Here is a 55,810-nt window from a genome sequence, read left to right as displayed (position 1 = left end):
AGGATGCTATTGGCGAAAGGTCTGGACTGCTGGCATCAGACCAGTTCAGCAGCCAGACTCTTCTGCTGTGAAGCCATGCTGTTGTGATAGATGCAGTATGTGGTTTAGCATTGTGTTGATGAAATATAAAAGGGCTTCTGTCTGGATGGGAGCATTTGTTAAAACGTTTATGTACCACTGATGGTGATTTTACCAATTGTTTGGCACAATTTGTCACAGATTGATTAACCTCTGTCCATCTTTACAATCGAGAGGCTCTGCCTTTCTGAAATGCTCCTTTTATACCCAGTCATGTTACTGACCTGTTGTCAGTCAACGTAATTACTTGTCAAATGCTCCTCCATTAGTTTTTCTTTATTTGTAGCAAGTACTTTCCCAGCCTCTTATTGCTCCTCTTCCAACTTTTTTGAGATGTGTTGCTGCCATTAAATTCAAAATGAGCTCATATTTTCCATGAAATGGTAAAATGTGTAAGTCTAGGGGGCCTGGTGGCTCAGTGGGATAGCATTGGGTTGGGATACAGAAGGCTGTGGGTTTGAATCCACCCCACCAGATGTGGCCCTGCCAAGATACCAAGGGCCAACTTGCTGCCGGTCGCAAGCCCGGAAAAAGAATGGAGGGTTGCGGCAGGAAGCGAATCCAAATCAACGTACAGAGCACGTTCTGCTGTGGTGACCCCTGAAGTGACAAGACTTGATCATTAGTAAAATGTCTTAGTTTCAACATCCGATATGTTGTTTATGTTCTATTGTGAATCAAATATGGGTTGATGGGATTTGCAACTCATTGCTTTCTGTTTGTACTTACATTTTACACATTGTCTCAATGGTTTTTATTGAATTTATGTTGTACATGTAGTACTCAAACTACAACCAAAAGACGCAGGCTCAAGTAAGATGATGGGGTTATTTGAAAAAGAAACATGATTTGTCTGTAGCAACACTCCCACACTTTTTAGTTAAAGATATAGAATCGAGGTTTTCCTTCCTGCTCATCCTGCCCGTTATCAAAGTTTGTCAGCAAAAATTAATTTGCTAGAACAGCAGCTTTATAAATTGTTTACACTTTTTGCTCATTGAGATATGTACCAACTACCTCAGGCTAACGGTTTTTAAATTCTTCCAGTAAAATCAGCTGTTTCAGGTCTTCTTTAGTTTATACCTTCTGAGACTTGCACCATGTTAGTGTCCTTTTCGTTAGCAAACTCAACATAGGTTTGTTTAGGAAAAAAAGCTTTTAGGTGCACAGAAATGTGACATAGTTATGTGATTGGTGCATGTAATTCATGTTTGTCCTCTTAAAAAAAAATTACAATCATGCAATCACTCGCATAAACAGAAATCTTAACCCTGCTTAGCACAGCAAACAAAAACAGGGTCAGTGGTTCGACACCTGGTCGTCCTGGCTACAAGTCGAAGTTTCCCTGAGCGAGACACTGAACTCCCAACTTTTCCCTAGTGACTCCTGCAGTTGTCAGTTGCTTTGCTGAATGACTAATTGTAATCCTTCTTGCAAAGTTGACATTTTGGACCAACCACGGCAGTAAGAAAAAGCTTCGAATGCAAAGACTTTGTGAATGGTGCTCCAAGAAGTGGCTCAGTAGAAGTAGCAAGCAGAATAAACTCATTACTTTGTGCTGTGTAGACAACTGCCAATTTCATTCATCTTCGATGGCATTGTGATGTAGAGTCACAGTGGTGAAATGTGATTAGAGCTTTGAGGAACTAGTATTTTGAGTAGTTCCTATTGGTTTCAACACTTTGTACTCAACTATATTTATCTGATCGCATGAGCTAATATCAGTTTTTTGAGTGAAAGTGAAAATAAGGAAAACTGATAAAGTGCTCAGCAGTACACTCAGTCATCAAAAGCACTTTTGTCTTTACCAGCTGCAGAATTAATGCCACAGTAATGACATATAATTTTACTCAACGGCTTATGGCTCGTCCCTTTAGGGGTCCCCACCGCGGAGTGTTCCACACGTTGATTTGGCATGAGTTTTTTATGCCAGACGGCCATCTTGCTGCAACCCTCCTATTGTATCCAGGCTTGGGACCGTTGCCACGGTGGCCCTTGATGCCTTCTGTACTTTTACTTAAGCATCAATTTGAATCAATGGCTTTATCCCTGCAAGGCTATTTCTACATTGTCTAGTAATAAAATAATAGATCTTCTTAGACCATCATCCAGTATCCACCAAACATACTGATGCCTTCAAACATTAGCACAAGTCTTAATTCATATCTAAACTTGACACCAGTGACACATGCAGGACTGCAGCTGTCATTTTAAAAAAAATGTATTTGTATGTACTTACATACTGGTGTCAAAAGAGTATGCACCAAAAATGTCACACTGACTCACAATTACAAAGAAAAAGCATATTCTTTCCAATTACAAGTATTGAAAAAACTATGTACAGAAAAAAGGGTATGGTGACAAGATAGACTAGAAACAAAGTTCGCCGCACATTGTGGTTTTAAATGAGACCTAGAGACAAAAAAAACAAAACAAAATAAAACAAAAAAAAAAAGCGATTTAATTACAGTCTTGGTGCTCTGTACTTTCGAAATTGCATTTCCACTCAAAAAAACAAATAGAAAAAAAAAGAAAGAAAAGAAATTACATCGTGCATCCGGTGCACACTCCAGCGTCAGATTCCAAATGGACTCACAAAAAGGATTTTAGTTTTATAAAACTGCCAGAGGACCAATTCAACAAAGATGAAAAATGTGATGATGAGTGGATTGTTATCTTTCTTTTTGTTTTACTTAAAACACAATATAGTCTTAAAAGGTTTTACAGTGAAAACAAGACCAGAGACGGAGAGCGGAGTCCTGGAGACGAGCTGTGTGTGAAGCGCTGCTCCAGGGCTTCAGTCACCACCACTCTCTGTGGATGGACATCCAGAGACATGTAGCGCTTTTCTCCATTCCCCAGCTACCGTATCTGACAGTTTAAGGTACACAAGCTCCCAATACCATGGCATCTTTTGGCCATCTGGAAATTTTAAGATTTTGATCGAAGCAAGACACAAAGATTAGGAATGAAAAGAAAGAAGGCAGCAGGATGATGATGACGACGACGTTACCAGAAAGACTGAAAAACAAAAATTCAATCCTCATGTTTGAACGGGTGCTAATGGAAAAAACTACATAAATGGACTAGTACCCCAGGACACTTTAGCTCCTCTCTATGTGAAAGAGCGGAACCAAACTGCCCTTCCACAAACTTGGGGTCTGCTATCAACATCACGGAGAAGCTCAGAACAGGGTACCAACACATTCAGTGCAACACTACACTCCCACATGCAGTCTCACTGCAGCTTGAATATGAACTACAAAGAACATCCTCTTATTCCATCAGTTTTACCTTTACTCAATTGTACTCTGCAGCCTTTTTAAGTCCTCTCTCTGGGGTTAATCTGATGATGACAGTGCATATGAAGGTAATCCATGTTTTTTCTCTCTTTTTTTTCTTAATGGCACTTGAAATACAATGACCGCCTCAGCATGAGCATGTCTTAAATCGCAAAACTACAACGAAAATGCATCGTGTCACTGTGGAAACACCAAGAGCAACCAGAGGCTGGCTGCCAAACCGCAGCTTGGAAAACTATGTCAACAATAACTGAAATGCAACACATGTCTGCAGAGATGGTGGCCTCTAAAATGGATCGAAATACAGACCAATCGCTGTGAACTTGTTCATCCCGCATTTTCCTTTTAGTTACAAATACAGAATGTGGAATATTGTAGTTTTCATCACACCGATAAGCACTGTCAAGATGTGTCGAGCTTCTTTCCAATGAGACCAAACAACAGAAATTATTGGAGGGGGTATTAAAGTGACAATCCACCTAAAACAGAAACAAGAACTATACTGACAGACTCAGTTCTGCTGATCTTTGAGCAGATGTATAGCATTTGTTATTTCTGTCTGAGGGTGAACTGATATGTGAGGTAAGGATTTAATTTTGAACAGAATGAGTCTCTGGTGTATCTGGGGTGGCCTGGGACCAGCTGCTTCCTCTGGGACAGTTTCTCCTCCCTTTTAGTCACTTTTAGACTTTTTGCTGTCGTTTCCGTTCTCCTCCACCTCAGTCCCTTCTGACTCCTCCTCATGCTTCCTTTTCTTTTTATCATCTGACTGAGCGGGGGTTGGGTGTGGCCGGAGGGTGACAATGATGCATGTCATGTTGTCGCAGCCTGTCCCGTCTCCAGATGTGTTTGGGGCCAAACAGTGGTCCAACAGCTGTCAGGGGGACACATGGGGTTTTAAATTTAAGATGACAATCAACTGATATGTGCTTATTGTAACGAAGCCTGAATAAACAAGTTTGAGACATAAGTTTTTCCTACAATGACAAAGTGCAGTCTACGAAAATATAATTGGAATTTTTGGGTTCTGGCGATTTCTGGCTCTCTGGGTTCTCTTACCTCCTCCACTATGGATGAGAGGGCTCTGAATTTGCCATTCTGGTCTGGTTTGATCCTCTCACTGATGAAGTCCACCACCTCCTGACTGCTTAGCACATTCCTGTACACAAACAGAGAACAAGAGTTGTCCCTTATGATATACTACTAAAAACAATCAACTAATTCTTATGAAGTGCCAACTGCCCATCAAACCAGTTTCACTGTGCTTAAGAACTATAAGACCAAGGTGTTGGCACATTTATCAGCATTTAACAAGTATAGTTTTGAAGCACAAACATGTAAAGCAGAGTACTTATGTGCAAGTGTGTATTTGACTTTCAGGAGGAACAAAATTAGTTGCTGAAAAATATACAGCTGGGTTTTTAGATGGAGGTCAGATGGCAGTTTTTTTATTAGGGATGCTAAGCTACAATGCTGCAGTTAAATACAGAAATCCGTACGGTGCGGTTACCAAAAAACAGCCTTACTCACCAGATGCCATCACAGGCAATAACCATGAATTCGTGGTCCTCATTAAGTGTCAGAACTTTGACATCTGGCATCGCAGAAATCATCTGCTCTTCTGGGGGAAGAGCCTTGTTCCTCTTATAGAAGTGGTCACCTGAGAGTCAGAGACCAGATTAACAGCTTGTTAAGAGAATCTCATTCTGCTAAAACCACGTGGTCACAAAGTTGAATTCTGACTACTCTCACAACACTACTTTAAACTCCTACCAGAAACATACCAATAGCTCTGGAGAGGTTCAGTCCACCATTGACTCGTCCATCCATGGTCACCTTCCCTCCAGCATTTTTGATGCGAGCTAGTTCCACCTCGTCCTCTGGCTTGTGGTCGTATGACATGTCAACAGCTTTGCCTGCAGCAACACAGGAGGACAGTGCTTACATTTCAAGTTTTTTAGTAATAGATCTGCCGCCGCACAGTTCAGTGGTGAACGTGCAGGAGCCAAACACTTGGTTTAAAATAAAACAGCGGAGCAAACTCCACAAAATGATTCAGAGTAGTCATTTCCAATGGGGGAACAGACACCGGGCTGATGCACCTCAGTTTAATGAATGTTCTCATTACAATTTAACACATGTATCACAAAGTCGAATTGTCACTAAATGGCTTTGACTTACCCCGTTCGGACACCACACAGCGCGAGTCTCCAGCATTGGCCACGATCAGCTGTTTCCCTCGGATCAGAGCTACGACAGCTGTTGTTCCACTGTCCGAGCCAGGCTACAAGTACAGAAACACAACACACCCTAAAATCTCCAGGATGGTTTACAGTGTCATTTACAACCTTAAATCCAAAAAAAGTTGGGAAGTTATATAAAAACAGAATACAAGGATTTGCAAATCTCATCAACTCAACACAAACATATTCGATGTTGAAACTGACATTTTACCATTTGATGAAAAACATTTGCTCATTTTGTATTTGATGGCAGCAGCCCATAACAAAACAGTTGGAGCAGGGCGACGTTTGCCATGCGTAGCATCCCCTCTTCTTTTAACAACTGTCTGTAAATGTCTGGGAAGCGAGGAGACCAGTTGCTGGAGTTCAGGAGAGGAACGTTGTCCCATTCTGGTCTGATGCAGGATGCTATTGGTGAAAAGTCTGGACTGCAGGCAGACCAGTTCAGCAGCCAGACTCTTGTGCTGTGAAGCCATGCTGTTGTGATGGATGCAGTATGTGGTTTATCATCATCTTCCTAAAATATGCAGGGCCTTCCCAGAAACAGATGTTGTCTGGATGGGAGCATAAATGCTCTAAAACCTGCTAAAAAAGCTGTAAGCTGGCCACGCCACAGGCACTAATGCACCCCCATACCATCAGAGATGCAGAATTTTGAACTGTCCACTGATACCAAGCTGGATGGTCCCTCTGCTCATGGTTTCCAAAAAGAATTTCAAATTTTGATTCATCTGACCACAAAACAGTTTTCCATTTTGCCTCAGGGCATTTTAAAGGAATTTGGCCTAGAGAACACAGCAGCATTTGTGGACCGTGTTCACACATGGCTTCTTCTTTGCATAATGCATCTTTAACCTACATTTGTGGATTGCACAGCAAACTGTGTTCACAGACAGTGATTTCTGGAAATGTTCCTGAGCTCATACAGTGATGTCCAAGTAGAGAATCAGGCCTGTTTTAAATGCAGTGCTGCCTGAGGGTCCAAAGATCACATGCATCCAGTTTTGACCTTCAGCCTTGGTCCTTTGTGCACAGAGTTTCCTCCTGAATGTGGAGATTTTCTTTTGAAACTGTTACAAATTTTTGGGCATTTTGTCACAGATTTTGTCACAGATTGGTGAACCTCTGCCCATCTTTAAATTCGAGAGGCTCCATCTCTCTGAAATGCTTCTTTTAAGCCCAGTCATGTTACGGACCTAATGCCAATGAACCTAATTAGTTGTCAAATGCTCCTCCATTTGTTTACGACTTGCAGCAATTACTTTTTCCAGCCTTTTGTTGCCCCTCTTCAAACTTTTTGTTGCTGCCATCACATTCAAAATGAGCTAATATTTTCCATGAAATGGTAGAATGTCTGTTTCAACATCTGATATGTTGTTTATGTTCTATTGTGAATAAATTTGCTGTGTGGCACAGGGACGCGCTGCATGTTGGACATGTTCAGGTTTGTGTAACATTGTGTTGTACACACCTCCTCCTTGCCATCCATTCCAGGTAGACACATTTCCTCCTCCTCTTCATCCTCAGAATCTTCCTCTCCCTCCTCTGTATCCTCCTCATCATCCAACTCACTGCTGTCACCTTCTTCCTCTTCACTACCATCCTAATTAAACAACAACAAAAAAAAGCCCAAAGCAGTTATTAAAATGCTTTTTAAAGTGACTGAGCTTTTAAAGCCAAACCTATTCTAGTTTCCTCATTTCACCTCTTCATCACTGCCCTCCTCTTCTTCCTCCTCTCCTTCCTCAGACTCCTCACTGTCATCAAAGAATCTAGAGTTTGAATCTCCTGAAGCTTTGGAGGATAAAGAGGAGCAGGAAGGTCCAGCATCCCCTTCTGCCTTACCAGGCTTTTCTTTTCCATTGGCACTTTCTGCTGCTGTAAAGCAACATGATGGAAAAACACAGAAAAACAAAGTAAAGGAATTGTTGAACAAGTGTTCAGATTTATATTCATGCACATTTGGTGAAGCCATTGCTTTTATTGCAACTGAAAACGTTTTATTAAATTGTGATTAATAGCAATTAATCATTTAAATTTTAAATGAATAATGAATAAATGAATTTATGCCCCCTCTTTAACAATTTAAACTATTAACATTAAAATGATGATCAATGGCTTTCGGCTTGTCCCTTCAGGGGTCGCATGTTCCACACGTTGATTTGGCATGAGTTTTTATGCTGGATGCCCTACATCCCCTTTTTATCAGCCCTCGGCACCGGCACCAGGATGGCCCTTGGTGGCCGGGTCGGGCCACACCTGGTGGGGTGCGATTCGAACCCACTCCCAACCCAACCCAACGCTCTTCCAATGACCCACCAGGACCCCCAAACTATTCACATCAATGACAAAAATTTATTAATATCTCCAGCCCTAATTTTCATACATCTTTAAATAACTATACCTGCACTGCTGCCTTCACCTCCTGTTCTCCGACAGGCTCGCAACTTTGAACTGCATGCCGAACCTTCACCTTCCTTAACCTTCCCATTGGTCTCCTCCTCCACCTCTCCATTCAGCCCTTCTTTCTTCTGTCCTTCCTCACCCTCAGCTTTGTCTTCCAAGGCCTCAGGGTTAGAGGAGGAAACCTTCTTAACAGCCGCACTAGAAATAGAAAAGTAAATAAAGATAGGGCTGCAGTGGTTTGACTCACACCAAGTAACCTGGATTCACTGAGGCACAACAGCTGAGAGAGATGCATCTGTATCAGATTGACTGGGGGCGTATATGGGGGGAGAGCACCACAGTGAATTCTTTTGTTTATTCTGAGTTTTTCAAGTATTTGCGCCAAAGCTGTTTTGTTTTTTGTTTTTTTTGTCCTTTCGGCTTATCCCGTGAGTTCAGGGTCGCCAAAGCTGTTCAGTGTAAATAGTACAAATAGTGACTCTGTGAAATTTGTTGGTATTTACATATTGACAGCCTACTGTCTGTGGCCCACCTTGTCCAGGATCAGCTGGGGGCTTTACTAGAGGAGAGATCTTCGTCATCAAAGAATATTGTATGTTTGGAAAACACAGTAACAAGTCTCTTCTTAACAACCACGTGCTATTCTCTGTCTATACACTAGCATTACCTGATGGCATGTTTGACAGCGTTGCGGTTCTGGCCGTAGCGTACCAGCAGCTCCTCTATGGTCATGGTGGCCTCCTCGTGGAGCAATATTGCCTCTTCTGTGTCCACTGTACAGAGGGCAATAATATGGACTCACTCAGAAGGTATTATGAGAATGATCAGACATCTATTTTGATGCATCAGCAGCAAACAAACTTTACCGTGCCTTTCTTTTGCCATATTTATAGATTTCAGACATAAATGATTACTTCTGTTAATAATGATGAACTTACAATCGTCCTCCTCTGCCACCTTTTCAGCAGGCGGCTCCTCAGTGGGCCGGCCAGCGATTTGGATTAGCTCCTTGATGACATCCTCTGTGGTAATTCTGCTGTCTATGGCCAAGAAGGCATCTTCCAAAGCCTGAAAACAACATGTACAGAGTGCATCAGTCACGGTCAAGATAGTGTAATATTTGATTTAGGATAAAAGATTCATGTCATATGTCTGTTCAGTTTTATGCAGAACATAGGTAACCAAACTACCATAGGACTTTGGCTATAATGTAATTTATTATTTCAGGCTCTAGATTTTACAGCTTCTCACCTTTTGCAGTTTGCCATCTTTGTAGGCCTTCTGCTCTTTGATAATGTCAGGAAGATACTTGGAACTGTACAGAGCCACTTCTTCACCTAAATGACAACATTCAGTTATATGTACACTTATGTTCTCAGGATAGATGTGTGTTCAAAGAGGTGTGTAAAACAATAATAGGGTAAAAAATATATAAACACTTCATATTACGCAAAATCTAAAATATTAATAAGTAATCATGAGATTTTAGAGAAAGTGCTGTTTTTGGAAAAGGATTTGAAGGAAGAGTGTACTATGCACTGTTGCATTTAAATGCACTTAAGCATTCTACAGTAGTTTTTTAAACCTTGCTTAAAATATTGTATGTGCACTTTTAATCTATTTACTTTCAGGTTTTTACGGCTGATTTCTCTGGACATTGTTCAGAGTTCATGTGTAAGGGGCATTGATTAAAAAAATAAATAAATAAAGGTCAGGAAGGTGTGTCTGCTGTCCTATGCAGTAAAAAACTTTGAGCCAGGGTTCCACAATCAGTACTTGCAGTGTATTACTGATCTGTTGCTTGTTTGTATGGATTTTCAGCACACAGGCTACTGGAGCACATTTAAATGCACTGCTTGTTCAGATCAGGTAACGATTTGTCTTAGTTGGAGGATATTCTAAACGGTTAGTGTTAGAAATGCTATAACTGAAACTATCCTGCAAAATAAAATAAACATAAAAGTGCTTGCACAGTTTGCGTTACCTCCATGTCCATCATACACAGCAAACATGGCTGTTTCCTCATCAAAGTCTGGGATACAATTGTGAGCATCCTATGACAAAGAAAACAAAATAAAATTTAGACAATTTAGACAGTTAGCATTTAGTAGAGATCATCGCAAATCAAAAGACTGCTCAATGCCATGCTGTTAAAACATCTACAACTTGTCACCGAACAGTTTTTGCCTCACTTACATTCATTTTCATACAATCACACTGCTATTCTTATGAGTTGTATTATAGCCACTGTTTGATAGTTTAAGGAATGTGCAACTGTCTCATCAGAAGAAGTAATTAACCAAACGAAACAGCCACCAGATGTTCAAATGCTGCCGTAAAGTTCTTTCTTTACAAGTACAGACACAAACATCACACAGCGACCATCAATCACATGCTCTTGGATGCTGAGTGATTACAACGTGTGCTTGAAACACTATGAACATCGCATGATTTCACCCAAGAAAAAGCTACTGGAAGAGTTTGAAAGAGTGAAAAGTCATCAAGCAACCTTACACAAACAAACCTAAACAGAGGCCAGTCTCACATTCCGCCATTTACGGCTCAAAGACACTTTCACTTCAGGTAATGCAGCAGCAACTTAGTTGTCTTTGATCCACAAACTTATTTTCCGCCTCACCTCCATGGAAACACGCCAGCCCTGCATGGCAGAGAAGCCGTAACCCATGATGTTGTTGCCGCCATCTGAGGAGGTCTTGGTTGTGTTAGGCTGCGACAGATAAGCCCCCATGGTTGATTTTTTTTTAATGGCTTTACACCTGGTGAGAAAAAACACATACACGAAACATGTAATTTGGCTTCACATAAAACCACAAACACACACTCGCTGCTCTACATCACCAGCTTGTAGTTACGGTTGTCTTCTAGCTAGCTAACGTTAGCAACACCACAACAAAAAGTAGACGCATCAGCTAGCTAACACATCCCCGTGCTAACAGCGGCACACCCGGCTAAACTTTCAACAGTAACCTCTGCCCCCGCCGGGAGAGCAGCTACGCAGTTGTATAACAAACACTTACCACCGATGGTTAATTTACCTTTTCTGACAGAGCGGGATTATCTTACAAAGGGGTCCACAAATGCCAGATTCACATATGAATTATTACACGTGTGGAAACGAAAGCCGCTATCAACACAGGGAAAACGAAGCGAAGTAGCAGCCGTGGAGGAAGTGAGCCCGCGCGCATGCGGCTTAGGTTGGAAACAAGCAGAGCCGTAGAGGCACAAGAGTTGCGACAGCATGGCATCAAAAGAACGACAGCGGGTCACATGACTCATGTGGCTTTGAATAGTTCCAGTTTTTGCTATAATTATTTTAAAAAGTTGGGAGTGTTTTTGGAAAAAGAAAAATTGACGTGAGAAAGATGGAGGATACACCTAAATGGGAAAATTCCCTGGACAGCCGTTGCCTTTCTTCTAACAATTTGAAGCCACCGTGATCTGCCATTATTGAAAAAGAAACTCCTTAACGAGTCCTGAGTGATGTCGTAACTCTCTTTCTGAATCCACTCTGGAAAACAAGGGGCGTTTTCAAAACGTACGGCTACGTCATAATGTTTCGTTTTTTAAATAGACGAACAAAAATGTACTTTACACACACCCAAGTCTCTCCTAACTATTAAGTTATTTCTTTTGGAAATCTAAAACTATAGTGAATGTTCTATCTACCAGTCTATTTATCTACGTTGAAATGAATACGTTGTGATATTATTAACCCTACACTTTTAGAATGTAAATTCCACAGAGGCCTAAATAGAGCTAGATTCCCTAAGTTCAAGAAATTACTGGAGCCCAATAATCAAATTAGAGCTGGTGTATTTCATTAAAAAAGAACAGGCCTGATCTCAATAATATAGTATGTTTAGTAAGGGGCAGCTGACAGTCATCTACGGACCACAGGGTCAGTGGTTCGATCCTCAAGTCCCGGCTATATGTCGAAGTGTCTCTGGGCAAGACAATGAACCCCCCATCCCTAGCTTTGAAGTGCCGGTCCAAGCCCGGTAGAAATTGGGGAGGGTTGCTTCAGAAAGGGCATCCGATGAAAAATATGTACAGAATCAACATGCAAACGACCCTGAACTCACGGGATAAACCGAAAGGTCAAAAGAGAAAAAGAAAGAAAAAGTTAGTATAGTACGTGTAGGGAGAGATTAACCCCACAAGATGGCAGCAGTGCAACAGATGGGATCCCGGCTGCCATAAAACCCCGAAGAAAAAGAAGAAAAAACAAACGTGAGTTATTGAAAATGGCGCGGGAAACCCGAGAAGAAATGGAGACGGACGTTCGCAGAGAAGTCGGCGAAGAGACGGACAGCCTCTCTCCATCGACTTTAAAACTTTACGAGGCGCAGTTTTTCGGCTTCACCCCGCAGACGTGCATGCTGCGGGTCCACAGCGCCTTCCAGGACTGCCTGTGCGACATTTTACCCGTCGTGGAGAAGGTGTGTGTGAGGCAGTTGAGCAAAGGCGAGTCGGACGTGGCCGAGGAGGTGCTTCGGGCCGAGGCCCGGGAGTGTAGCCGCAAGCTGCAGCAGTACCTCGAAGAGAAGTTCAAGCAGCTGTCGGATCGGATGGAAGCGCTGTTGGTCAACCGGTGCTTCGCCGTGCCGCCAAATGTCCTGCTGCCCGAGGACCAATCACACAGGACCCACCCCGAAGACATACAGGTGGGTGGAGGAGGAGACGAGCACACTGTCAAATCCTCTGCTGGTGTCAGAATATCTGGGCCTTCTTTCTAGGATTCCCAGGGGGGACTCTCCGGTGGGAGAGTAGATTCCCAGTTTTTACTTTTTAATTTGAACTATAGTCAAGTGGGTTAAAGCTTGAACACATTTTTGCCCCCCCCCCCCCACAAAGAAGCAAAATTAGCGTGTCAGCAGAAGTGTTAAGTTTGAGGAAGGGTTCTACTGATAAAACCGCAAATTTTGGATACAGATTTCATGTAGCTATTGGTTTGTCAGGTTTTGTTTTTTTTGATTTAGGAAATCCTGAAACTGGAGTCTTCAATGGCGGATCTTCATGGAGCCTATAAAGCAGAGGTTTGTGCCAGACAGGCCCTGCTAGCTGAGCTGGAGGAACAAAAGGAGGCACAGAAGCAGCTGGATGAGATTCTGGCTTGGGTCAAAGAGCTGCAGGCAGCCTGGGTGAAGGAAGGTAATGGAAACTTCCATGAAAGTTTCCAACTGGTGATGGAGTCGGTAAAGAAACTGCAGGAGGCCCTCAGGGAGGTCTGTAACAAAGCACCTCACTGAAGTGAACTCAATTTGCTTACATTTGCTTTTTTTTGTCAGACAATACTCTAAACCATTAACAGTCTTTTTATGCTGTATTGTGTCTAGTAGGAATAAGACAAATGACTTCTCTTGAGCTCCAAAGCTAGTTTTGTAACGCTGGGCAGTTACTTTCCACCGTAATGAAGATGGTGGCACTGGCCGTTCCCTGTGAAGAGAACACTTATACATGTTGCTAAAACACATCTCTAATTTTATTTTATTTTTTAAATAATCATAAATGAATCCCCCTTTTTCAAATACACACCACCTTGGTAAGAGAAATTGCACTTTTGTGTTTGTTGACTAAAGAATATATGTTAACACAGCAAACTATCAGCAGGGTAGTGGCAAAGGGGGGGCACACAGAGAAGGTATGAAAAGGCTGCATTTTTCACCCTGGCCTCACAGCTATGAAGTATTTAAAGATGTGGAAAAATGCATAAAGTTAAAGGCAACATGTCTTAAAAATTAAATGTTTAGAAATTATTTTGACCTGTGTATTGTTGCATTGAGCAACACAATGCATATAAAGAACATGGCCCAGATTATTGGAGCTAATTGCTAATTTTGGACTCTGGAGTGACATGAATGATCATAATTCTTCTTAATATGATTTCTTCTAATGGACTCTGTCAGTTGGGGTTGTTTCTACAATCTTGCCACTAAGAACTTGTTTATAAAAGTTGTTTGCCTTTTTATACAGATACAATAACTGTTTATAAGATGATATTAGTCAGATTTACCTTCCTACGGCTGTGTAATGGAAATAATAAAACAGATGAATTTCTGATTGAATTTGTTTTTAATAATACAGTTTCTTTCAATTAGCTTTCCTCACTTCAGCTTTACTGTCCTACACCTTGTTGACACAATATGTCGTCTCTGCATGATAAAATTATTATATTAATTATTATTCATTTATTATTATTATTAAATTATTATAGTGTAGTCACCCCCTGAAGTGCTCTCTGTTTGCAAGATTTTATCTATCCATGCTGGAGAAATTACACTTAATACAATCTGAATACAAAATTGCATACACATTTACAAAATAGGAAAATACAGAGAGGGTTTCAAAATTGATGGTGTTGCATCGGGGTGAAAATTGAACGTAGGGGAATTACAATTTATTCATTTGTTTTAGTTTAACTGTTGAATTATTCTAATAAAATTAATTAGTTTGCTGAAAATGCAAGCACATACATTGTGAGGGTTGCTGGGGTTTGATGTGAAATGAGAAATGTCTGTTATTAGTTCATTTGGTAGAATTGGGTTTAAAAAATGACAAAACACAAACTCCTAAAATTAACGATAAACAAAAGATCTTAGAAAAGAAATGAAATACCTTTTACCTATTTGTTGGCCCTTGGAGCCCACTGCGCCATGATCTGTTTATGTTTCCATATTGCAAATTGTTAGATTTTTGTTTTGTGAACAGTGCAAGTTTGCTGATTCACATTCTGCCTTCTCTAAAATTAAACAGTGTCATAGATGGAGCAAGAACAAAAATGTTTTATTAACAATACATTTTACAGATGTAAACACAAAAGATGGCTGAATCCCTTTTAGCTGCTTCAGTTTCAAGCTCCCGTTCTTATAACAAGGTTTTGACTTACATAGTTTTTATTATCAAGTCAGAATGTTACTGTGAGAAAAAGCCTATTAGCAGTTTATTGTGGATGCAGAAAAAGGGTCATGTCAAAGGCAGAATTTTCTTTGTGCCTTCAAATGATTTTATGCATTTCTTTTTAGCTGTGATGTTAAATCTCCATTAAAATGCATTGTAACTTCTTTGATTGAAAGCTCGCCACAGCTTCCACACTGATATGTAATCAGTTCTAAAAGTTGAATTGCCATTTTAATTATTTCTAGTTTTTTTTAGTGTGTGCCGTTGAGAAATTGACCATTTTAATTTCTAGTCAGTAGGGGGCAGCATCTGCATATTATAGTCAATGGATGTAACCTTATTATGATGCACTTTTATTTATGGCAAGTTCTTATTACATGGTATATGTTAACTTTTATTTAGCACTTTCTTTTTTTTTTTTTTTTTCAAATATTGGAAATAAGACGTCTCTGTTGAGGGCAGCTCCTGGCTTTAGTCTAGTACAATATGATGTGTATTACCACTTAATCCCAGTAGTTTTCATTTTCACATTTCTCTTTTAAATGTGCCTAGATGGTACCATGCAGTTCCTACTGGGGAACAAAGGGTAGTCTAGTCGTTGCAGAATGACATCACCAGATTTTTTTTTTACCTGGGGAAAAAAACCTGTCTTTACTATAATAAAGTAGTTTCTTCTTCTTCTCCTTCTTCTTCTAATTGTTGTTGTGAGCCAGAATGTATCTATATAATTGTAACTAACAGTTGATAATCCTGTGTGTTCATCTACTTGGGTTAAACGGCAGTGGGGAAAGTTGCAAATAGGCTCATAAAGCAGGAATTCCAGCATTCACAACAGATGTCTGTAGAGTAGGATGGGCTTTGACAGCATGTTATTGACCATAAACAATGCTCAAAAGCGGGGGGTCATTTCCTATCCCTTGTTAATTCTTGAAGTGTTTTTTCAATATATTACTCAGTCCACTACCAAAGCACAATGAAACAATGTTGTGTAATAAAAGATGTGACCTAGTGTTAGGAATCTGGCTTTTTTTTTTAAACTGAGGTAATAACAGACTTGTTCTTAATGTAGTGTAATGTAGTGTAATGTAATGTAATGTGTACCTGAAGGTGAGTTTGTCACCGCACTGCTACAGGGCACAGACTGTGATGGAACATGAGCAGTAGGCTGAGGCCAAGTATGTGTCCTGATCACATTTTCTATAACCAACATTTTATTTTAACACGTCGGATTCCAGAAGGATCTAAACAACTTGACAGCGACCTCCATCACCCTCCAGTGAACATTACATGTTGAGTTTGTCCATCTTCTGTTTGGAAGTGATAATTCACATGTTGCTTCTTTGCTGCTGTCCGTATGAATGAAAGCTATAGTAAGTTATTCATTTGACTGTGGGTCTTAGGAAATCTGGCTATTTTGCCAATTTTGATCCAAAACAGAGGTGGCTGTTGGAACCCATCTCCCCTAAAAACAATCTTCATGTTTTTCTACTTGTACGTGGAATTCCTTTATCTTTTATTGTGATTTTAATTGTGATTGCAGCTGGAGCTGGAAACTGTGATTGGTATCACTGACGCAGATTTACAGCCCCAACAACAAAAACAATTGGAACCGAGAGAAAGTACATTATCAGCAACAGGTCCAGCGTAAACACCCAACATTTGTTTTAGCATTCTTGGGGTGTGTGCGTGTGTGTGGCTCCCATCTGGTTGTTGGAGTTGACTTAAGAAATGATCGGTCCAGATGGAGAGGTGTGAGAACTCGTCATTCTGGTGTGTGTGTGTGTGTGTGTTGTGATTTGGTAATTAGACCAGCATCTCTCTGGCGGTGATTGTGTTCTGTTTTGAAATAAAACTGATAAAAGGAATCAGACATCGAAACAGCTTCAAAATCAGTTTCTGCCTGTGTGAGCCGAAAGGACAAAAACATTCATTCCTTTATGGACAATGAAATGTATTGTATTTCTTAAATTGCTTTTGGCTTGGCATTATTACTAAAAATATACATAATCCTCAAGTGCTGGTAGTCTGGAGGTTTCCATGATGGATCTGCTTTTAATAAAAGGCTTCAAGTGGGAGCTGAATAAGTCCTGATTTGTGTCGAAAATAAGACATACTGGGGTAAAGTTTCAAAAAAGTACTTGGATTGTTTTGTGATGTGACTCTGTAGACCTTCCACATCAGTCTGCATTTACATGTTAAGAAGAGAACTGTAATATTCCTAAACCTGCTGGATGTGACTTTTTCAACTATTTTTAAAATGCAATTTATAAGAATTACTGTTACTATTGTGTGTTGTGTACTGTATTGTGCTTTGTGTTAAGTTTCAGTGTACTGGCGATGCCATTAGTGATGCCACATGGCTTTGATAGTTGCCCTTGATGGTTGCCTTTGTATTTTACCTTTTAATTTAGTTGTCCAGTGGTCAAGGGAACAATGCATAGCAAGGGTTTGTTAGACGCAGTTCAGCTCAGCTACTGAAGGGTGCAGACGTGACACAGTAACTGGAACTGAGGAACTGACTATAAGGTAGTTTGGACCACAACAGGGTAGAAGTGAGAGGTTCAGTGTGTAGCTGTGGAGGCACACGGCTTCGTGCCGAGTTCAGTGGGTTAAGCCATACTTTGAGATCCTTGTTTGATGAAACTGTGAATGTGTTTGTGAGATTGCTGTACTTAAACTTGTATGTACCATTGGTCCATCATTGCCTAAGGTTGACAAACATTTACAATAAATGTACAATGTTCGTCCTACAACGATCTCCGGTTACTCTCACCAAGTACTTGTTGGACCATCACATTCGAGTAAGATCGAAGTACTTTATGCGTTGAACAATGATTAGTGACCACTTTACATCCATGATTAACGCGTGTTAAGTTCAACATGACCTCCAACCTAAACACACACATCTTATACAGGAGTGTGTTTTAAAATAGTGCCCATGTGGCAGTAGGTGTCTCTTGAAATAGCACTTTACAATGCTATATAACTATAGAATATTTAAACCTATTTACTTGGGTTTTTGGTCCAATACTGCCCTTGTGTGCTTGGATTCGTACTTTTAAAGCTTGTCTGGTACTGCACACGATACCACCTTCAATGACCTCACATTAGTTGAGTCGGTAGGCACAGGTGGAAACATGGAATTGGAAAAATCTTAAGATAAAACAACAAAAGTAAAGCCAACTTAAAGCTATGCTCTGCTGTCTTAGGATCTAGTCAGTGATGGTCATTCTTGTAAAAATGATTTCAAACGTTTAATATTTACGACTGGAATTGGTGAAACGAAAGGGAGATCTACAGCTTTACCCAAAGGTTTTATTTAATCTCTGTTTCTCACTGTGTGCTCTACCATCTGTGTTGTTTCTCTCTTGATCCAACTCCTTCCTATCCTTTGCTTGCGTCATGTGGCCAGATTTGGTTAAGAAGTGCTGCATAAGCAGACCATTTACCATCAGAGGAGCAAGTAAGTCGACCTCATAATAACGTCCCTCCTTTAGTCTGATCGGTGATGGCTCATGGTCCAATCCCAGTGGATCTGACTGGTGTGAAACAGCGAGCGCACGGCTTTCAAACTATTCCAATTAAGGACAATATTGACCAAACTGCAACAGGTTCTGTCAATATTAAAACTTTGGATTATGTTTTCAGAAATCACTGTTGCACCTTCATCTCGGAGATTTGTCATCTGCACTTGAAATTCTCTGCCCATGTCTGTAGCCTGCTGTGTATCAGTAGTGTGAACACAGCGGTCCTCCGATATTGTCTGTGTGTAAAAACTTTAAGGCCTATTAAAGATGTTGTCAAACACTAGGAAGACACAGCTGCATGCAGCTGTCTGTACACAGTTAGTATATGTCTGGAGTCTGCTGGCAGACAGAGAAAAATAAAAGAATCTGACGGGAAAAGAAGCAAGTGAGGGAGCCAAAAAAGTGTCAGTGATTGTGTTTAAACACAGAAAGTGTTTGAGGGGAGGGGGGGAAAGTATCTTTACTTTACAGCAGTCTTAAGCCTTCACACTGCTGTCCTTTGAGAAAGCAGCCACATTCAGCTGGCAATCGGAGAACGCTATTTACATGTGAATGCAACATTAGGAAAAGATCAATATGTTGTCGTCTTCTTCCTCCTTTCATCAATGGCAACAAAACAAAAACTGTTGCTGTTTTTGACTTATTTGATCAAAGCTGCAATGTTTTCTGTCTCAACTGATTAAGCATAAAACCGTGGGGGTGGAAGGACCACCTTATGACCTTTTACTTAACTAAAGGTGGCTACACACAGGAAGTCCTAAAGTCACAAAAATAATAACAGGAAAAAAATCTCATTGCAGTTATCATTTAGTGTATTTGATAATATCAATATAGTCTGCAAAGTAGCTAGTAACTAAAAGTGTCGTATAAATGTAGTGGGATGAAAAGAATACAATATTTTCTTTTGAAATACAGTGAAGAAAAGCTTTAAAGTATCATAAACGTGTACTTACAAAATTTACAATAGACAATAAATGTACTTTCCATTTAACAACATTTAATATCTTTGAGTTTCAGAATTGTAAACAAAACAATTTGTAGATATCACTTTCTCAGGGAAATGGTGATAAACATTTTTTGTATCACAAACATCGTCCTTGGTACCTGGGACATTATGTTACTATGCTCGTATGTGTGATTCTGTAAATGCATGAAATGAGTCCAGCAAGATGCATAGTGGTAACACATGTGGAATAGATGCTTTGAATGGATGTTGCTGTATAATGCTATGTTTTAATGAGGCAGAATAATTTTAGCTAACTTCAGGATGAGTACCTGAAGGGCTGTGCAAAGTGTAGCGGAGCATTGAAGAAGGTAGTAGAGCATAGTGGAGAAGGGAGGGCTGGAGCAGAGTGGATTGATTTTGTGTCTCAATTATAGCACTAGCTTATGTTGCAGGTCTAGCCTTTTTTTTTTTTTTTTACTCCGATATTTTTTCCATCTTTGCCCTGCTTTGATAGTATTTATAACATGCACAACAAGAAACGTGGGAGAAGAGAAAGGGCTATGACATGCAGAAAAGGTCCACGTTCAGAATCAAACCTGGGACACACAGTACTCATGTGGCATGTTCTGTAAACCTTTCGGCTATAGGGCTCTGCATACACGACCTTCAAAGTTAGTGCAATCTTTAACAACATTATTAGTAAAATACAACTGCGTATTAATACACAACAAAAAATTATAAAAACTGTATAAAACACTTATATGGACAGAAATACTGAAATAGTGCTTTTACTTTTGTAAGTATATTTTAATTTTTAAAGTGCACTCAAGTAATTCACAGTAATTTTAATTGCAGGAATTCTTATACCTGTTGAACTGTGTGTGTGTGTGTGTGTGTGTGAGAAAGAGAGAGAGTGAGAACAACATATGGACAGTTCCCTTCCTTCCTGTTGGGAGTGAAACAACATGGCTTTCAGTGAACCACAGCTTGAGCTTTGACCTCCTAGGATCACACACAAACCCAGATACCTACACATACGCAGACACGTATCGACTCTCAGCCAGCCAGCTGTCCCCACTGACTCGTGGTCCCACACAGAGCTGGCGAGGAGAGTGAAGGTGAGAGTCATAGTCGGCCGGGCAGACGGTTGTTTTCTCAGGCTGTGAAAGTCAGTCGGAATTCCACTCTTTTTCAACGCACTTGGCACTCACCAGTAAAATCAACACACAGAGGCAGAAACTCTTCTTCCAGCAATGCATCCCCACCTGAAATAGCTCAGGGTGGTTTTACTGTACAAGGGTATCAAACCATAACTAACAGACGCCCAAAGTCCTTCGTTCTTCATTACTGAACTCTTAAAGTGGCGTCTCCAACACCTTTGGTTTTCTGTGCGACATTAACCTATGTTAGTTGTGACCTTCACCACTGGCGCAAGTCGCACCCCAGTCGGTGTCATTGTTCCAGCCTCTTGGACATGTTGAAAATGCATCGGCCGAGCCCGGGGTTGAAAGAAACCACTCCGATTGGCTGTTCAGCTTAATGAATCAGTGCATGATAAGAGACCCTGTTGTTAACAATGATGGTACAACTTGTACTGTTGTTGTAACTTGTTATCAGCCACATCCTCCTTGGCTTAGTGTTTCACAGTCTTTAAACTAATGCAAAAGGTTTACAACTAGCATGTGAATCAGCTCCTGAGGTGTGACAAAATAATCCTACAATCAACGGAATGTCTTGTTAACTCTAGGTAAATAATTCAGTAGACAATAATCTATTTGAATCATTTCAGTCTGGGTTTTATCCAAATGGGCTTAAAGGTTAAGGTCACCAATGATCTGTTGCTGGGCACAGCACAGTGTTTCTTGCATTGATTGGAATTCCATTTCAACAGAATTACAAAAACCAGTTTCCCTTTGATGTTTGTAACATTGCTCACTAATATCCTGCTCTCTTTTACCACATTTGTATTATCTCCGCTAAAACAGTCGCCCATGAAATGCATCCTGTGTGACTGACGCTGGTGTGCACAAATAATTTTACACCTTCGGACGATTTTCAGTGGAAAATGCAAATGAAATAGCGGCAATGTAGGCTGCAGATGTGTCTGCAGAATTTTTGTTAAACCGCCAGCATGAGAACAGAAATCAGCCTAGGATGATTAAGTAAAAACATCAAAAGATTGTCCTGATTAATCGGATGACCGATCAGTTCACTGACCACTAATAGTTATATATTGGCAACTCATTGTTGTTTTAAATCCCATATATCTTGATTAGTTCCTCCTGTCATGACATACCGTGCTATAGAATTTGTGTTGAAGCAGTGGTGGAGACGTCAAAATACCATTTAAAAAAAAAAAAAAAAAAAAAAAAAAAACATGGACTTTTTTTGTTTAAGTCTATTGTTATAAATTCAGACAGATAAATGTTAACCTGCCTACTGATGCTCAGTTTTGAATCATTTCACATTGCAGTAATAAAACACAGGGGTTTACTTAGTTTTGTTGTACGTCCAAAACTCTGAGACCGCCAGAGTACAACACACCTTGTTCTTCTTCGTTTCTACCGTTTGATATTTGAATTGCCTTTACTGTGAGTAACAGCTTAAAGTAGAGGACAAAAAGAGGGAAAAAGGCAGGACACACTGACTGAAAAGGAAAGAAATGAGGTGAGAGAAGAAGGGAAAAGAAGAAAAGAGGTGAAGAGGAGCCGAGCAGCAGCTGGCAGGTGTCAGGAGTCACAAAGGACCATCTGTCCGCCCAGTGCCATCTCCACACACACACACACACACTCACACAATCACACATTACACTTTCTTCCTCAACATCAACATGCTTGGAAAAACTGCTTACCTCCAATTTTTTGTTTTAAGTTTTCACCTTAGTCTTAAATTCAAGTTTTTCTTTACTTACTGTTCTGCTTTAGGCTCCAGTGGCTTTAACGCCACCGAGTCCAGTCAGGAAAAAGTTGAGAGAAGCCACAATTGTGACAACACGTGAATTCTTTAATTACTTAAGAGGACACGGGTAATACAGGGACACACACTGTGCACGTTAATGACCTTTCACCTCAAAGGAATGCCGTCTCTAGAGACAGTACTGAACGATGTAAAAAAACTTTCAAACATGGAGCAACTATTGTCTCCAGACAGAGCGGACAGTGGAATGTGAGTTTGAAAACCAAATCAGTCTTACTGTACACGTTTCTTATCTGCTTTCCAGTGATGTGACTACATGACAAAGCATAAAAGATGTGGACAACCAAGCAAAGTATCTGCTCCTGTGAGCCTCACACTCGTCTGTGACACTGGTCATTGCTGCTGAACAACAACGCGACAGAGTTGGCCCGTTCATCCCAAACGTGTTTTGTGGGCTTCAGGTCGGAGCTTTGCAGAGGCCAATGATCCTGTACGTTTAGATTAATAGATTAACTTCAGGTTTCACCTGTTCACCCACCCCCCCTTTGTCAGATAGGATTCTTCTCTGTCCATTCAGTAGCTGTGGATGTTTTCACTGACACAGAGATTCCTGTCAAAGGCTAAGAGACGTAAGCAAAATATAAAATTAGGTATCTACATGGTGTTTTGGTCATAAACAATCATCCGCTTTTCTACTTGCTGTCTCGCTCTGTATTTGCATGTGGTCAAGTGGGAGATTGTTTGCATTTCTGATGTCTCTTTTATCCCTTATGTCAAAGAGGCTTTAAGGTTGGGAGTGTGGTGGATATTGCAATACTGCTAATCTACCTCAACTCACCCCGATGTTGGTTTGTTAAGTTTACCAAAAAAAAAAAAAAAAACTGAGCACACTCATGCAACTTCACTAAAATGTTAAAAGCTTATGTTTCGGTCTAGGTTGTGTCTAATGAAGCATGGTTCCACCTGGTAGGGACAAGTAGGAAAGTGACACTTTGTATTAATTTAAGCTCTGTGGACACTGTCCAAGAAGACCAGGAAAAGCAGCCTGATAAACACTGAAATTAAAACAAGATATAATTCATTTATAAAAAAATAAAATAGTTTGGATCACATGTGTTGACCATGAATAAATATACCCAAGTATGGAATGAAAAGATGAGTCTGAGCCTCAAGAAGCTTGGCAGGAGAAAAACAATCTCCTTACTTGATGAAATAAACTGAAAGAAGAAGAAGATCCAAGACGAAACAACTATGACATCCCCCGATTGGAATCCAATAGAAGACCTCTTTTTAATTAAACATGCTTATAGGTGAGTCAAACACTACTGAAAGTAACTGACTTCATTCTTCTTAGACTTTGAATTTAAAAATGTGTTTTATTTCTTGGTTTAGTGACGTAGTAAATGATTTTGCATTTTGTAATTCAGTCATGATACAGTGGCTGATGCACTAGTGAGCATGTTCCTTTCCAATACATTTTTCTGCCAAAGGCAAGTTGAAATCTGTTGATTTTAGGGCACCTCAGGCGTCATCTGGATTTCCCTCACACCCTCTAACACACTTCTTCCTGAAACAGTTCTCCCTCTCCCTACACCACCTCTCACTCTCTTTCCCCTGTCTCTCTCCTTCCTTCCCCATCCAGCACACAACGGGCGGATGCTGGCAAACACTTCCCCTCTCCACGAAGTCACTTCCTGTCTCTGGGAATCCATTTCCTGTTCTGAGATATTAAAACAGCACTAAAAGCATTCCTCAGAGATTTGTCTATGCCACACACACACACACACACACACATATATAACACATGCTTATAGGTATTTAATGATGGGGCCTCAGACCGGTTTGACTTATTGCTCTGTTGTGTGTGTGTGTGTGTGTGTGCTTTGTTTTCTTTTGAATCAGGGTCTTTACTGTGTTGGCTGAGACCCCATTTATCAGAAATCTTTAAGTCTCATGTGCCTCTCATTCATAATGTGCTTTTCTATTTCACTGTTTGTGGGTTAAGATTAGGGCATAATATTTTATGTAAAACACTGGTAAGTGTAATTGACAAAATTTACAAAAACAATATTTACAATAATTGTCTGGACAGCTCTGACACTGACAAGTATATTTTATGTGCGTGGACTTAAGTAACGGTTACGGTCAGCTTTCTTGGGAAAGCTGTTTTCTTGAGTGTCGTGTAAACGGGGAACTGGTTTCTGAAATCGTGGTGGGGGATTAGGGAAACCTGGTTTCCCCACGTAGATTTCTGTCGGCCTCTTGCCGAATGCCTTTTTTCTCTGCCGTGTAAACACGTAACCCGGTTTCTAATGTGTCGTGTGTAAAAAAATGGCTGCAGACAGAAACGTGCAGCTGAGTAGACGCGTGAATAAAGGGGGCGGAGCCGCCTCATTTTTTAAACAAAGTCTGCATAAAGTCAGACAGAAAACGTGACTAACACAAAGGTGCCTCATTGTCACTTTCCCTTGCGAATTTTATTAAATTCGTACAGTTTCCGTTGTGGATCAGCTGTGTGTGTCTCCCATCTCCCATCTCCTTTCCTTTCCGTCCTCCCGCACTGTCCCTCTGCTATGACACAAACACTTAGAAAAAAGTCATGTTTCTCTTCTGCTGCATGTATACGCAAATTTCCAGGTTTCTTAAGTGCATTTAAACACTGTTCCCAGATTACCCAAGAAAGCTGATTTCTCAGAGAACCCTGGTTACTTAGACACATGTAAACAAAGTCATTATGTTGATTCCAAAAGCTTTATCTTTAGCCAAAGTTGTCCTTTAACACTGTGAAACAGTGTATTGACTGCACGCTCTGAATGGGCATCTCTAGAAAAGCTCCGGCCTGACTTATGTCTTACCTGGACAACCCTTCAAAGCCCTTTTTTTACCTTTTAATTACCAGTGTGCTGCAGGGCTCAGTTCTCAGTCCTTTTCTTTTCTCTGTCTATATTACATCCCTGGGTTTTATCATCCGCTCTCTTGGCTTTTCCTCACTGCTATGCCGATGACACACAGATGTTCCTGTCCTTTCCAGCAGATGACTCCATCATGCTTGACTGTATGACAACTCTGTTTCAATGGGAGACACATCTTTAACATCTACAAGACAGAAGTTCTAGTCTAGTTTTCCCACTCAGACCTTCCATACAACACAGTATCAGCATTGACTTAGGATATTTGTTTCCACAATTTCTATAAGACGTCTCTCAGGCAGCAGAATGCTTCCACATCTTGGGAAATGGCTTTACCTCCATTTTTTTTTTTTCTTATCCCGTAAGTTCAGGGTCCCCACAGCGAAACATTGTCCGCATGTTGATTTGGCAAAGTTTTTATGCCGGATGCAACTTCCTGACGCAACCTCCCCCAATTTCTACCAGGCTTGGACTGGCACTGCACAGCTGGGGAGGCGAATGGACTGTTAGAGACACTTTGAGATATAGCCGGGGCTGGGGATCGAACCACTGACCCTGTGGTCCGTGGTCGACCTTTACTAACTGAGCTACAGCCGCCCTTCTCACTTTATAAAATAATAGCTAACTAAAATAGTTTGACCCTGTGATCTTGGAATCTGCACTTGTTTAGAATTATCTCCAAGAGACATTCCTGACTTGTTAAATCTAAGCTCCAAGCTCCTTGGACTTTCCCATTTTACTGTGTGTTGGTCAATTCAACAAGTGTTGTCACACAAAGCCTTTTAAATTTTGGATAGAGAAGCCGCCAGCTGTAGTTAATCAGGACCTCTAACAGGAACTTAGGCCATGGTCCTAGCAAAAACAGAGACTTTTCAGAACTTTCAGCACCATTGGTTACGTGTAGCTTTGACTCATAAACTGTATATAAAGATGGAAGACACTGTTTATATACAGTCTTTTTTCATCCTGTAAGTATAGTATGAAACAACACTACATTTATCTGTTAAATGCAGTCATTAGTTCAGAAATAATGAAAATAAAGGTTAAGGTCAAAAACAGTTATGGAGGTGAAATTTCAAATGAAATATTGACTAAGCCATTGATTGCAGAATATGGACTATAGAGAATGTAGAACATATTAGTGACCACTACTTATGATGTATAACACTAAAGGGGGAAAGTATGATAACATGTGTAATATAATAATAAAAAGTTATTTATCAAATTAAGATTTTGCAATTTAAAAAATATGAAATTTGAAAATGCAATGCAAAACCCCGGCCATAGAAATCTATAATTGATTACATTTCCAGCAAAAGGTTTTCTTCTCGTGTTTTATTTAAAGCATACGGCCAGTGATTTTTCTTTTCTGTATTTTTGTTATTGCTATGAGCCAATCGGTGCAAACAGACCATGTATGATGGCTGTTCTCAGCCTTTGGATCTTTTTGGCTGTGCTTCTTGGGGTTTTTTTTGGCAAGGAAAAATCATGTCACCCAGTGGTTTATTGATCTTTAATAGCTTTTGAACAACAATGGATGGCTGTTTAACAGACTAAGCAAAAACCTCTGGATTCACAGATGTTTAAGCGAGTAAACACGATTCATTGTTGATTTTAGTCTCTGTATGGACTTTGTTAATACCGAAAAATAAGACATTTTCCAGCCTTTTCTAAAGTAGCTACAGCATATACAACACTAGTACAATATTAACAAACTGATACATAATGTCACATGTTGTATGATAGTGCTTTTATCCAAAGAAACTCACAAGAAAAAAGCCAAAACGTTAAGTCAGGGAGAGGGAATTACCAATAAATGCTTTAACTTTGTGGGACATAAGGTACCAGATGGGCAGTAAATTTTGTGGTTGTTTTAAATCCACAGAAAACTGTGGAAGACTTTTTTTTCTTCAACAGTATTTTGACACTCTGAGGGTGTCCTGTGTCTGTCCTTTTAGGCTGTTCAAAAATGAGACTAGCTGTTGTATTTTGGAGAGCCTTGATTGTGCACTCTGGCACATTGTGTTGGTAAATCTTCTGTACATCAAGCCAACGGTTGCCTGTTGGCCACTGGTGGGCTGTTGGTGAGCATCAGTCCCTGTAGTTGTTGTAATATGTTCCACGCCATTAGCAATAGATGTTCGATAGGTGTTGGTGGCTTCTCAGCTGATTTAACGTGTTGAATTGTTGAAAGACGCCGCTCTGACTGCTTCTTTACTTTAGCGAATCATTGCCCTTTGTGTGGATACCTGTAGTGTCATTTGTAACTTTGTATCATACATATTTTGATTCAGAAGTAGCTGAAAATTGTTTGTGATGAACCAGAGTTTGTGAAAATTGTAAATTAACACTGCTTTTTTTGGCAACATGCAGCGATGCAGCAGTGTCTTTGTCACAGGGAGCTTCAGCCGCAATGTCTCCAAAATAAGATACATTTAAAATAAATAGCATTCATCCAATGTTATATTAGTACTTTTATTTAAGTAAAGCTTTTCTGTACAAAGAGATAACTGGGTTAGATAATTAAACTGAATTTTATTTCACTCACAGTGTGCTGCTAAAAGCACGCTGGTGGACAGGTTACGTGGACCAGAGAGACGGTCCATACTGTAGTTCAAAGCCATTTCAGCCATAGTCTGATTAGAAGAAAAAGAGACTGAAAGGAAACAAACTGCGAGGGAAAGACAAAGTGTGTGTAATAAAGGGAAGAGAAAGAATGAGGAAAACAAGAAAGGAAAAATAAAGAGTTCTTGGCAGGAAACAGGCATGGTTTCCTGTGGTGTTAGCTGTGCAATCCCCCCCCCCCACACACCCCGACACCCCATCCACACACACACACAATTTGTTTCTTTTTCTACGGCCCTGAGGACATTCATCGCCTACCCCTCAAACGGCGAAGGTGTGAGAACCAGCCAAAACGTTCCTCACACAGTTGTACACAGAACCACAGAAAGGCATATGTACACACAAACACACACAGTGTTGTTTCTAATCAGTCCTAGTATTATCTGGACTTACAGGGGGAAATGTTTATATTTGTTTAAATGGTTGGACCACCACTCAGAGCTCAAAGGGGACTAATGCACACACATATGCACAATGGATCAGTACAAATCCCCACTACGAGAGGCCTAAACACAGACACACAGTAGCACCCGCATATGCAAACTTATACTCACTTATATACACACTTTATCAAAACATGCAGTAAAAAGTATTTTTATTTAAAATGTAAAGTGTGACATGTATGCATAGCACTTTCCTCGCATCAAACTGCTTGTCAGGACACAAACCAAGCCATAAAATTCAAGGAACTCTCTGTAGACCTCTGTAAACCTGTATAAAACCCTTTCTAAAGCTTTGAATGTCCAAAGTGAGCACAGTGTCCTCAAACACGGGGAACCAGAAGACGTTACAAACCACCAGGAGCTGGGTGATCAAAAACCTAAAAGACAATCTAATAGAGCTTTAGAAGAGGGATGACCTCATAATTCTGCACAGCACCAAATTAAGCTTGAACAATATATAAAGATACGTATTCACTTATGAGTTGTGTGGGCTGATGCAGTTTTTACATGTTGGACTTAGTCTGAATGTTTTCCTCATTAACTATGAACACTTAATGTTGAAGGAGAAAAATTGTGTGAAGGTGGGACTGGGCCAAACCATTGTTTTTAGGTTGTACATAGAAAACAATGCATACATGCAAAAGGGGAAATGGTGTACAGGGTAAGATTAATGACTAAATGCCAGAACACTGGAAATATGCTTTTGGACACACTCAACATTTCTGTGTGTGTTTCCTCAGTCTAATTAATCTTTTGCATTCCACCTGTAGGACACACTCATGCACAGTATGAATCTGTTGTAGACCTGGAGTCTTGACAGCAGCAGCAGCAGCATCACACAATGTGCACTGAAGTGTTGACACTGTTCGTCCACAGTGTACCGTAAGGCACGAAACATATACATGCATAGGCAAACATACCTAAAAACAGTTTTGTCATTTCAAGAACAAGATGGTACAAGACAAGTTTAATAAAGGTTCTCCTGAAATCAGCCACCATTTCCTTTGTTTTCCCTGCATTGAGCAGTTGGTTCCCGACTCCTCTCTGTATTTTCCTGACTGAACCCACGCCTGTTGTGTCATCAGCAAGCTTGATGATGTGGCAGTGCAGTCATGGGTTAGAGCAGTAGTGGGCTGAGCATACATCCCTGAGGGCCACCCGTGCTTACTGTGGTGAAATTTAATGCTCTGCTGCCAATCAAGTTACTGTAACTGTGTCAACCATTTATTGTGCTGTTTGCTATCAATATATCCAGGATTAATAAACATGCATGTAACTAGAGTCGATTGAAGGTAGGAATAGAAGCTATTGAATGATCTATCGAAGGGGGGCAATCTGTGACAGTTTTAGGTGACACCTTGATACGTCCAGATTTGAATGAGAGAATAAATTATACAGTTTTTCTATAAACAATTGGGATCAAGTTATTTTGACGAGCACTGTTGTCAGAATTTCTGCTTGAATTTTTGCTTGATTTTTCTCATGCTTTAATGTCATTGGGATTTTTTTATTTTATTTTGTTCACCAAGAGAGAACAGACGGTCTGAAACAGAACCAAAAGCACAGATGATTCAGTGGCCCAACATCACATGGTTGAAACTCCACCTCCAGTCTATACATTTTGTCGTCATTATCATAAGACAGACCTCATAAAACATTTGTCTCCAAGAGAAATGTTAGACAGACCAAGTGCAGTGCTTCCAAGTGGTCCAAACGATTCTATTTTGCGTTTATTTCAAGGTTGGTGAACTGTCCTTGGAAAACAGTTTTTGCTGAACTGGCCCCTGTTGTTAGTGGTTGTGGGTCAGCAGATTTGTCAGCCTGCTGATTGTAAATAAACCTTTCTTTTTTTAAAACCACAATAGATTCACAAAAGGTTCACAATTTTTATTTTCAATTTTTTTTTATTGTAACTTATCTCTAGTGATGAGGCTCAATGCCAAAGTTCCATAATGTGAGCTCAACATATGACGAAGAAATCTGCTGTCTTGACTCCATTGCATAATTTCCAGCGACTTTCTCTCCACCCTACTAAAATGTTTCCAACGGTCGTCATTTGGGTTCGCACGCCCACAACATGCACTGTCGCTCCACCAGCTCCAACATCAGCAGGCTTCTGCAAGCTGGCCAATCAGAACAGAGTGGGCTTTGAGTGAGGAAGTGCTGCATAAAACCACATTATGAAAAAAAACAAAAAACTGTTTCAGCAGAGTCCAGAATAAAACAAAATAAAAATACAAATATGAACTAAATATTATGCATAATATGGCCATAATGGGTGTCTCCAAAGGTGTCTCCCTGGACAGATTAACTACCTTCAGTGTTTAAATTCACCATCCGACAAACAGAACAGACTAATATCAGAATGTGTGAGGAATCACACCCCATACAGGAGGGTCTGTTTGGTCGTGGTACGGCTGCTGGTGTGTTTGTTCATTGTTGCTTCAGTCTCCTCTCTCCCATCTGCTGCTACTCATTAGCATGGAAACAGGACCGAGAGCATTTTCACACATACACACACTGGCCATTAATCAACAAGTCAGACCAGGGTCCATTCCCACACATACACACCACACAGATGAAAACAAAGTCCGCACACACACATACGCACAGCATCTAATCACAGAAACATCCCAGAGCACACGTGGCGTCTTAGCGGATCAGACCTGGCAACCCAAGTTTTTGTCTATCAAATCTGGCAACCTAGTGATGTCTCAATTGCTTTTTACTTGAAGCAATGGCTGATCCCTTGTGGCACCGTTAGCAAACACAAGGAGATTTGTTCCAATCAGCTGTTCTCTCTTTTTTGTCTTCATGGGATGAATTGGCAAGTACTATTGTGTGAATTTGCCGTCTAATTTGTCTGGTCGTCATGAATGGACACATTGAAGAGAGGAGTATATTCCCATGAACTGACAACGTTGTGTAAATGCAAGTGGTTTGTAAAGGCCAACCAGCGAACTGTGCCGCAGACTGTGAAGAAGCTGCCAGATTGGCTCTGTGTTGGGAAGTACACATTTATTCTGACTTTCAGTTTAATTAAAAAACACAACGTAGGTTTAATAGTCAAGAGAGGGTATCAAAGAGACAATGAGCACATTTCTTTAAAAAGTAATGAAAAAAAACCTTTAAGATACGTAAAATCAAAAACCATAGAAACTGTGAAGGGATTCATGAAGTAACTCTCACCAGTCCCCTCTGAGCTGAAATTTTTAATTATTATAATTTTACTGCGAAGCAATGAAAACCTAATTCAAGATTTTTTAGAATTAGCAATTCAGTGGCAGAAGTACAAAATAGTAACACCACACATGGATCTTGCATAATTATGAAAGTATAATGAGGAAAACATACTCCAAGTATAAAAAACAAAGTGTATTACATTTGTTTTTATATGTAAGCAGCATTTTACTGTTGCAGCCGTTTGGTTTGAAGCTTTTGCTTTAACAATTTAGCAAATAATATAATAGATTATTGAGGATTTATTTATTTTTATTATATGTTTGTTCACTTTGTCAGAAAATAGTGATTCTACTGTGAAACATTCCCAACGTTTGCTTTGTCAAACCAACACTAAAATATATATATTAAAAATGAATGTAAGTGAGTAAAGGCAAATTTAGCAAAGTATTTGGAAGTAGAAGAAGGTATTTGGCATTTGTGCATGTAATAATACTTCAACAGTATTAAAATAGTTGTTAGTTCTCTTCATAGATTTTAACTCTATGAAGATAATAAGGCCCCTATAAGTGTAAAGTAGTTCAAGTTTTTGCTTGAGTACTAAGTAAATGTACTTAGTTATATTCCATGAATGACCATGATTGACCTTGCTGCAGCAAAACAAAATAAGAGCATTGATTGTCTAAAATAAACTTGAGTTTATTTTTCTTTGTCTAATAAAACTTCACAAGTTTCTGTTCTGTTCTTCTGAGGTTACGTCTACACTTTAGATTTTATTCTGATTCATAAATCTACTTTACGTCATGTTATCACCACCTCCTCTTCCAAGACTTCACCACTGTGTGACTTTGACTCTTTGTAAAAAAAAACTGAAAGCTCTGCTGTCTTTCAAATCCTGGGGGCTTCACAGCTGAGGCATTATAAAGCATAAGTTCAAACCATTTGCCATTAATCTAAAAAGGTTCATCACACTTCTAAACCTGTCTTTACAACCTAACAACTGAACTTGGTGTCAGGAAAAAGCAGTTTTAGGAACACTGAATATGCAAGGGCAGCGAAATATTTATATGCAGTAAGTGTAAGATCCACACAGGCATATATTTATATTAAGCATCCTGCTTATTTCTCTTAAAAAATTCTCCCAAATGTTAATAGCTTTATACAGCATGGTTTGGTAGTATTCCAATGTTGAATACAACTTGGGTATTTAAGATGAATGATGCCATAAAGCTGTTTGTAATGTGGATATGTAAGAGGTTTAAGAACAGCGTGATGCCTGATAAAGCTGTCCAAGCTTCTATTTGAAAGAAAAGTGGAAATAGAAAAGGCATGTGAAGGAATGAGAGAGAATTGGTTGAAGGTTTGCAAGGCGTCTTAAAAGATAGTCATCATTTCAACATTCTGCATACCGACAGTAACAAACCCACAATGAATCGTCTCCATTCATATTTAATGTCTGTCAGCCTCTTTATCCAACGTTGCCCCAAATGCTCCCACATCACCATAGCTTTGTACAGAAGCGTGAAGCAAGACGGTCACCAGCACGTGCATGAGATCCTTGATGGAATTAAAATTAACTTTGAAATCTTTTTAATAATAACATTTAATATTAAGTCAGTTATATTTCTATTTCCATATTGTTGTTGGTGAAGCAACGAACTGCTAACATTGGTAATTGGTAATTGATCCTCGCTGTGCTTCCTGTTCCCGTTTGCCTGTCTTGACTTGAGCCCCTTCTGGGTTTGGGTGTGCGGTGTACCTGCCTTATTGGAATTTCAGCATAATTTGGCCAATTTTGGGTCTAGTTTATCTGCCCCAGTGGCAACCAGGGGGTGGAACATTCCTGATTTAGGAGTGTCGAAACATTGCACAGTGTATAGTGATCTGCACAGTACCTTACATCTCCAAAAATACAAAACGCCTGAGCAAAGCCAATGAGAGTGAGCTGACCAAGAAAGCATCACCAACTTCAAGAGTAAAACTTAGTCTCAACTCATCACAGGCTCCCCAGCAAATCATAACCAACGTGACTCCATTTCTCAGCCGTGACTTCAGCTACAGTTTTGTTCTCTCTACGTCTGTTTCTCATTGCAAAACAGCACAGGCACTGCTACCAGGTGACATGCTAGCTGACTATAACAGTCTACATCCGTGTTTGTTTTGCTCTGAAGTCACGTTTGATCGTGCAAGTTTGTGTAACATCCCAGTCCTCATGAAAAGTGTTGTGGTGGTTCTTGACTGAATCTGTTAGTGTGTGAGTTCTTAAGATTAAAAAAAAAAATCAGTTAAATCTGTCGTCACGTCTCTGGTCTTCCGTGTTTTGAAAATCGGTTAAAGTTTTAAACAAGTCCTGTAGCATGCACCAGTGGCCTGGGAGCAGTTGGTTTGTGTTAGTGTTTATTGAGAGGTTGTGCAACCTTGAGCCTCCAGAATTCTTTTGTCAGAATTGATTGTGGCGGTGGAGAGAATTGTTGGACTGGGATTTGGTGACAGCAAAGGCTCTAGCTTAATATTAAAAAGGAACAAAATGATTTAAAAATCACTTAAATGGAAAGGGAAGGAATATCAGGGACATTGTATTTCAGACACTTGACCTTAGGAGTCTGCAACACGACGATTTGACCACAATAGAGACATAGAATCAGACAAAGCTGCAATGATGGTTTTAGAACCTGTTGCACACGGAATAATTCCGTCAAAAGCAGGTAAAGCTGTCGTCTCCTCTCACCTGTTGCTGAACACAAAGCCGACCATCACAGATAGAGTTGGAGAGAGAGACATCTGCTGTCTCTTTCTCCCCTCCTGTGTGTCCTCTGTCACAACATCTGCTTCTTCCGCTGCTCTTTCCCATCATGCAGTAGGCGTGTCCTTTGTGTTGCTCCTCAGTCTCATTGTTTGTAGCCAATCATTGTCCTCACCAAGCTGTTCCCACGATGCACCAGTAATGACCAGAAGGCACTGATGGGTGCTGGTGTCTCTAAAGGAATGACTCTTTAGTCTTTACAAATGCTTTAACCCCCAGGGAGAAACAACAATAAATAAAATAAAAACAAAGATCCCAAAATGAGAAATTAAAAATGTGGTTAACTGTTTAAACTTTAAGCAGCAGCCCCCAAACATGACTTAAATACAACACATATGTACATTCCATTAAGAAATTTAATAGAGTCATGTTTTGTTGATATTAACAGAGTCAGAGGAGAGAGACAATCAGAGAAAGAGTAAGTGATAGAGAAAGATGGAGCTCTGGGAAAAGATCAGAGCCTGGTCCCTGGGGAGCAGCGACAGATGAAGTAGCTGAATAAGCTGTCTGTCATTGTGTGACTCGGGCTGCTGTGGTCACTTCGTTTGTTCAAACTCAACAATGGATAATGGCTGATGGAGAAATTCTGTTTTCCCACAAGATTTAGTCCAAATGCGAAAAGTCAGTGATGCTGTTTGTGTGTGGGGATTTGCAGTGCTAATAAAAACCAGAGGGGAGAGATATGTGAAGTTAGTGAGTCCCTGTTATGATGCTGTTTCTGCAAATCAACAAACAGGAGAAGAGATGAAATGGCTAAAAATGTATTGCACAAAAATAATTATTTATTGTGCATGCAAGTGGTATTTAAAATTTGTAAGCAAATACAGCACCTCAGCGGGTCTGGAGAGGTGGCCAACGATATGAAACGTGTCAAAAGAGGGAAAACATAATATGAATGTACGATTTCCAATTATTCAATGTTCTACTTGGTAGATAAACATAGTAAGACAATGTGTCGATGTGCTTACGTGGTGTCACTGGACCCTTTACCATTTTAATCCATCAAATCACACACAATCATTTTATTCATCCAGGTAAATCCCGTTTTTATGTGGTCAAGATAAGCACATAATGTTTCAAATCAAACAGGAAACACACAAATATGCAATAAAACAACAAAGCAAAGCTGTGTAAAGCCTTTAATTAACGAAGAGAAAAAGAGGTTAGAAACGTTTTCAGCGTTAACACAACCAAACAGAAAGAGATGTTTACACGGATGTCTATCTTGTTACATAATCTAATCAGTTCACCTCGGAGTCCAAATAGACATATTTCCCTCCTGGGGCCAGAGTGATAGAAAAAACAGAAAATATGCAAAAAGCAAATTACTTTTCCTGAAACCAGTCAGGAAAAAAACAGTCTAAACATTGACCATGTAGGGCAAAAGTGTGCAACTCATGCATACCTCAACCCATATGTATACACAGCATAATGGGGAAGATTAAATATTGTCAATATTCCTAATTGTTTATAAGATGGACTTTATCTTTTATCTGTTTATGGTGTTTGTTTTTTTTATCCTTACTTAAGTGTAAAGTCTGTTTGTGTGTGTGTCACTAAGCGATCTTGCACACACTGAATGCAACAGAATGAGACAGTAAAGCAATAGTTGTTTACTGTTACATGTGATAATTCAGTGGTACTGTTACCACAGCCGTATTTGTAATAAAACAAATCATTAATTTTTTGTCCTTGATGTTTTCACAGTGGAACAGGCAACAATAAGGGTATAAGGGTGTTTCTACTTTCATTCATTGTGAAATATAGGAGTGGGAAATGAGGCTCATGCACGTGTGCTCATTTCCATGATGTGAGAGATTTACAAAGCAGCATCTTTATATATATCTGGTGAAAAGAATGCGTATTTCAGTTTTTTTGTTGAAAATTCACACAGCTTAATGGATCTGGCCCCGGGTTTTCTGAATTTATGTAATGATAAGAAAGAGACAGATATAAAGTTACAGTGACTTTGACCTTCGACCAGCAAAATCTAATCAGTTAGTCCTAGAACTCTAACTCCTATGACTCTTGCTTACTTCAGTCGGCAGGAGTCAACAACTGTAATTCAGAGCATGTGGACCAATATTCCTCAGATGATTTGTTGACCAAATTTATTTAAATAAAGAAACAAGGAGTAGTGCTATGAAAAAGAAGCCATTTTTAGTTTCCACATAAGTTGGTGTTGTCCATGACGGTGGAGTGATGGAACTAGTTAAACGTATTGTATTTAAGTACTGTTGTACCTAAATACAAATTTGGTACCTTGAATATTTTTACACCCTTACTGTCTAGAGGAAAATATTTTAGGCTAGATTTTACTCCACTATATATTCATTTGAAGTCATTAGTTAAAAATTTCCGTATTTTTTCTCGTCTTCTTCCTTTATATTTAAAAATGTATTTATTTAATTTGTGTGATCGAAGTTTTTGGTTATCTGTCTTGAGGGTCCGTTGACTGAGGATGTCCCATGTTTTTACACACAAGGCATATTTGTAATTTGTAGGACTGAGTTAAATAAAATTATATTTAGTGTAACTAAAGCATCTAAATACTTCCCTCACTACATTTTCATGATCTGGACCTTTATCTATGTTCTATGGGAGCACACCAGTTTGTCCATTCAATTATGATGGTGGAAATTAGGGTTGGGGGACAGGGAATGCATAATGTCAAGAGTGTCCTCACAGAGATAGCTGCGCAAACATGTGTGCTTGTATGACAGGTGACCAAAATGTGGACAAAAGAAGGGTCAGTGGCCAAGAGTGAGCTACTTCTTTCTCCTCTTGTTTTCAGCTTTCCAGCAATCCCTCTCTCTCTCTCTCACACACACACACACACACACAAACGCGAACAGACACCGACATGCATGCTTACACACACTCAAACACACGCACACACACACACACACACACACACACACACACACACACACACACACATACTTTCAAACAAATCTGTGAGACAAGTGTATGAATGGACAAATTAATCAGATTATAGCAGAGACACACTTAAACAGCCTGTTCTCTGGATTAGATATGGTCCTGCCTACTCCCTGTCAGAAGAAAAAGTGTGTGTCAGGAGACAGAGGCTGGGGGGGGGGGGGGTAATTTTCATTACAAATATCAAGCGTGCTTATCTAACTTTGTGCAGTTTGGCTTCAGCTCGCCTTTTATACTGTTTCTGTTGTTTTTTTGCTCTGCCCTAAAATGGACAGGATGGAAACAAAAATGTTCATTAGTGGTAGAAGACAAATAATACAATAAAGTAAAGTAGAGTAAACTACAGTGATGTGTAAGCAGCTATTGTATTGTGGCTTGTAGATGGAGCTTTTCTGGACCACCGAAGGCCACCTGATAGTTCTTAATTATAAAACATCATAATTAGTTACATTTTATATTAAGAATCTGTACCTCCAAATTAACTAAAAAGTTAAATACTCTACATCTACTTGGGTAAAAGGTGAAATATTTTCCCTAGTGTGGTGGAATCAGTATAAATGGGTATGAAGTTCACCAATAAGATGCAACATTAACTCTGGTGGTCTTTATAATATCGTGTGGGGTCAGCATGTCCACTCTGAGCTGTCTGCAGGTACACAGCCCCATACACAGTAAAATGCTATACACTGTGCTGTACAAGTACACAAACTCAAAACTCAAAGTAAAACTCAAAGTGCACATATTGACCTAAAAAACATTTTCCACTACAAGCTCTACTTCAAATCTTGTACTCAAGTAAAAGTACTAAGCAGATTATTTACGTTTTACTTTAAGTACAAAAGTAAAGGTAAAAATGATTCACTAACAAAACAATGTTATTTTAAACAACAATAATTATGGTGATTGTGGAAAAACAGGTACAGTAATAAATTAAAAATAAGGGTCAAAGATCAGTGTTGTTAAAGACGAAGCTGACTTTAACCACTTTGTGTGCAGACAGGTAGTTAACCCATAATAATACATCAGCATTTAGTATTTCCTAATACTTTTCTAGAAACCGTATCATACTTTTATTAGATTCTAGAATAGAACCACCGCATTATGGTAATGTTGTGGCAGAGCGGTGTGTACTAAGTAGACTCATCGGGTACATAGGACTCTCAGGCAGTACAGTACTATCAGCCCTGATGTTCAGTGCCAGTTTCCAAAAGCGTGAAAACAACTCCACATGACTCATCTTACATTTCTATATCATTTTACCATAAAGAAGATTTCGTTTTTCCCCTCAAAGGTTCAAAGAGTGTTCTTCTTTCTGTGCAGCAGGGCAGCATATGGCAGCCAGTGACCAGAGCTTTGTCTAACTATTGACACCAGAGAGATGCCGAAAGGGAGGATGCGAGTGTGTGTGACTGTTCGTGGGCCCGGAGAACAGCCTGACAACAACAAAGGACCAGCTTTAAGCCTGTCTCCTGTGATTTTCCAACTCAGCGAAAAGCTTTTGTAGCACTGAAAAAAAGTTAAGTTAAAAAGCTTAGCATGGTATGTGCTAACAACCGCCTGCCGCTTGTGAAATACTAGCAAATACGTTTCGGGTAGTCACAGTAGCAGCTTTCGGAGGGGCGATTGTGTCTCCGTGCGCACCCACTGGGCAGCTCCCTGCTCCCCGGAGGATACTTTGCTTATTATAATGTGGCTGTGCATCAAAACGTATTCCTCATTCTACGACTACATTCAGCAAAGCCATGACCCGTGTTTGTGCATGTGTGGGCTAATGGGCTCCCTGTCAACACTTAATACACTGTGTCATCTGTAACGTTAGTAAATTTCTGATCATCTGTCGTCCAATTTCACCATCTTGTGTTTGCACGTGGGTGCGAACCAGATGAGCTTCTTTGATGACTGCTTCTAAACTCCCAGTGGTCGTTAAATGGCACACACACACACACACAGAGAAGTCAGGCAGGGGCAAACCGGGACTATTTCCAGACTGGTGGTTTCTCTCTCCAGTTATAAATACCCCTCTGCTTAAAACAAAATCACACACACGCACTGTATTGATGCCTACATACAAAAGAACACAGAACAAAATCATTAATTTAGAAACTTACAGAGACTAACATCAACATGTATTGTTCATATACATTAGCTCTCTGTCTCTCTGGCTTTCTTTCTCTCATCAACATACACACACACACACACACACACACAATTACTCACACACAAAGAGATGGCTCTTGCCTCAGAGGAGGCTAGCTAAGTGGTCTATGATTATGGGGTGTGTCTTTGTCTCATTTAGTGGTTCCACAAGGAGACAGTCTTCTGCTGCGTCAGGCAAACTTTCTCTCTCTCTCACACACACACACACACACACACTTATGCATGTAAATACCAATACACTATCACTGCAACAGCACATACCTCAACTCTTGTTAGATTGCCTAATTTAGGGGAACTGCAAATGTAGAATATATGAGAGCTGATGCTTTTCCATCTACTGAGATCATGCAAAACTCTGTCCTCTCTCTTCACTAAATACAGACAAACCAGTAGTTGTGCACTGTTGTAGCCTGTAAGGGGGCTTAGAAAACATCAGATGTTCTATATTTCATTCCTCTTTTATTTTGGAAAAATATTGCGCCGTTCTCCAGTATTTAAAATGACAGACTCTGTACATACAACTTTTCTCTTAAATACAACTCAGTCACAGTGGTCTCAAGTGCCTAACACATACATGCATACATACATACATACATACATACATTATCTGCCAAATAAAAACAATCCAACTTAAATTATAACAGGTTTAACAAAAAATATCACAACAAAATAAAGCACCAAATAATTACATAATTAAATTAAAAGCATACATCTTTCTTTAGATAACAAATAAAATAAAAAGAAAATTCTCCTGACCAATGACAGGCAGGATGATGGTTTCCTTCAAATGACTAATAGTGGAAGACTGGGAGTGAAGGGAGCAGGGGTGGGCAGTGCATACGTACAACAACCCGTACAGGCATCATCACTAGGTCTCTGTACACACATGCTCACACACGCACACCTCCATAGTGCAACGAGGTCTTGGCAGTTAAAACTCATCCATCATAGCTTGGCTTACTTGGAAACTCAACAGCATCGTGAGAGGTTGGGACAGCTTTAAAGAGAGAGAGCAATTTCCTTTCAGTCAATAAATTGTGGCCAGAGGTGCTGCCGCAGTACTGAGTAGCACTAATTTAAAACGAATGCAAGTAGATAATTAAACTTCCTTTATGTTTTGTCCGATTTGTTTCACATTGGGTCTCTTTTGTGTGTTTGTCCTGCAATGCTGAAAGCATTTCCAAAATTGTCCTGCCCAAAACATTGCCTTGTGTATCATAATCTTTAGGGGTCAGGGGCCAGTATGGCCCAACAGAATCCACGTTGGATCAATCTGCAGTCACTACTGGAGTCTTCAGTTGTCTTTTTATTCTGCTGAGAACCAGCTCAGCCAACACGACCTCTGTCAGTGCTGCAGAGTTAAAGAGCTGCTGTAAAAAAGTCCAACTGTTTTTTTTTCTCTTACTGAGATTTTTTGAATAACTTCTTAGCAATAAAGAGACCAAAACAGCAGCTGCAGTTCTAATAAAGTAAAGGGACTTTGGACATTGCTACAACCCCACCCTCGACTCTGCAGCACCGCACAGAACATGAATTGTCCAATATCTATAACAGCCTTTATAATGTATTGTAAAACCACAGCATAAAGAGTACTACAACCGTACTTCAAAGGTTCTGAGTACTCCAAAGGTACTACACTGTTCATTCAATCAGTACTCCATGGTACTACAATATCAGTACAATCAGTACTCCACTGTTTATAAGGGGAGGTAAGTTCATCCCGGTACAAGCAGTAAAAGATCCAGTACTGCAGACAGAAAACGGAAATCATCCAGCAGACATGAAACGAGCTCTTCGCCAGTTCCACCAGTCACCGTTTGACTGCCTCAGTGCTCGTTCAGCACCGTTTCTGTACAGTTTGTACGAGTTCTGGCACTGTCTTCATCCATCGCACTGAGTAAGCATTAGAGCTACATCCATCGATGGTTTAAAGTGTCCCGAATGCACCTGTAGTAATGATGAAGTCCTTGCCAAGTCGGTACTGACTCGCTGCTGGCTCAGCAGCACCTTGGCTCAATGTCCTCCGATAAATCCCAGGGAACAGCAGCAAACGGCAGGAGTAAAACCTCCTGGAGACAAGCTGAGCTCTACTGCTCAGGGCTGGTGTGTGGACCACTATCAACCAGAGGAAGCTGGTCCAACTGGACTGGTATCATACCTGAAATAGAGCAAAAGAAACATCAGCGTTTAGTGTGTTTTCAGATAATTGCATAATAATAAGAGCATTTCTAAATAGTTTTTTTTGCCAGGCTCAAAAAGTTTCTTACTCACCTCTGTAGCAATGATACATTCATCTTTCTGGTCTGACATGACGTAGACAGACTGGTATTTGGTGTCGGTGGTACACTGGTACCTGCTGTCACTGGAACATTGGTATTCAGCATCACCAGTTGACTGGAATTTAACTTCACTTGCTGCGTCATAGTTCAGATCGCTGGATGACTGACACTCTGCTTCACTGCAGCTTGCTGAATCTTCCACTTTTTTCATTTCCGATGCATCGCTGTGAGATGGAGAACAGCACAGATTCAGAAATGCTCCTGAAAGCTCAAGATATGTGTGTTCTCCTCACATCGCACTTTTAATCACTGGGATTTTACCTAGGCTAGTTTACGGCATGCACGACATAACTTCCCAGTGTTATGTACCCAAAACACACATTTTGACAGATATGTACCTGTTTTGTCTCTTCCTGTATGTTTCCTCTGAGTCAGGCTCCTGCAGAATTTCACATTTGACCTCTGGCCCTTCATGTCCCTCTTCTTTACACTGTGACAGCTCCTCGGGCCGGAGCTCATGGACCAGGTTGTACTCTACGCTGGGGTAGCGAGTTTTAAAGCCATTCTTCTCTGGTCCGTTGAGCCCGCTGATTTTACTTAGACCTCCCAGTGACCCAGCAAGGTCTGAGTGGTAATCGGCCTTCTTGTTGGTGTTTTTAATTGAAGTTGCACCCAGTTCCTTATCACCACGCAGACAATTGTTGGTGGTTGTCAGGTTGTTCATAGTCTCGTGGCTGTCACTGGGAAAACTGTCACCGTGGTGACTGTGGCGCTCCTGCAGTTTGACCCGAATGTAGACCACCAGCACTGAGCAGCCGATCAGGATCACGAGAGCGAGGAAGACGCCAGCACACACGGCTGTCCATGGGAATCTGCTCTCATCATCTTCCTCATCTTCAACGTTTCCACTATCTAGGGAGTACCGCCGACCCGGTCCATCCATTACTGGCAGATCCTTGGAAACCTCTGGTAAAAGGAACTGGCAGTTGTGACCGCCGTAGCCAGGCACACAGGCACACACATAGCGACCGCCACGCTCATGGCAGGTGGCTCCATTGTGGCAGGGGTTGTGAGAGCATCGGGAAATTGGGGAGCTGCAGTTTTTACCAGTATAGCCTGCAGAAGATTCGAGTTTAAGGATTTTGCACAAAAAAAAAAAATAAAGCTTGAATAAAATAAGCCTACATTAAGCTGTTAATCTCTTGAAACATGTCATACCTGGAGGACAGTTACAGGTATAGCCGTTCACTCCCTCCTGGCATGTCCCACCGTTCTGACAAGGGAAGGACAAACAGTTTCCAGAGATGCTGCTGCTGTCCTCACAGTTCGGACCGAAGAATCCCTCGGGGCACTGACAGAGGTAGGAGTTCACCAGATCCACACACTCTGCACCTGCAATTGTGGCAAAGATGGTTAGTTGACAACATTTCACCTCTTTTCTTTTTTTTTTTAGCGTTCATTGCAGGTGACGGTAAAGTTACAATCACAGAAGAGGACATACCGTTCAAGCAAGGGTTGGAGGAGCAGTGGTCGATTTTCTTCTCACAGTTGAAGCCGGCGTAACCCAGTGGGCACTGACAGAAGTAGCCTCCTTCAGGGTTGTCAATGCAGCGTCCACCATTGAAGCAAGGTCCATCTGCACAGGTGTTGGCGCTCAACTCGCAGTTGTTGCCATAGAAACCAGGTGGACAGGTGCACTTGTAGCCTTTGTCCGTATCCTACATAGGAAGAAATATACACAGTGGTTACACGGAGTCCTATTGCCATGAATATACCAGTTTTATTTTTTCATACACTTGATACTCACAGTGCAGCTGCCTCCATTACGACACGGGTTTCCTGAACATTTGTCCACTCGGGTCTCACAGCTAGCACCTGTGAATCCAGGCAGACAGGAGCAAGTATAGCTGCCTTGACCAGTGTTGGTGCAGGTTGCTCCATTAAGGCAGGGCTTATGATGTGTACAGTAGTTCAGATCTGGAAAGAACAGAAAACCAAAAATTAGGACAAATTTAGGATCAAACATTTAGGAAAAAAAACTTAGAATATTGTCTGGATCCCAGGGGTTCCCAGCAAAGTATGTCAAAGTCTTTCTGTTAACTCACCCTGGTTGCAGAAGAGCCCACCCCATCCCTCCTGGCAGTTACATTGCCAGGGCTGTTGGCAGGTGCCATGGAGGCAGCCCGGGTAACGGATACAGTCGTCACAGTAACGCCCACTGAAGCCCACACGGCACCTGAGAACACAACATTCATTAGGTACTGTTAAGAGAAGGAAAACAATGATACATTTTTGACTCAATAAATATGTCACTTGGATTTATTTGTGCCTAGATTTAAACATTTATTTCCATAGTTTTTGGACTTACTTGCACTCTCCTGGTTTATCGCAGAAGCCGTGTTCTTCATCACAGCCAGGAAGACAAATTGCTGCAGAAAGGAAACAAATAGTGACAGGTGAATCAGGGGAAACCCGGTGTAGGAAACAAGTGTTTGCCCTCCATCACTCTCATTGTCACACTGCCTTTTCAAACTGCTGCCTGCCTTATCACCTACCCTCTTATCTGCATCTGTCCAGTTTGTTCACCTGTCTGTCACAATGAGGCCACAATGAGGCCACTCTGGACCAAAGTAAGTAGCAAAATCTGAAAATGATAAAAACCATCCTGACCGCAGGCTGAAATGTGTTTGAAAAGTTGCTGAAAAAGTTATATCTGGGCTCCAACAACCCAGAGGGGGCTACAGCAGCAGCTTTGGCCCCCAGTGGTGGTGGGGGGGGGACCAGCCAACAAGCCCTCTTCTTTAACATGGTTGCTCTCCAACACAAAAGCATCCCACACAAAGCCTCCTTTCTCCCCTTGACTGTGGGTCAGAAGTCCTTATTCTCACCCTTGGCCTCTCTCCTACCCTCCTCCCTCTGATCCTCCTCTTCTCTCTTCCTTTTCCATTCACCTATCCACTCTCTCCTCCTCCTTCCTTCTTCCTCTCCTCTTCTTCGCTCCCCTTTCTGTCCTTCGCTCCTCCCGCCTCTCCTCACTCCCCTCCTCCTTCCCCCAGGGCCAGCTGGTCTGTGTGGAGCTAACCACCAGACAGCTGCTCCATTGTCTCCTCTCACCGAGCAGCTGCCCCCTCCACAACAATACACAACCCTGCTCGTCCAATCACCAGCCCGAGCCGCAACAATACAGGACCCCCACTTGGCCAATCGGGGAGGAGGTTTGAGGCAAGGAGAACCCAGCGGTCTAATGGAAGGCACGCGGCGTGTGAATTACTGAGGAGCCAGTGCAGCTCATTAGAATGGAGGCCTCTGGTGCTATGGGATAACTAACTGACGCCTGTTGCACACGGGTCCTGCATTAGGAAAAAGTTCCTAAACAATAACGATAGGCAAGTGACTGCAGGAGAAATTAACTTTCATAAGTAGCTTTTGGAATGTAAACTCTCACCGTTTATTTAGGGCTCTTCAATTTTCAAATTTTTTTTAAGCTCCCTTTTGATTCTTACTAAGACAAAACTAGCATCAGTGGATGCTCTTTGTAAACATAGGCACACCGACATGTTTTTCAGCGCTGCACCTTCAGCTTATCGTTCACACGATCATCCAGGCACACATCCTTAATCACAGTTTTGCACTAATAAGCAAACCCACTTACATTCAGTGCAGTACTGGCCCTTCCAGCCTGAGTTGCATATGATCTCCCCTCGCTCGCCACAGGTGAAGTGTCCAAAGGCGTCGTCTCGTGGTCGGCAGAAAACAGAGCAGCCGTCGCCGTAGTAGTGCTCATCGCACAGGAAGCGATAAGAGTAACGCAGCTCTGTCCTGCCGGCCGTCTGCATGTCCTTGGACCATTCTTCTCCCACGGTGAGGTGACGCTGAGTGGCGATCCTGCTGATCAGGCGCTCTGGGTTGTCTGCAAAGGTGAAAGAGGCAGCTTGTTATTGGTCATGTGTTGGTACTGTGCCATGATTGAATTCTATCATTTTCTGCACTGGGAGATTTGTAAGAGGACCACAATAAGTTATCAGATTAATGCCTTCATTTCTTTAATGTAGAAAGACAGCCACACACACAGACACCTTAGTATTTTTGACTGTGAGGCAACAATTTGTAGGGAACCCATTAAATAACACTGTTGGATCAAAGACATTAATGTCAGAGTTTAAGTTTTCAGCTGTGCATCTAATTTTACAAATAAACAGACAGATGACACTACAAAACCTTTAGTGCCCATTAAATTTTTTTATGGTCTTTACCACCAATAATCCATTGCCTGTTAGTCATCATTACTTCGGTGATAGGAGCAGGATGTAGAGCTAACAAAAACAAACATTTCACCACATGCACCTGCAGAAACTATAATCAGCATTTTCCCTGTGTCATGTTTTCAACAGAGAGGATCTTTAAATTCAGTTAGATATCATGAGTCTCAAGGTCTCTCTGATACACACAAAACAAGGGTTTAAACTGTTATTTGGGTTTTTACAGGATGTTTAGTTACAAATAACATGCACATTTTGGTTTAATGTGAATGTAGAAATGATTTAAGGTGTCATTTTGGAAAAAGGTCTGTGTGTGGAACATAAGTGAAGATGCAAATTATAAAGCATTGCTCACACCTTGTGTTCTCGTCTTTAACACTAGTGACATAAAAGCGTGCCACTGAAAGAAAACAGGGCCGCTGCTCGCCTTCTGGCCTGTCTTTGAGTTACACTGTGGCTGCCACCCACCTGTTGTCAGGTCGTCCAGGGAGTCAGTGTGCAGAGCTTCAATGATCAGCGAAAACGTCCCCTGAGGAGAGACAGAGAGAGTTAACAGCTGCTCGGCCTGGAGGCCTCCCTCCCTCCGCAGGGCAGCAGAGGGCCATTAGAGGGCCTCCCAATAAACTTCACAGCCTAATTCCCATGTTGATTAGGGACCTAATAAGAGCTACTACCTGCTCCCTTTTCACACCCCTGTTACTATCACACTCTGACACCGCCGTAAAACCAAACGAGGCGGAATTTCACGCTGCTCTGCCAATGATGTGCCATCTCCGAGGATGTTAAATTTCCCACCACTCCTGGTCGGAGGAGAGGAGCGTTTGATGACCCCCCCCCCCCCACACACACACACATACACTCTCTCTCCTCCACACAAACACACACACCCTCCTCCCTCCCCGTTTTATCCTACCAAAGAGCACAGCAACACTACAATAGCTCCTCTCACACACTGCTGACAAAGACCCTCTCAAGTGTGGAGTTTGGGAGCATCTGTTGCGTTTTGCACTCTTCAAAGCTAATATGTCCCACTGGGATCATAACTTCCCAGTCTGCCCCGTGGTTTCCATTGCTCCCTCAAAATGTGACATTAGTCGTAATACAATACCAATTTATTGGTGGTTTATTCCTGGGAAGATGTGACTAATGCAATATGACAAATAGATGTCTGTAAACACTCACCGGCCATGTGAAGCCGAAGGGAAAGCGGATTGGGTTGGTGAAGCTGTCCGCGTTGGTCTCCGGCACCTGGAAGGAGTTGGAGCCGAGGACTGGAGTCACCGCACCGCCATAGGTGCAAGGAGGCTCGGGCGAGACGCTGGCTTGGTAATGCTTCAGACAGACCCGAAAGAAAGTCTTGCATTCACACTGCTGGCCCTGCAGATTAGCGGAGCCTCCGGGGCAGCAGTTGGCGTTTCCCTTTACCCCTTTCTTGTTGAGAAACTCCTGCAGCTTCAACTCAAACACCCCGGAGCACAAAACCTGCAGAGGCGACAGTGGTGCCAAAATGTTTCAAACAGGTAACTTCAGTGCGTTTTTGGAAAAATTGGATTTAATCTTAAAAACCGTTTCGTTTCTACGTGAGTAAGCAGTGCGCGTTAAACCGCGCTTTAATATTAGATGCTGAATTTAGTTTACTGGACCTACCTGGCAGGTGAGTAGGGACAGGGTGACAACCAGAAGCAGACACGGGCGTCCCATTGTGTTGACAAGCAGTGAACGCTCCACAGGTCCGAGCAGCCCGACTCAAACAATCATGGAGAAAGTTGTGAAAGCTTTCCGTTATGTCACAGACAAGATGAACTCTGGACGCACAGGAGGGGAGATGATGAGAAACTTGTCCTGGTGCGTCTTCTATCCCTCTATGTTCCCATACGAGGCACGAGCTTTTGACAGAAAGGAAAACGTTTTACAGTGTAAAGTAATCCTCAGGAGAAGGAGCCCCCCGGAGAAGCGTGGATGAAATCCCCGATGGAAATACGAGAGAGTTAATTCCAATCAATCGGTGCAGGAGAAAGAGGCAGCGCTCGGTGGCCTTGTTTATTTTTCCACTTGATTGATAGTGATATGCTGATCCTAAGCACAGAAAACACGTCTTCGTCTCTTTGTGAGTCTCTCGGTATAACAGTGCGTCAGTCTGATGGGTCTCCTGCCCTGCACAGGGTTTTATACCAGGCAAGCAGGCGAAGAGTAATAAGATGCAAATGAGCCCCTCTGCTCCTCTTCTTTCCCTCCCTCCACCACCACCACAAGTCCGCCCCGGGGCCAACACAAAGAAAGAAGGGGAGGAGAGGGGGTGCACACAACTTTTCTACTCCCCCCGTCCTCTGTTTCTCTCAAAGGGTTAGACCAAATGGCTAGTGAGCTGTTAAATGTGCAACAACCCCTTCCTTCCCCTGACGTCTCCCTCCTCCACAGCAGATTTACATTGCGACAAATTCTTTAACCTGTGCGCTAAATCCTGCACACCGCAACACGAAGTCATTTGTTTAATCAGGAACGGGTCCGACAGTGGCTTCTCATATTTTTGGGGTTAGAGTAAAGCATATGCTTGGCCCGTTCTCTGCATGGCCAGCCGGCCAGCCAGCCGTCCCAACTGCGCTACAACGACCATCTGCTATGCCACATTCCTATGGCGTTACCCCTGCCGTGGTTTTCACATGTTCACACCCCCAAAACGACTCGATCTGTTCTTATTAACTTCTATTTATTTCTGGCCATATGTTCTACCTTATACTTTTACGCATTCTGTATGTGACCATTCACAGTTTTCCCAAAGTATTACTGTGTGTGTAAATGCTTTCCTGGTGCACTGATCTGCTGATTTAATGGTAAAATATCATTTAATCGATCCAAGTTACTTAATAAAACATTACAATAAAACCATAAATAACTGCACAATAAAATAACTTAGTAGCATCACTGAATGAAAAGCTTGGTTGCGTGAACTCATTTGCTCCACAAATGCCACTGCACGTTTCTTTCCATCACTTCCCAAATTCACGCTGACTGTATAAGCATCCATAAATTATGTTTTGAACTACTTCAAATAGACGGGTCCCAGCTTTAAGAGCTTGAAGGTAAAGTATTTTCTTATAGAAAATCTGAACCAGGTGCGCAAAGACGCACCAAAACAAGCACGCACTATAGCTGCAGGCCTGTACACACCTCAATGGTTTTCACCGCATGCCAGTGTATTTCCCTTGCTCTTTGGTAGAGGCAGTTTAAAAAAAAAGAGTTGGTGGTGTGTCACTCGCGTGGCTGTCATTAAGAGAGTTTGTGAGGAGAAGGAGGGGGAGGACGATGCGGAGGAGGGGAGACATAGAGGGAGTAAAGTTTTTTCTTCTTTGTGCTTTCAGCTGTATGGTAATTGGGTCTGCAGCACCTGCTCTCCCACAATAATACATCACCACAGAGAGAGAGAGAGAGAGAGAGAGAGAGAGAGGGAGAGAGAGAGATAACATGGCCGCTTCTATAAACAACAATCTTTACAATATCACATTTCCTGCAGATACAACATTATAGACTGCAACTACAGCCAAAGAACACAGCAAAGGTTCCTGAAACACGCCACAGAATGGAACATAACACCGACTCCACACATGGACCCACTGTCTAATTTGCATCGCTGTGTGCAGAGAAATGTGGAGAACAATTCGCACTCTGACTGTGAAGTAACTGAGTGAAGTCACTGTACCATGCGTATTGCCCGCTGTTCATTAAACAAGCCGCAGAAGCCAATATTCCAAAGCGCTCCTCTGTTTTTCTGATTATACCAGCTTATAAACCTGAACTTGTTTGTTTATTTGCTTCATTCAACCTTTATTTAAATAGGTAAATGCTGTTGATATTTCAAGGGAGTACAGACAGTAAAAAAAATATTCTGTTGAATCTAAGACGATTCCTCTCTTAGAAAAATAAAACACAGCCAAAGCTGAAACCCAAAGAATAAAATCTACATAAATAAGCAAGAACTTGAATAAAAATCAAGCCAAAATCAGGAGAATTTCGTGTTAAGCATTAGATATGACCAAAGCCATCAAACTCTCACAGATCAGCCCATCAGCGAATAATCAACTAAAGTCTTAAATAGCCACAGAAACCAAGGTTGAATCTTTGTCTCCCTTTGTAATTATGTCCGTACTTTACTGGAGTATTTCCATTTCAGACCTAATACTTTTAGTTCATTTCTAAAGCAAGTATTTATAATACTTTACGTCGTCTAACAACTGCGGTTGTTTGTGCAGATGCAGAAAATGCGGGCAACTAATAAATTATGATTATAATATGGATTTACCACCTGGCAATTTTTAATGTGGTCAAACCCAGCTCCGCCTCTACCAGCTGACTGCTGTTCTTTCCACATTTTCTATTGTCAGATTATGAAATACTAAGATTAAAACAGTGGTTTCCAGTTGTTTTGGCTTGTGTCAGATATCTGATAGTTCTGCCAAACAGCCCTTTGTCCTGCCAAATTTTCCCATTGTTTTCATTTAAATACGTGATTGAGGACCAATCAGGTTTAATTATATAAATAACTGTGCAAAACCAAAGACAAATCCAGCCAGTCCAAAAGACAAAACAGATTTTTGAATCAGAACTTTGCTTTTCTTCTCTTCTTGACTCAGGATTAATAAGTTTATGGTAAAAATAAGTTGCAGAGTTGAAAAGTGTACTCCTACTCTAATACTCTCAGAATATCAGATCTATCAGAATACTCTGATATATTTCTTTACTTTTACACATGACGTTTTGGTGTGTCGGTACTTTCCATGATTAAGAACGACTTCACAAAGTTTGTTGCCTGTGGTATCAGTGGCACATCCCTTTTCTCTGCCTTAATCCAATTTTACATCTCTGAAAACTCAAATCTCCTCCAGGTGATGTCATATGGAGGAGTTTTTAAGTACAGTTCGTGTAATCAGTGGAAAGTAACCAAGTCCATTCGATGGAGTAATTAAGTATGTTATGTGGTACTTGTACTTTCTGGAGTATCTCCACTTTAAGCTATACTTTTAATCCACTACAATTAGAGGTACATATTGTAGTTTTACTCCACTATTTTTCTGCTGTACTTACTATTTACGTTTTGGAGATGAAGATTTTTAATACAATATTTAATACGTTATTCATAGCTGTGTAATGTTTGTTCCACATCAAGTCGTTTGGTAATTTTGGTTCTTCTTTTCATTAATTGCCATAAATTCTGTTCCACGACATACACTGCTCTCCAAACTCGATGAAGCAAGTTTAAACTCTCATTTTAATGCGTTTTTGCTGGCAGCGAAGGCCCTGAAAAACAAGTCGCCCCATAGTGCTGACTTCCAATGTTTCCAACTCATCCGTGAACACACTTGAGCACCGGGGGCGGAGCGGGACCTGTAATTAACTATCACTGAAGCTCCATCCTCTAAGCAGCAGCGTCGTTTCGATGCGCTGAAACGAGCCCGTCATTCACCCTCCACCACTAACCCTGTCTTATGGGCACCTTCCAGTCCATCATGTCAACACTCGGATTCCCTGAGAGCTGGTGGTGTTCTGTCATTGCGTAAGTGTGATGACCCTGCTTGGCTTTAATTCCCTTTTAGGTCAGCTCTAGATAAATGAAGCCTATGTCTAATGTGGCGGCGTGTCCGTGATGTGCTCTTTGCTCCCTTTAAAGCTGATTGAAGGGCCTTTAACCTTAAGCTTTAACACTATTATCATTGCCTGCCACCGTCTTTCCACATTCCCCTGTGTGCGTTCAGCTATACGACGCCGCTCCGAGCTGCTCATTTCATTAACCAGTTGATTTCAGCCCCCTTCCCAATAGCCCAGTGGCGTGGCGTAAAATCCCCCTCTTGAAACCTTTTATTTACACTCATCCCGACTTTCAGAGGTCCCCGGTGCTCTTTCTCTCCTTCTCTCTGTATTAGGCCAATATACTATCTGTCATTCATCACCATGACGTGGCACACATTTTCCGATTACGCCAGCAAAGCGTGACTGAAGAGCATGGAGAGATGGAAAGTGACCCCCCCCCCCCGATCACCATGCAGCATCAAAACGACATTTTCCCCTAAAACATAATTGATGCCTGGAGAGTCTCTGATTGTGTTTTAAGGAAACCGCAAAAACTCCTCCCCAGCTCTGATCCCTCTCTGTGCGTGCGTACGCGCGCATGTTAGCGTGCACGCACGCGCGTGTGAGGTTTAAAAAAATGTTTTAACTGGAGGTCGATTGTTTAACTGAAGTGCTTTCCTATTGTCTACGTGTGTGCGTTCATCTGCGTGTGCATGCGTATGGTGTGTGTGTGTGTGTGCGGACCTCTATGACACGCAGGGGGGGGACAACAAAGGAAGAGGTCTCGCGCCCCGCCGCCCATTCATCCCATTCTCTCGCAAAGTAATTCCCATTGATTCTTATTGAACGGCGAGTCGCGAGCCCCTCGGGGGAGAGCTGTGTGATTTGTGAAGGGTCGCGAGGACAAGGCACGCCCCTCCTCGAGCCCCGGCCATCTGCTCACAAAACACCACAACATCAACCAACTCCCAAATGGCTCCCTTCATCTCCATCTCTTCACAAAGTCTCCTCATTTCTCTGTTATCCTTCACTTCTTCCTTCTTCCAATTTATGTCAACAGTTTCCCCACAGCTGTCTGTCATCCCTCTTTCACTTCTTCCTCAACTGCACGCTCCATCTTCTGATTCACAAAAATTCCTCTAGAGGTGAAGCTACTAGTGGGCCCTAAGGCCAAATCACAGCGGAGGCATGCACTGGGTATGAGGTGGCCATATGGCCTCTGTGTGTGTGTGTGTGTGTGTGTGTGCATGCGTGCCAAGAAATGGATGGATGGCCATCGTGGGAACCTCACCATCATCTCCATCACACCAAACACACATAAACACACACAAACGCACATGTTGCACACACTGGAGTATGATGGTCTCTGGTCTGGTCAGTGATAGAAGCTTCACTCCTTCCATGCAGAGCTCCAACGTGCACAGCGAGAATACTGGTCTAAAGCCAGTGCTGATTGTGATGTTTGACTTGTGCCTGGTATTTCACTCTGTGTGTGTGTGTGTGTGTGTGTGTGAATTTTTAAACAACCCAACACTGAGGTCAGGTATCAGGTCCAAGCACTTGCTGCTGGGGAGGTGATGCAGGTTCATGTAAACTCCATCCCAGGGCAGGAGACGGGGATCACATGCTGAAAAGAAATGTTGGGGTGATATTGGGAATCTGTATGGAAAGCAGGAACCACCTGTTGGCCTCAGTGTGTAACACAAACTTATAATACAGACATATATGATGTTGTAACAGCCTTACTAGCATTACTTGGCCTGTTTGCGCTCATCTTTGTAGGAAAATCTGTTTAGTAGGAAAATGTATATTTCACTATTAAGATGGGGGGTTTTGAGTCTCTTCAACTTTAATATTTTTTTACATTTTTTTCTTCAATATTTGTACACTTTTGACCTAATTGTTTTTGTATTTTACACATCTGGTTATTGCAGTGCTTCATTTAAGTTTGTATACACGTTTATTAAATGAAAGCTTACATGTCAATCAGGAGAAGAATATTCAGCAGCTATATATATATGTATATATATATATATATATAGAGAGAGAGAGAGAGAGAGAGTAACATTTCAAAGCAGCCTTAATTTAGTTTTAATATCTTTAGGTAATTGTAATTGATTTTCTTTGTCTTTTATTATTATATTATAATTCAGGTTGGCAATTGGTTTTACCCTGACTGTTGATGTTGTTTGATCATTTTTCATTGGGACTTAAGACAAGCAAACAAACAAACAAAAACCCTGGTATTTTAAACAAACCACACACTCCCTTCTCTCTGAGATCCTTGTCCTGTGACCCCTGGGGGTCCTTGGCCTTTAGTTTAGGAACCAGTGGCCTCCATCAGCAGGATTAGCCAGGCCAGCTGCCCAGAGAGACCCTGGCCCTGGATGCTGACATCAGGCCTGACCCCCGGGTGGCTACTATCAGGAACACTGAGGGGTTTTGGACAGCACTCGGTGTGTATGTGTGTGTGTGTGTGCGCTGCTCATTCAGCTGGACAACTGTCGAGCTGGTACAGATTTGGGCAGCGGTGCTCTTTGTACGTGTGAGTGTGTGTTTGTGTGCTTCTATGGACGATTCTTTCCGGGGGTTAACTGCTGATCCAGTACAAATGGGAGGTGTTGTGAATGAAGGGGTGGGGGGCGGTGGGTGCTAAGGGCAGTCGTGCTCTCCTGGAACATCTGCCTCTGTTTCTCCTGAGTCAAGCTTTGGTCAGAAGCAGGGTTGTGGGGTGGGGGGGGCTTAGATGGGAGGAGATTGAAGAGGAGAAGGAAGTTGTAAAGATCCAGTGTGAATAGTCAACAGGCCCAAACACTGGCTGCTGAAAATGGTTTGTAGGATTATGTAAGCGCCATCTCAGGGCTGCTTGACACATTTTCCTGGTCCTATACAGACTTATTCATATTATATTGAAAAGGCCTGAAAACAAAATTGGCAACTCAGCAGAAATTTGCAGAATTACTAAAACATCCAGTTCAAACAATTAAAGCTCCTACTAAGGAGGAATGACTAATCCTTTCTTTGTTGAACATGCTTTATGATTAGTCAGATGACAGAATCTAATTCTGAAAGTCTGCTAATTGTTTTGACGGTTATTCTTGATGCAAAATGTCAAAAGACAAACAAACTAATCAAAGCTGGGTTACAGATTGACAAATGGGAATATTTTCCACTATTCTATATTCTTCTGTAATATTAAACTGGATATTTAGGGTTTTTGAATTGGAACAAAAAAGACATTTTCATTTTTCTTTCAGTTGCATCATGAGTAAGCCATCCCACATCTTCGTGCATCCCCATTTGTCCATCTAACATCCCCACATTTCAGAATTTCTACTTTCACACCACTCACAGGGAATAAATGATCAATCAAGCACTGCTGACGGACCGCTCAAGACAAAAATCGGAGCTTCCTTGCAGGACGAGTAACTGTTCCAAGGCACCCAGTGACTGTTTCTTTGGCAAATTTCCTGTCATAATAGAGAGCTTTGAATTTTAAGTATGACTGTATAATTCCCAACAATCTACATACAATATGATATGTATGTGTAAGCCGTTCAGGTATTGTCATTTCTTTTGTGCTTGTGTATTGTGTTGTACAGCTTGAATTGTGGTAGGGCATTCTCGTTGTGTTGCTCACATAAGCTCAGGATGATCCGAACAGCAACACAGATTCAAGTCTGAGAATGTGAACTCCTGCTCTACAGGTTATCAGTTCTGGACATAAATCTGTGAGGGAAGTGGGTGAAGAGATTAATGGGCAGACCAGCTGTTGATTCAAAATCTGCACAGGTTCAGAGCCGTATTTCCCAAATACATCTGCGGTGCTAAAAGTCAACTTAAAGTAGAGGTGAAGTAGCCACAGCCAGAGGCAATTAGAGAAAGGACACCAATAAAATGTGCGTTAGGTTCTGAGTGAAACCAAAATACATGTAGTCTGCACAAGCCCAGTGGTCATAAATTTTCAGTGTCATCAATGGGGTGCCGATTTACAACAGAGCTCCTCCCTCTATGAAGATCAGTTGAACGGGAGGGGTGGATTGTCCTCCCAGGTCCATAGAGCATCTGGCTGAGGAACGACAGATGCTGACAGCTGGACTGACAGCCAGCATATGTCCCTATTCTTTATCCGTGCTCTGCTCAGACAATAGAGTGGAAGGGATGGGGGTGCTTTGTGTTGAAAAGGTAGACCTAATAGCTTGTGACTGCAAAGAAGAGAGCACCCCCCTCCCCCCCTCCCCCTTCTCCAGCAGGAGAGCTGGAGCAATTAGCCGGTCTCTGATCCTAGCCTGGAGAGTTATTATAGGAGGACTGAGT

At 41.3% G+C, this 55,810-nt stretch overlaps 2 protein-coding genes across 3 annotated transcripts; both read right to left on the bottom strand.

Moving 5' to 3' along the window:
• Window positions 1-2,281: 2,281 nt before the first annotated feature.
• Window positions 2,282-12,725, bottom strand: ppm1g (protein phosphatase, Mg2+/Mn2+ dependent, 1G). Of its 2 annotated transcripts, none has more exons than XM_067488180.1 (14): window positions 12,586-12,725; window positions 10,668-10,806; window positions 10,014-10,083; window positions 9,281-9,366; window positions 8,968-9,097; window positions 8,697-8,802; window positions 8,028-8,227; window positions 7,329-7,501; window positions 7,095-7,226; window positions 5,562-5,664; window positions 5,165-5,296; window positions 4,911-5,040; window positions 4,440-4,539; window positions 2,282-4,254 (listed from the first exon to the last, which is right to left on the bottom strand). In XM_067488180.1, exons 1-14 carry the CDS (start codon window positions 12,708-12,710, stop codon window positions 4,054-4,056), a joined length of 1,827 nt encoding a protein of 608 aa, XP_067344281.1. In that variant the 5' UTR covers window positions 12,711-12,725; the 3' UTR covers window positions 2,282-4,053. The 2 variants fall into 2 exon arrangements, with proteins under 2 accessions (XP_067344281.1, XP_067344289.1); XM_067488188.1 differs by lacking the exon at window positions 12,586-12,725 and adding an exon at window positions 11,086-11,244.
• Window positions 12,726-38,129: 25,404 nt separating this feature from the next.
• LOC137105664 (delta-like protein D) lies at window positions 38,130-48,125 on the bottom strand. Its single transcript, XM_067488167.1, has 12 exons — window positions 47,579-48,125; window positions 47,114-47,413; window positions 46,400-46,460; window positions 45,325-45,582; window positions 44,041-44,101; window positions 43,778-43,908; window positions 43,480-43,649; window positions 43,174-43,390; window positions 42,891-43,064; window positions 42,071-42,788; window positions 41,665-41,896; window positions 38,130-41,551 (listed from the first exon to the last, which is right to left on the bottom strand). The coding sequence occupies exons 1-12, from the start codon at window positions 47,630-47,632 to the stop codon at window positions 41,546-41,548; spliced, it is 2,382 nt and encodes a 793-aa protein (XP_067344268.1). The 5' UTR covers window positions 47,633-48,125; the 3' UTR covers window positions 38,130-41,545.
• Window positions 48,126-55,810: the final 7,685 nt, after the last annotated feature.

The sequence above is a fragment of the Channa argus genome, chromosome 2 (genome assembly GCF_033026475.1).
Source record: "Channa argus isolate prfri chromosome 2, Channa argus male v1.0, whole genome shotgun sequence".
Lineage (NCBI taxonomy): Eukaryota > Metazoa > Chordata > Actinopteri > Anabantiformes > Channidae > Channa > Channa argus.
The sequence above is the reverse complement of the archived record's forward strand: the minus strand, read 5'-3'. Positions and strand labels throughout refer to the sequence as shown.

Excerpts from the sequence above, each read along its gene's own strand:
- ppm1g (XM_067488180.1), bottom strand. The coding sequence starts at position 12,710 with ATGTCTTCGGGGTGGGTCCTGTGTGATTGGTCCTCGGGCAGCAGGACA. Across the intron at positions 9,367-10,013 it reads TGTGTATGATGGACATGGAG|GTGAAGAAGTGGCTCTGTAC; the intron begins GTAACGCAAACT and ends GTTGTCATTTAG. Across the intron at positions 5,041-5,164 it reads GAACCTCTCCAGAGCTATTG|GTGACCACTTCTATAAGAGG; the intron begins GTATGTTTCTGG and ends TCTGACTCTCAG.
- LOC137105664 (XM_067488167.1), bottom strand. The coding sequence starts at position 47,632 with ATGGGACGCCCGTGTCTGCTTCTGGTTGTCACCCTGTCCCTACTCACC. Across the intron at positions 45,583-46,399 it reads CCTGGACGACCTGACAACAG|ACAACCCAGAGCGCCTGATC; the intron begins GTGGGTGGCAGC and ends TCACCTTTGCAG. Across the intron at positions 43,909-44,040 it reads GATAAACCAGGAGAGTGCAA|GTGCCGTGTGGGCTTCAGTG; the intron begins GTAAGTCCAAAA and ends TTGTGTTCTCAG.